General features: G+C 60.7%; 5 protein-coding genes and 1 pseudogene across 9 annotated transcripts in view; 2 read left to right on the forward strand and 4 right to left on the reverse strand.

Moving 5' to 3' along the window:
• Window positions 1–10,161: 10,161 nt before the first annotated feature.
• LOC149865213 (U2 spliceosomal RNA) lies at window positions 10,162–10,341 on the forward strand (annotated as a pseudogene).
• Window positions 10,342–15,017: 4,676 nt separating this feature from the next.
• Window positions 15,018–15,446, forward strand: LOC149865214 (histone H2A, embryonic-like). The gene has a single exon (XM_090049827.1). It carries the CDS (start codon window positions 15,018–15,020, stop codon window positions 15,444–15,446), a length of 429 nt encoding a protein of 142 aa, XP_089905953.1.
• A 15,130-nt stretch (window positions 15,447–30,576) lies between these two features.
• LOC149865215 (uncharacterized) lies at window positions 30,577–36,826 on the reverse strand. Of its 2 annotated transcripts, XM_090048095.1 has the most exons (6): window positions 36,621–36,826; window positions 36,102–36,461; window positions 34,241–34,364; window positions 32,802–32,915; window positions 32,448–32,561; window positions 30,577–31,836 (listed from the first exon to the last, which is right to left on the reverse strand). In XM_090048095.1, the coding sequence occupies exons 1-6, from the start codon at window positions 36,699–36,701 to the stop codon at window positions 30,857–30,859; spliced, it is 1,773 nt and encodes a 590-aa protein (XP_089904221.1). In that variant the 5' UTR covers window positions 36,702–36,826; the 3' UTR covers window positions 30,577–30,856. The 2 variants fall into 2 exon arrangements, with proteins under 2 accessions (XP_089904221.1, XP_089904222.1); XM_090048096.1 differs by lacking the exon at window positions 32,448–32,561.
• Window positions 36,827–37,644: 818 nt separating this feature from the next.
• LOC149865216 (zinc finger protein 777-like) lies at window positions 37,645–50,623 on the reverse strand. Of its 3 annotated transcripts, none has more exons than XM_090048066.1 (6): window positions 50,286–50,623; window positions 48,571–48,963; window positions 46,743–46,869; window positions 45,062–45,217; window positions 44,483–44,596; window positions 37,645–42,558 (listed from the first exon to the last, which is right to left on the reverse strand). In XM_090048066.1, exons 1-6 carry the CDS (start codon window positions 50,442–50,444, stop codon window positions 41,528–41,530), a joined length of 1,980 nt encoding a protein of 659 aa, XP_089904192.1. In that variant the 5' UTR covers window positions 50,445–50,623; the 3' UTR covers window positions 37,645–41,527. The 3 variants fall into 3 exon arrangements, with proteins under 3 accessions (XP_089904192.1, XP_089904193.1, XP_089904194.1); XM_090048067.1 differs by having other exon boundaries at window positions 49,226–50,409; XM_090048068.1 differs by lacking the exon at window positions 50,286–50,623 and adding an exon at window positions 49,060–49,191.
• Window positions 50,624–54,008: 3,385 nt separating this feature from the next.
• Window positions 54,009–54,572, reverse strand: LOC149865217 (histone H2A-like). Its single transcript, XM_090048144.1, is given in 3 exon segments — window positions 54,009–54,081; window positions 54,083–54,534; window positions 54,537–54,572. Coding segments are annotated over 3 exon segments (561 nt in total).
• Window positions 54,573–64,614: 10,042 nt separating this feature from the next.
• LOC149865218 (zinc finger protein 783-like) overlaps window positions 64,615–67,417 on the reverse strand; it is a 15,054-nt gene continuing 12,251 nt past the window's right edge. For both annotated transcript variants that reach the window (XM_090048063.1, XM_090048065.1), the window contains exon 7: window positions 64,615–67,417. This exon is cut by the window's right edge and continues 51 nt beyond it. In XM_090048063.1, coding sequence (XP_089904189.1) covers window positions 66,555–67,417 — 863 coding nt within the window. In that variant the 3' untranslated portion in view covers window positions 64,615–66,554.

Consider the following 67,417-nt stretch of genomic DNA (forward strand, 5'->3'; position numbering starts at 1 on the left):
GCTCTCCTGCAGGCCGTGGCGCGGGCAGGCCGGGCCGGGGCTGGGGAGGGCTGCGGAGATGCCAAAGGCGGCTGGTGGAGGGCTTGCCGGCCAGTGTCACCCCCCTAGGAAATGAAGCGCCAGTAAAAAGACTCTGCTGATGCAGCTCAGACGTCGCAGGGGCAGTTGGAGGAGCCCTGAGTGAGCCCCCGGGCTTGGACTTGCCCCTCACAGATGCAGGGGAGGGGGCAGTTGTGTAGTTGGCGGGGGGGCGGCACCAGGCTCAGGGGCTGCTTTGCGTTAACCTGGGAGTCAAACCACCCCTGACGCCATCCCAGCTGTCTTTGCACCCCCCAGCTGCACCTTCTGTGCTGCACGGCTCAGAATTGGGCCCTTCTGCCTCGCTGTGCCTCAGTCTCCCCACTGCCGGGACGACACGGGCACCAAGTGTCGGTGATGGGACAGTGCGTGGTAATAGTAGCCGAGCTGAGTCGGGGTCAAGGGGGCCAAGGGGTCATCCTCACCCGCAGGCCGGGGGGAGAAGAGGGGAAAGGAGCTGCCGGCTCTGTAGCTTCCTGAAATACTTTGCAAACGACCGAGAGGGAAGGGCGGCGGGGAGGGGACTGCTGCTGCACTGGGAAGCAGCTGCCTCGGGGTGCGATTGCGTTATGACATCATCACACGGCCTAGTACGGTGATGTCATCGTGCTGCTGCGCTACACGGGTGCCTGGAACCAGCCTTGCCGCGGGGCCTGGGCTAGCCAGACCAGAGCACGGCCCCGATCAGCACGCAGGCCGCGCTGGCTGGAGGAGCTTGGAGCAGCCCTAGCCCCGGGCAGTCCGGCCATGCCCCCGGTCGGCAGTGCCCGAGCTGTACGGGGAGAGGGAAGCAGGCATGGGGACAGCCCGTACGTCAGCTCCGTACCGGCTGGTGAGATTGTGCACAAAGGGGCTGTGCATCCACGGTCAGCACCGCTGGGGCAGTGCTCAGGGGCCTCCGACGCAGGCTGGTTGGTGGTGCAGCACTGGGGGGGAGATGCAAGAGAGGAGCAGGGAGACCTGCGCGGCTGCAGCAGCCTGAGCACCGTGGGCAGCAATGGAGAGTGAGTCCCCGCACCTTGTGCAAGCCCCTGTTTCTGGTTTGGCCGAGACCGTGGATGCCCATGGGGACAGAAACCCCAGACCCCAACTATCGCGGTTTCCAGCCCGGCTTCTTCTTGCTTCTCGTCTTATCTGCAGCCTTTCCAGAGATACGGTGACAGAGTACGGTCTCGCCTAGCTGTGGTGGCAGAGACGCCCGTGGGGAGTCCAACGGGTCTCGGTTCAGCCCCTTGCACTCGCACAGGTGCTGCCTCCCCCTAAATGCTGCTGAATCGATGCTCAGGCTGGAGAGACGTTACCAGCCCCTGGTCCTCCGATGAAGCTCATCAGAGCAGGCCGTGAGCCCCCCAAGTCTGCGTTAACATGGAAAAACAGGGCTGGATCCCAATCTCATTACCACGGATGTGAATCCAAAGCCAATTAACAGACAGATCTGAGGATTATAGCTCAAGATCCAAGTGTGTCCTGTAGTCAAAATATCTAGTCTGTTCCTGGCAGTAACGTCACGCGGGAGCAGGACCCGACCGTCTGGAAGTCGGGGTCCGGCGCCAAGGCCTGCAGCCGTTGCTGAGGGGTTGGGGTCCTCATCTGGGACTCATTTGCAAGGGCCAGATGTGGGGGAAGCTTGTACTTGTCCTGCTCTTCCCTGATGCATAAAGGCAGGTTATAATGGAAAGTGAGGGCTCTGTGGGGCTGCTGCCACGGCTGCCGTCCTAGGCGCGTGTCCGTACCTACCCTGCGAAAAGCCGAAACTGCGCAGAACTGTTTTCACAGCTTAAATCAGGGGCGGGCAATTATTTTGGGCAGAGGGTGGCTTACTCAGTTTTGGCAAGCCATCAAGGGGCGCATGACAGGCAGCCCCGGGCAGAGAAATATTAATTTTCTAAATTTTTTAGGGGCCCCGCGGGCTGGATAGATTGGCCTGGCGGGCCGCATCCGGCCCCCGGGCCGCATTTTGCCCACCCCTGGCTTAAATGCATCTGCTGCGGCAAAAAGTAACGGGGCCGATGGTAGCAAAGCACCGGCGAGCCGGCCACGTCTCAGCAACGGGGAAGAGAACGGCACCTCCCTGAAGTCATCAGTTGTGTGCAGCTCTCCTCTCTCCCCCAGGTCATATCTTTTATTGGGCTGCTTATATAGCTGGGAGAGATGCTGGCGAGGTTTCCAGTGCAAAGTGCCCCCGGTGACTTTTGGTCACCCCCATCATGGACATACAGGCGGTGGCTGGTGGTTACTACCTGTGGTGAAGCAGAGGAAGCAGGCCAGTTGAATGAGCCATAATGAGCCATTGCCTGTGTTTGGTCCGTGGCCCGAAAAGCGAGTTTCTGGAGAGCGTGGGCAGGGGTCCCTTGAGGACACGGGCCGAGAGGTCAGATGTGCAGCGGCTGCTCCGTGCAAACTGCCCTCCCACTGGTGCCTCGACTCCCCGATGGGACTGGGACCTGCCCCGGCGAGGACAGTGCCCAGCCGCAGCCCCGCACGCAGGGGGAGGCTGGGGGCTGGTCCCTTGCTCGGCTCTGTGCTTGCGGAGCCGGGTGGGGAACAGGCTCCCCAGTCCCCAGCAGCAAGGAGCTCCCAGCACCAGCTCCGTGACCACGGGGCAGTGCTGGGAGACCCTTATCTCTCAGCACCAGCCCTGCAGTCGTGGGGCCAGCACTGGGAGTCCCTTATCACGATTGCGGGGCGGGGGCTTGGAGCTCCCTGCTGCCGGGGCAGGGGGACGTAGTCTCTTCCTGGGCTCTGGGGGGCAGAGCTGAGGGCCGGGAGCAATCTCCCACCCCCTGATGGATGGATGACCGGGAGCAGATTTGCTCCTGGTCAGTCATCTACATGAACACTACTGTGCCATTACGGATTAAAAGTAAATTTGCTACTTGCGTTTGCAGGTAGCAAATTTACTCCTGATTAGCGAGGCTTATGGCATAGTAAGCATGTGCACGTATAGACATGCATGCTCACTTTGCAGTAAACTAAGCTACTGCACAGTTAAGTGTCTTGTGTAAACGCGCCCTGATACGGTTATTTGTAGTGTCTAAGACTCATAGAAAAGCCAGGCCAGCAGTCCATACCAAACTGACCGCCAGGTAAAATTCCTCCCTGTCTTCATTGCAGCACCGCTCTGTGCCTGAGCAGAGGGACAAGACCCGGTAGCCAGGACCCACAGTTTTAAGTCCCAGCAGGAGCATTGGCACAGCCCAGTCACAGTGATGGGGGTGTTGCGTTGTGTTACTAATGCCCAGGAGCATCGGTAAGTGCTCCGAGTTGCCCAGATGCGACATGCCAATGGATGGGCATCCCTGGAGCCCCAAATCCTCCTTGCCAAGAGCTGTGGAAACTCCCTTGCAAGTGGGACCTGGGCCTGCTCTGCTCACCCTCTGCCAGGACTGGCTGGCACCATGCAAAGGACCCCAGGACCTCCAGGACTGCGCAGTTCCCAGCAGATTTGATAGCTGCAGAAAAGGGTCCAGAGACAAGCAACACGCCTGGCCAAGGGGTTGGAAAGCAGCTGTGCAGAGAGAGGCTGAGATCTTCAGCTTGGAGAGAAAGCGATTTGGGGGGACGGGGCAGCAGTATGGGGGAACTATAACTTGGAGACGAGCCATACGAGGGGTTTTGTGCTTTGCCCCCTTCTTCTTTCAGAAGTCCAGCTTCAGGTGAGTTCACCAGTCTAAGGCTCCTGAGGAAAGGGAGCGTATCTCTGCAACGTCACCGTCAAATGCGTGTAGACGGCAGAGCGTTGTTATGTGGTCCCCAATTTGATCAGGATTGCCACAGTCACATTTTGCACAACTCCGAATACACTGCTTGTGCACCAAGTGACCGCAGTGGCCATGCCCAGTTCGGATCTACTTGAGAGCCTTCCTTGTTTCCCCTTTCATTTAAAGGCAGGAAATTCTCCCCCGGGAGTGGGCTGCAGCCCTCATGGTGCTGCAGACCTGGCAGGCACTGCAAGCAAGACTGGAAGCCAAGGAGACATTGCCCCTCTTGGCACTGGGGAGGAAGGAGGGCACATCCTTCCTATTTCTCACCCGTGTTGCCTTCCCACGGGGAAAGCAGCTGGGTGATGGCATCCCTCTGGACCAGGAAGAAGCAGCGGAGGGTTTCCCTGTTTCAGGCACTTTGTGGTACTGTGGAAATGGCTCTGGCAGCACAACGTCTAGCCTAATCGCCACGCACATCCCAGCTCCCACAGTCCCCATGGAAAGGAGCCTGAACGCCGGCCAGCGGGCAGCGATGGGGGACACGCAGCGTGGAGCAGACCCAGCTCCCGGCAGGAGCGCACGCACACGTGCGTGCACAAGTGTAGCGCCCCGGCTGAGGATGGGTGCTGTGAGCCCTGTGTGACCACACCGAGAGCTCAGTTCTCCCTCCTGGGCTTTCCCCACCTAAGCAAGTGTGAAGGGTTTGGGATCGCACCCCCAGAGCCGTAGGCTCAGCCGGCCAAAGCAAGCCCCAGGACCTTCCCTTGCCTGGCAGATGTGCCTCTGAAGCACAGAGCCCACGTTTGACCTGGAGCCTCCTCCTAGCAGCCGAAAGCCGAGCAGGGCCGGGGTTGTGGGTGCAGTGTGCCCATCCTGGCTCCCCCCGGGCAGGTGGAGGGAGCAGGAGCGGTGGAGCCGGCGGGGTTGCTATTGCAGACCCATGGCGCTAGGTGGGGGGGAAGAGCCTCCAAGCTGCCATTTCCCGAGCAAAGCTGGGTGCGAGTCAGCCCCTGCCATTTCCAGGAGGGAGAAAGTGGGGGTGGGAGCCCAGCAGAGCGTGGGAAATGGCTGGGGGGCTCCGGCCCAGGCGGGGCTGCTGCTCAGCTCGGCCGCGGTCCGGGGGCACGTGGGGGCGAGGCCCGGCAGGAGGCCCCAGGACCGGGGAGACTCTGGCGGGGAGGCCCCTGTGAGCTGCAGCAGCTGCTTGTGGGGGGAGCGCCCTCCCCGGGACTGGGAGTCCTGGAGGCGACTGTCCTTGGTGCGGACACGGCTTAATCTTGCTTTGCGTGACAGTGGGGTTGGGCGGCAAGGCTCCTCTGCAGAGCCCAGCGCTGGTGGGCAGGTGGGAAGGGTGGCACTTGGAGGTGACAACCGGGGGCTGCAGTCGGCTTCTGCCAGGTGGAGGTTTCCTCCTGCCGCGGGCTGGGCCCTCCTGGGGTGCCCTGGCTCTGAGCTGCAGGAGCTACGGCTCAGGGCCTTTACACTGGGGAATGGGGGTATCCCCAAGCTGGTCTAATAAAAGATCTCACATTTCCCCGAAGAACCGTGTCTGCCTATTTCTCTAGAAAGACACGTACTTGCAATCCCCACCTCTCCACTGTAAGGTGGGTGGGTGCACCATTAAATACCCACGAATTGCTGAAAGCCGAAGCACTGCGGGATGGGGACCTCGTGTCACGTGAATGTCATGTGTGTAAAAGCCAGCTGCTGCCTGCAGAGATGCGATGTCTGTTCATTTGAACTACAACTCCCAGGAAGCCCCCGGAGCTGGGGGAAGGTGGGGAGGGGGCAGGGGGAAAGGGAAAAGGAAAAGGAAGTGTCGAAAATGTTCGGTAAAGGTAACAATAGCGAGCAGTTCCTTTCTTGTAGTTGTGTGTTGGCGCGCAGCTTTGTTTAATGCTCTGCCTGCGTAGGCTAGTGCCTTTTCCTTACCCTAACCCTAACCCTTCAACTCGTGACAGGCCAGCTCCAGTGCTGACATCCCGTGTATCAGTGTCCAACGAAAAGGGCAACAGGGTCATTTATTGTAACAGGAAGTGTGGGTTTCTTAGTGCAGTTTTAAGATGTGGGATGGAAAGTTTCTGACAGAGGATGTATATTTATAACTCTATATAGAAACATATTTTAATAAAAAAAACCCATGTGTGACAGGGTCAGGATATGCTAAAATAGGGGATGCCAGCAACCACCGCTTTAGCCTGATACAGGCATCTTGCCATTCCCGGGTCCAGATGAATTTTGCATTATCGGGGAGCTTATGTAAAAGACTCACGATCTGGATCTAGACAGGTCACAGGGGTGGGTGGAGGAGAACAGGATGGGATTCAACACTGACAAGTGCACGGTGCTGCACCTGGGGAGGAAGAACCGGCACCATACCTACAGGCTGGGGAACTCCCTTCTCGTCAGGGCAGAGGCAGAAAAGGATCTTGGTGCAATCATTGATGCCAAGATGAACATGGGCCGGCAGTGTGGGGACGCGGTCAGGAAGCCCAACCGCACCTTGTCCTGCATCCACAGATGCATCTCGAGCAGGTCCAGGGGGGTGATCCTCCCCCTCTATGCGGCACTGGTCAGGCTGCAGCTGGAGGACTGCGTCCAGTTCTGGGCGCCGCACTGCAGGAGGGATGTGGGCAGCATGGAGAGGGTCCCGAGGAGGCCACTCGCATGATCAGGGGTCAGCAGGGCAGGCCCTACGGGGAGAGGCGACGGGACCTGAACCTGTTCAGCCTCCACCAGAGAAGGCTGAGGGGGGATCTAGTGGCCTGTTACAAACTAGTCATGGGGGATCAGCAGGCACTGGGGGAGTCCCTGTTCCCCCAAGTGCTACCGGACGTAACAAGGAACAACGGTCACAAGCTGGCAGAGGGTAGATTGGAGATCACGTCCCAAAAAGTTCACTTCCCTCCAGAAAAGTTGACATTCGGGAGTTTTAATTTTTAAGTTGGCTCCCTTCAGCATCTTAAACACTGCGGTCAGTCACAACGATACCATCCAGGTACTCCAGGAAGGAGGTCCCCTGCAAATGCACTAACACGAAACCCGCAAGTCTCTGGAAAGTACTAGGAGCATTACATAACCCGAAAGGCATACTGTTACACTCAAAAAGTCCCTTTTTGGCGCAGAAAGCTGTCTTAGCTCTGGGAGCACGTGCACCGGCCCAGTGGCCAGCTCAAGGGTGGAGCAGCATCAAGCTTTGGCCAGGAGGGCTGGTGTGTCGTCAGTCCTAGGTCAGGGATAGGCATCCTTAACGGTAACATCGTTCAGTCTTTGATAATTGACACGGACCTGCACACCTCTGGCTTTCTTCTGCACCAGCGCCCCAGGGGCAGCCCGTGGGCTGAGGGGGCCTGATGATACCTCCTTCCCCATCTCTTGCAGCTGCTGGTCATGCTCCAGGTGGAAACGGGTGGTTCCTCTTCTAGGCCCCGTTTGACCGGTTGGCATTGCCGGTATTCATCTGGTGCTTTGTTAAGCCTGTATGATGGGATACTTTGGGAACAAGTCTGTCATTTCTAAACAAGAGCCCGCCTATTGCTGACAGCTCTGCTTCAGGCTGGTGATAAGGTACATATCTTGCAGGCCATCCTGCATTAATGGCTTGTATTTCTGTTTGGAAAGCCCAGTCTTGTGCCGCGGCAAGCACAGTCTATGTTTTATCAGGAGCCAGGCACATTTTCTTTAACAAACTGACGTGCACAATGTCTTACTCTGGGCCTGGCTCCATTTCTGTTCTGTCAAAAGCTCCGGAAATATTTATCCGCCACCACTAAGTCTTTCCCTAGTTTATAATCTAACCTTAAATCTTGTAACTGCAATTGAAAAAGCAACCTCTGTAATCTTGGAGGTGTGTCAGGCGCCTCCTCCTTTTGCTCTTGCCACCAGTGGCTTGTGACGTGTTTCGGGTAATGCTGGTCTCCCGAACAGGAAGATGTGGAACTTTTCACGTCCGTGCACCAGAGCTCAAGCCTCTGTTTCAGTGTGTGCAAACTGACACCAATCGTCATACCGACACAAATGTGTGCACACCGATGCTCAGTTTTAGTTAAAGCCCCGGATGCACAAGCTATGGGTCTCTGATGCTCCCCGCACTTCTGCATGAGCGTGGCCCCTAGCTCTACCTTAAAGGCATCTGTCAACAGTTCTGAAGCGCCAGAGCCTTTTGTTATAAGTGTTTCAGGTTTCTAAACTTCCTATCATGATGTCCTTCCCACAGCTACTGCTCATTTTTGTGCAGTAAAGCTCTACGCCTGCTGCATTTTTTTGCATCAGATTAGATACAGACTCCACCACAAAGTTTACTGTGCCCAGAAACTTTTGCACTATTCACTAAGGAATGAGCCCAGGCTGTTGGTTCATCTCTTTCCTCAATAACTTCCTGAGCAGCCAGTTTCTCTGTTCCTGCTTTCAGGCTTTATCTTAGAGCTAAAGGCATTTTTCTGGGGCGTGTATTGTAGGAGGATAGGGGTCAGGCAGCTCAATCTTACAGTCTCGGTTCAGCTCCCCAAACCCCTCAAATTTGAAATTTATCTTCAATTTTACTGTGCCCCTCTACAGTATATATGCTCTGTATATAAGACCTAGTATTTGACAAGCTTTAGCTCTAATGTAGGTACACGTTTTCCACACTGAATTTTTTCTTGACCCTTTTTTACCTTTATCTCCAGCTCACATGTGCCAACAGTAGAAATCAACTTCCCACTGTAAGCTCAGAGCCTTATCTGCTTTTTGCAAATGCTTGCTTTCTTTCTCAGGGCCTTTACAATATAGCTGGGTATAGCACTGGCTTGTGCACCTGCATCCAGCTTAAAAAGTCCCAGGATTTCCATTTGTTTCCGGCATATTCCAGTCTTCTGATGAGACTGCCGTGCGCTACTCCTGCACACAGCTCCTCTTGACGGCTGTTGCAGTTCACCTGCTTGCACGCGCTGTTCCTTTCCCTGCCCGCAGCCCCGTTCTTTGCACATGCTAGCAGAACGGTTCAGTCTCTTGCATTCGTTGCAGTGTCGTTCAAAAGCAGGACTTTGCCGCGGTACGTGTTTGTTACCACGGCGTGCATGGCTCTTCATGTGGCTTTTCTTAAGCGCTCGCTGGGTGTGTCTACATGTTCATTAATGCTCAGTAGTTAGTGTACATTTAGTTTAGTACTTGCTTAACGAAATACTAAACGTGCAGTAACTACAGTTACTGTGCAGTAGTGTTGGCGCACAGTTTTTTAGTGATGCTTACTGCGCAGTAGCGTATTAGCACAGTTTTTTGCCCGGCACACTATTGTGCACTGTTATTAGGCTACTGCTCCCCTCCAGATATGGCCTCACAGGCGCTGCAGAGAGCGCAATAGGTCTCTCCCGTGCCGACGTCCGACGCTCCGGCGCCGGGTCGCAGGGCGAGGCCAGGCGTTGCGTGCAAGAGCTGCCGAGTGCCCTCTCCTGAAACTCACGGTCAGTGAACTGCCTGCCTCCAGAGGGAATCTCCGCCTGCCTCGGGATGATGCGTGTGAGTCAGCTACCTGAGATCTAACTCAGGGGCAGGCAGTTATTTTGGGTGGAGGGTCTATGTCAGGGGTAGGTACCGTTTTTTGGCTGGAGTGCCCAGCTCCCACTCGGTCTGGAAGGCCTTCAGGCACTCGGGGCAGGTGGGGCGCTGGGCTGTGTGGGTCCGCTTGTGCCTGCGGTGGTGTGTGTCCTCTTGGGCCGGTCAGGGTGCTGCGGGTACCGAAGCGCTGCCCGCACTGGGCACAGGGTACGGGTGCTCCCCGGTGAGTGTGCACTGGTGCTTCACAAGCGCGGCCCGGCGCCCGAATCGGCACCCGCAGTCTGGGCAGGCCTGCAGCCTCTCCCCGGCATGGGTGACCTGGTGCGAGCTGGAAGCCCTTCCCACAGTGGGCGCAGGCGAAGGGGTGCTCGGCCGAGTGCACGTGCTGGTGCGATGGCCAGGTAGGAGGCGGTGGCGAAGCCCTTGCCGCAGCGGGCGCGCTGGTGGTAGCGCAGCCCGTTCTGCGTGGCGACGTGGTGCCCGCAGTGGGGGCAGGCGCAGGGGCCCCCCCAGCGCAGTGGCCCTGCCCGTGGGCCCACAGCGCCGTGCAAGTGGCGAGGCGCCTGCCGCAGTGGGTGCAGCCGTGCGGGCGCTCGCCTGAGTGCCGCAGCTGGTGCTGGGCCAGGGCGAGGCACTGGGCTAAGCGGCGCGGCCACCGGAAGGGCCGCGCTCCCGAGTGCGCGGTGTGCAGGCTGGCCTGCTGAGCGAAGCGCCGGCCGTACCGGGGGCAGGCGAAGGGGCGCTCGCCCACGTGGGTGCAGTGGGGAGCTGCTGTGACCCCCGCTCCGCCCCTGCTGGCCCGCGGCCTGGCCACGCGTCCCTGCCCTTGTGTCTCTCCAGCGGGTGAGCTTTTCGGCTTTGGACTAATAGTATGTGTAGCAGGTGACTGTCTCTGATATGGCCTCCATTGGAGGTCTATATTGAGCAGATTCTTTCTGGTGTTGGGTGGTGGAACCGGAGCGTGCTTCATCCGCTCCATGCATTGACCTGGGATAGCAGCGCTTCCAGGACTGGTGCAAAAAAACAGGAAAAAAAAGAGAAAAAAAAAAAAGGATTTCTCCCTCCCCGGTGCAGCACTTTGCCCTGCTCGCCACTGAATCTCACCTTGGTGATTTTCTTTCTGAATTTTGGTGGCAGGAAAAAATAATCTGATTTTGATCTCCCAAGCTTCTTGCACCCCCTCTGCAGTGAGCATGGTAACCAAATTGTCAGCTAGGTCATCAGCCTGATAGCAGAGTTTGGGGAGAGACAGAGATGGCATTCTGCCACAGCATCCTTCCACCAAGTCTTTGAAATGACTATTATGTTGAAGTCACCGTTTCACCCATTTTATTTTGGTATTCTGGTATTTGTGTAGAAGCATTTATAACTTTGCTCTTGATTCAGCTGCCTGGTACTGCTCACACTAATTGTTTGGCACCCGAGTTGGTGTGCCTTATTTTCACTGTTATCTACAGTTATATTTCTTCATAGAGCTCATACATTAGGGCTGGAGGGGACCTCGCCAGATCATCGTGTCCAGCCCCCTGCCCAAAGGGCAGGAAGTCAGCTGGGGGCAGATGGCCCCAGCAAGATAAGCATCCAAATATTTCTTGAAGATGTCCACAGTAGGTGCTTGCACCACTTCTGGGGGGGTCTATTCCAGACTCTGGAGACCCGGCTGGTAAAGAAGTTTTTCCTAATGTCCAGTCTAAAACGGTCTTGCAGGAGTTTGTGACTGTTGGACCTTGCCTTCCCTCGCGGTGCCCTGGGGAACGGTTGTTCTCCCGGTTCCTGATGAACACCCCGGATGTACTTCTAGGCTGCCACCAAGTCCCCCCCTGAGCCTTCACTTCTCCAGGCTGAAGAGTCCCAGGCCTCTCAGTCTCTCCTCGTAAGGCCCATTCTCTTGACCGATAATCATGTGCATGGCTCTCCTCTGGACTCTCTCGAGATCATCAGTAGATGCAAGCCAGAGTTTGATTTGCCTTGCCAGCTGTGGTGCTGCATTGGTGGCTCATGTTCATCTTGTGGTCAATCATGACCCACAAATCTCTTTCAGTCGTGGTGCTAGTGAAGTGTAGCGCTGCCGAGCCTGTAAGTATGATGTGGGTTTTTTCTCCCAAGGTGGAACACCTTGCATTTCTCCGCGTTGAAAGTCATCAGGTTTTGATCCGCCCATCTTGCGAGCCTGTCCAGGTTGGCCTGGATCGCCAGCCCATCCTCCGGCATGAGCGCACTTTCCCACAATTTGGTGTCATCTGCAAACTCAGCCAGCCCACTTCTGACACCTGAATCCAGACTGTCTGTGACCATATGAAAGAGTAGCGGTCCAAGTACTGAACCCTGGGGGAGGCCACTGGCCACCATGCGCCACGTTGGCTCGGTCCCATCGACTACCACTCTCTGGGTCCGACCACAGAGCCAGTTCCCCAGCCTGGTATCAGGCTGTGAGGTTGTTGAAGCCTCAGTTCCCCAATTTTTCCATGAGGACATCATGGGATGCTAAGTCTAAGGCTTTTTTTGAACCCCGAATATATGACGTCAACCTCTTCTCCCTTGTCCAGGCGATGCGTTATCGGGTCATAGAAGGAAACGAGGTTGGTCAGGCGAGACCTACCCGCAATGAAGCCATGTCGGCCATCTCTCAGAAGGTCACCGTCCGTTAGCCTGTTGTTGCTGATTGCTTTGATCATTTTTTCCAAGATTATCCAGGGGTCGAGGTCAAACTGATGGGCCTGTAGCTCCCTGGAACTTCCTTCCTCCCTTTCTTGAAGATAGGCACCACGCCGGCCCTCTTCCGGTCTTCGGGTACTTCCCCTGAGCGCCACGAGCTCGCGCGTGTCCTCCCGGTGGTCGCGCTGCGATGTCCGCCAACTCTTCTAGCACTCTGGGGTGCGTGCCATCGGGCCAGCTGACTTGTGGATGCCCAGCCTCGCGAGCGGTTCCCTCACGAGATCCGTGCCAGTCACAGGCACGTGATCTCCCTTCCCCGGTAATCCTGCGTCCTCTCAGGCAGGGTGAGCCCCTCAGGCTGGTGGAAAACCGCTGCAAAGTAACCGTTGAGAAGATCAGCTTTCTCCTGGATGTCGGTTGTCATCAGCTGCCCCGTTTGGACAGCAGCGGTCCCTGGGGGTGTTTTGACTGCCCACAGAGTCCTGAAGGAGGACTTTTTATTGCCGCTCTCTGAACAGCTACCGGTCACCCTGGGCCTGGCAGCCACCGCGGCAGCGCGGTCCAGGGATGCCCGTTTCTGCGGCCGGCAGCGCACACGGCAGCCGTGGGCCCAGCATCGCATCCCGCTGCCTCTGGCTCTCCCGCCCACGTGACGGACGCCCGCTCAGGCGGGCACGGGGGAGCCGGCTTCAGCCTGAGCCCGGAGCGGGGCTGGACTCGTGCTCCTGGAGCCCTAGCACGACGCCCTTGGTGCTGCGCTGTGGGGCTGCCCCTGGGACGGACGTCGGTGTGGCTCGTTTGGGCTCGGCCTGACCCCGGCCCTGCGCGTGGGTGATGGGGGCCAGCTGTCTACGCCCACCTGTGCTGTGGGGGCCTGGGGCATCTTCAGAGGTTGCATTTTTGATTCGATCAGTTGGATTTGTTAATCAAAATGTTAAAAAGAAAATAAATCTACCTGGCATTGCAGCAGCGAGCCAGGGGCCAGCCTGAGCTGAACGGCCTCCGGCTTTGGGGGCTGGGGCCAAGCAGCTGTGCAGCCAGCGGTGCAAGGCAGCGACAGAGCCGGCATCATCTCAGTCTGCTGCGACTTCCCACCCAGAAGGCCCCGGTCCCACTTCCTGCTGGGGGCCGTGGGAAACGTACCTGGCACGGGTGAGGCCAGAGTCCCCGGGGGCGCGGGGATGATCTGGGCTTCAAACGGAGCCCGGTGCTGGGTGGGACGGGAGCAGCTGAGCCGGGATCGCAGCCAGGGCTGCCGTGCCAGGCAGGGGATCTGCTCCGGCGGGACCGACCCGTGGCCCAGCCTGGCGCGGGGGAAAGGAAGGAGGCCCCCAGCACGATAGCATTTCTCCCTGGGCAGCTACCCAGGCCAGCCTCCGCTGCCTGCCCGTCGGGCACCAGGTCCCCCTCGGCTCCGCGGCCCGCCTGCACTGCTACCACGACGCCGGCTCGCGGGAGCCTCCCACGACGCTCCTGCCCAGTCGTGACGCTGCCCCTGGAGCGCATCGCTGCTGCGCTAAGTGCTCGGGCTCGCAGGGCGGTCGTGAGCCTCCCTGCGGTCTTTCTACCCGCCCCAAGCAGCCCCCGAGCGGGGCGGCGAGAGCGATGCTTTGATGCCGTCGGGGTGCTTGTGCCAGGATGGGGTGCTCCGGGTCTGTGCCCGTTGACACGCCGGTCGTTTCAACACCAAAGGTGGTGCCCGACCTGGCCACGAGTGCCAGGCCGCGGGGCGCAGGAGGTCTGCTCGTCTGGGCTCGGCTCTGCTCAGTCACATCAGCCCGCTCTAGTGAGATGTCCGTGTTAATGGGGCCATGAAACCTTTACGGAGCCCTGCAGCAGCTGGCTGGTACCTAGGGGCTCGGCATCTCATACGGGGGTCCTGGCACGGGGGGAGCTTGGGGGCGGCCTGCCTCCCAGCGCTGCTCTCCGTGGGCGGGCAGAGGCTCTTGGGGCCTGTCGGCCCCGCACAAGACAGCACCGTGCTGTGTACTGGCTGTGGACTGAGTGTGGCCAGGCTGCGTTTGGCAGCCTTGCACCGGAGATGTGCCCTGGGCCCAGGCTGGAACCGGGCTCCTGCCACACAGCGCACGAGGGTCGGCGGGGGTTTTGCTGGGGCCCGCGGGGGCATCCAAGGGGTGGTGGCGAGGACAGACGCGGTGGGCTGTTGGGATCTCAGGTGTTTAGGGATATGGAAGAAGGACCCAGCTCAGGGGAGGAGGGTGGTTGGGCTTTCACAAGAGGGGGCAGCTGGCGTCCGGGGCAGAGCTAGGGAAGAGCAGGGCGTGCTGGGGCGGGGGAAGCCCCTTGGCCATGGAGGCGGCTCTACCCATTGGGAGCCAGGGCCCCAGAGCACAGCCTGCTGTGGAGGCACAAGGTGCTGGAGGGGCATCGTCTCCCCCGGGAGGCAGGACAGCCTCGAAACCAGGCTGGGAACCACCCGGGAAGCAGGGCCAGCAGTGGCATAACTAGAGAGGAGGGGGCAGCGTGGTTCCTAGCGAGCACGCAGGACGGGGCCCCGGGGTCCTGCCCGGATGCAGCCCCAGGGACCGTGGGCCCCTGCTCCGGCCCGGGACGCACCCACTGTTGTGAAGCTCCTGGGAGGGGAGACGCCGTCCTCAGGGTCTGTTTGCTGCTGGGTCTCGTTCAGCTGTTTGCGGTGTGGCGCACTGCACGGGGGTGTCCAGGGACAGCACCCAGCCGTGCCGCCTGGGCAGGCAGCTCTGGCTGGGGGAGGGTGGCACCTTCCACCCCTCCGGACACAACGGGTGTGGATGCAACAAGACGTGACTGGTGAAGAAAGACCTCCCTGGGCCTGCCCGTGGCCCCAGGGCTGCACTGACGACAGTGACATCACAGAGAGATGGAGCTCCCCTGTGACCTCATAAAGGACCGCTCTCCCGATTGGTCCATACATGGCCCACCGGAACATTGTCTTCCTCCTTCCTCCCGCTCCACCATGGGCCAGGCTCGGCCGGGCCCAGCGCAGCTGGCCCCTCGCTGCTGGACACAGCCGGGGACACGGCTTTGCTGCAGGGATTCGCACTCATGTCCCGGCAGGACACGGCCAGCGAGACGTCCCCGGCACAGGTCACATCCTGGGCGTCCCCGCAGAAGCTGCACTTCCCCGTGGACCAGCTCGAGCGCATGCTGCGGCAGAGACTGCGCATCAAGCGCATCAAAGGCGAAGCCTTGGTTTACCTGGCTGCCGTGACCCAGTACCTGACGGCCCAGATCCTGGCCTGGGCCGGGGACGCTGCGCGAGGCCGGCAGGACAGCGTCATCGCCCCGCGGCACCTGCGGCTGGCCGCCCTGAAGAGCAAGGACCTCCGCAAACTGCTGCTGGGCAGTGAGACCGTCTTCCCCGGCGGGGTCCTGCCCCGCACCCGGGCCCTGCTGTTGCGCGCCAGGATCCGGCCATGCTGCTGGAGCAGGGCTCCCAGCCCGCCGGGGGGCCGTGCCCCGCAGGAGACGTAGCAGCCACTTTGGATGTGTCTCCTCACAGCCATCCAGGGGCTATTAAAGGAGACAGAAGCAGCCACAGTGACTCCTCCCACCCTCTGGGGCCTCGTGTCTCTGGCCTGGGGGAGGTTACTGGGCCATGCATGGTACAGACACCCTGCCGGGGCTGGACTGTGCCCACAGCATCCCCCTGCTCTCTGGAGCCTCCCGCCCCCTTCCCCCAAGCCACTGAGACCTCCCACAAATGGCAGGAGCCCCAGCAATTGCACCCACAGCCACAGCCACAGGTCCGGACTGGACATCACTACCCCGTCTCGCTGGAGAGCGTGAGACTGGCTCAGCATCATGGCGGGGGATGTCCTCGGGCTTTGTGGCTTCGAAGCCGGGGGAAGGAAGCCCTGAATGCTGCCGAGGCTGGGACAGGCATTGAGGTCCCCAGGGAGCTGCCTTGCAAACTGCTTCACCGGGGGAGACAGGGTGGCTTCATGTCACCTTCTCTGGGACCTTCGTGACCAGGGATGCAATGCTAAATTCCCCTTCCCCATTGACATCCATGGGGGGCTACAAGCCTCAGCAACTGCCTAGCTCGGGCCCCAAATTGGTTCTTTTCCTTAGGGGGGGTCTCCCACACCCTGGGAATCACCCCTCGGGAGGGCCGTGCAGGCAGCGACCACTGTGTGGGATGGAGCGGTAGCAGCTGGAAAGCCCCATGCCCGGGACCAGGGCATCCTCTCCTCCGCCCTTCAGAGGATGTCCCTGCAGCCTGGATCCGCGGGCCGGTATCCATAGTAACACAGATCCTTCATGGTATCCTTGGTGACTGAAACCCTTGCACAAGCTGCTCCGGGAGAGCCAGATAACACACGGCGTCTCTTGACGTGAGCTGCCAGGGCTGTTGTCTGGCTCAGGAAGGGTCTGACGGGGTCTACGGCACGTGGCCACGGCCCCTCTGCTGTCACGTCCCCGCTTCTTCCCAGCTCTCCCCATACAGCTGCACCCCAACCCCTTCGGCCTTTCTACCCCCCGCTGCTGGACCCTCTCGTCCAGCTCCACACAAGGAGCCCTGAGCTGAACGGGGCAGTCAGGCGCATGCGGACACATTGCAAACGAGCTGTTTAATTGCCTCTGGTCCACGTCCCCCTTGGGACACGCAGACTCATGCCAGGGCCCTCACCGCAGCCGGGGTCCGCGCCCAGCACCGAACGGCAGCTGCTGGCCGTGCACTGCAAGGATTTGGGACAGGAAGGGACAGAGGACACCGCGTCCCGCTGGAATCGGGGTGAAGTTGGCAGGAAAGGGGTGGAGAAGACGAGCCCAGCAGCTGGAGCTTGTCGGGCCCGCAGGGTTGAAACCATCAGCTCTGTGAGCTGTGGTGGAGGCAGATTCACCCCTGTGGGTGCAGGGGGGTATGTTACACCTGGGACCCAGCTCTGCCACAGACCCTCGCCAAGTGCTGTGTTCGCCCACCCTCAGCGGCACTGCTGCAGCCTCTCTCCTCCGAGCCGACTGTAAGCTCTATGGGGCAGTGACTGGCACAAAGGGGGGAAACCCCTCCGGGAACAGCACCAGGAGCTGTCGCTGTCGCTGTCGCTGTCTGGGCAGCGCTCAGGAGCCCGGTGCCAGCTCTCAGTCCTGGCCGGTTGCGGCCTCACCTCGCAGGGTGCCGGGGCAGACCGCGTGCACCGCGTCCTCCAGCTGGTAGAAGGCGTGCAGCAGGCCTGGGGCCGTGGCGTGGCACTCCAAGTACCGCCGCAGCTTGCCCAGGCTCTCCATCGCCTCTGCCTTGGAGGGGCAGGGCAGCGCGGGGGGGTCGTCCTCGTCATCCTCCTCCTCGTCTGCTGGACCGGCCGTTGCTCTGCCCAGCAGGACCCCTTCGGTAGCACCCACCCCGTCCGGCCCCTCGCGCAGCAGCGTGAGTCGCTCCAGCCGCGGCGCCTGCACCGCGCCAAGCGCGGGAGCCTGGAGGGCACGGTCCACGCCGAAGCCGGCAGCTCGGAAGCTGCTCTGGATCACTGCACGGGGCAGCTCCCTCCAGGCCTGGGCCAGCACGTGGAGAGCGTCCGAGACCGTCGGGAGCGCGGGGAGCCCCTCGTGCCGTGTCAGCATCCTCCTCCTATAGAGGCCCTTCAAATACCGCACGACTTCCCGGTCCAGCGGGCGGGCGGGGGGCAGGGGAAGCACCCGCACGTGGGACAGCGCCGGGGCGGACTTGGCGCTGGAGGGGCCGAGGAGCAGCGCCACGTGCCTCCTTTGCTGCCGTGCGGCCGCGTCAAACCCCTGCAGCCACTCCACGAAGAGCGGGGCGGTCAGCCGCGCCTGCTGGCTGGCCCGATACACCCAAGGGCATGTGCGCCAGCCGGACCCCTTCGAAGCAGCGCGGGGCCGGGCGCCGGCCCACGGCCAGGACGTCCGTCTTGTCAGAGCCGTCGGCGTTGGCGCAGAGCAGGAGGCTCAGGCGGCCGCGGGCTCCTGGCCCCCTCCCCCATGGAGCTGCCCCCCCCGGGAGGGCCCTGGTGAGGATGCTGGTCTCCGTGCAGCTGTATATGTCCGCGGCGGCGTAGCTGCGCAGGAGGTGAGGCAGCACCGTGCTGGCCCAGCCCACAGCCAGGGGCGGCTCGGCCTCCTGCGGCCCTGCGGGGTCCCAGCCGGGCTTTTGCGGCGCGTCGGCAGGCTCCGGCCGGGGGGCAGGAGGGTGGCCAGCTCGCATGCCCTCGGCCCATTGCAGCAGGGCAGCCTCGGAGGCTGCGCCGGGCCCCCCCCGCTTGCGCTTGCGCCCGGGGTTGGCATCCTGGCGCCAGGCGCTGAGGATGCGCTCCCTGTTCTTGAGGATGCGGCAGATCTGGGGCTGGGACACGCCGAAGCGCCGGGCCAGCTCGCTCTGCGACACCCGGGGTCCGTCCAGCATGGCCAGCACCCGCACCTTCTCTGGGAGCGACAGCTCCTTGCGCTCCTTCCTCGGCAGGACGCCCTCGCGGCTCCCGCCTGCCGCGGCTCGGCCCGGACTGCCCCTGGGGCTGCCGACGTAGGAGTGCGCTCCTGCCCGGACCAGCTGGGCCCGGGTCCTGTGGGCTGTGCTGTGGTTGAGCTCTTCTGCAGTGTGCCGGCCCACTGCCCCCGGGGGTGTCTGCTCGCGCTCAGGGGTGCCCCCGGCACTGCTGTCCGGCTCCATCTCTGCACGTGGGGACACCTCCTCCTCTCGGGCGCTGCTAAGGGGCAGCACAGCAGGCTCCTGCCTCTCCAAAGCGGCTTTGCGATCTCTGTCTCTCCCCGCGTCCCTCCTGGGCCAGGCACCTGCTGGGAGGGAAGGGATGCCCGGGGGTTACCTTGTGTGCGACACAGAGCAACATCCCAGGCCCAGCCCATTCCTGCTTAGTTGCACCGGGGGTTAATCTGGTCCGTGGCGGTGTCTGAATCCTGGCTGGGAAGGCGGGGCATGAACAAGGTACACAGGGGCCAAGAGATGGCATTTAGGTGTCAAATCTCAGGCCCCCTAGTGTGAAAATGCTGGGCTGAGTGACATGACCAGGGTTGTGCATGCACTCAGTGTCAGAGCCTCCCCTCAGCTCTGCGCTGATCCTGACAACGGATCCGCTGCCCTTGCATTGAGCCCGTGTCCGCGCACGCTGCTGTGGGCAGGGGGGAGCCTCTCACCGACCACTTCCCCAGGGACACGGCCCCGCATAAAACAACAAGCTCTTACCCAGCAGAGACAGGCGCTGGCAGTTCTCCTTCATCGCGTCCCGACGCGCCTCCTTCCCCGCGTCGTCCCAAATGGGCCGCTGCCCCTGGGAGAAAAGGGCGGCGATGCCCTCGCACGTCGCCGTGACCTGAAACATCCTGTGCTCAGTGCAATTCGTAGCTGGTGCCACGCGGTATTAGCACGGCTAGGTGTGCACGCACGACATGCACGATAAACCCAGAGGTTTCAACTGGTGTTGGTCTAAGGACATAGGCAGACAAGGGCCTTTGGGTAAATCTGGTCTCTTGTTGGACCAACTAGATCTCAACTAGGAATTCAGTGTTAAAACCACTCCGGGCCCGGGGCGGCCTGGCCGAGCGCTCTGCAGCATAAACATGCTCTGGCCTTTTTCTGTAGTAAAAAATGAGCCGGCATTTTCTGAGGGGTGTAACCAGGGACGCCTCCAGTCGAAAGAGGTGGAAAACCACTGAGCGAGGTGTGAGATTGGCCTCCGGGTGGGCAATGAAAGGACTCAAGGATGCACGTGAGAGCCCGCTCAGACGCAAGCCTGACCTGGTCAGCGGTGCTAATACCTCCGCCCCCAGCACACGCCCCACCCCGTGATGCCTGGTGCCCGTGGGCCCAGCGTCAAACCCCGAACTGGCTCCGCAGGCTGAGCCGGGGGGCGTGCGTGGCCCCGGGGAGGGGAGCGGGCTGGTGCTGCAGGTGCCTGCCGCGGCCAGGGAGCAGCCAGCGCCCACAGGCTGGATGCGCTCCAGCTGGGGCAGTTTCGGGGTGACGGAGGAGGGAGATGCAACACGCGCGGGAGCCCAGCACCCACACGCACCCGTGCAAGCCCCTACCTTTGCCCGCACCCGCGGGGCTGAGCCGGGGATTAGCCGGCCCCAGGGGCCGAGCGAGGCTGGGCAGAGCCGGGCCAGGGCCGTGGGGACCATGCGTGGAGCCCGGGGCTGCCTGGAGCGATGGAGCCGCGCCCCCAGCGCATCCCAGCCACAATGGTCCAGGCACTGCCCAGCACATAGCCCCGCCCCGGCACGCTCCGATTGGCCCCCTGGCTGCCTGCTGCGCCAGGATTGGGTGGGCGGCCCACCAATAGGCAGCATCCCTGCTCTTGGGAGCAAGGGGGGAGCTGGCTGGAGGTGAGGAGGGACCTGCCCTGCATTGTGCCACCAGTAGGTTTCAGAGTCAACAGCCCGAAGATGGGCAGGGCTCACACCTCTGGGGGCGAGTGGTGGGTAGGTGGCTGGTCATTGCATCACAGCCGGGAGGCTTTCCTCCAGGGCGGAGAGCCTCAAGCGAACCCGGTTTAGCGGCGAGGGGCAGAGCGGGGGGCCGTGCGAGCGAGCGCAGGCATAGGGCTGCCCTGCCCCAGACCAGGGATATGCGTTTTCACCGCTCCCAGCTGCTCTTCCGCTATTAGGGTGTTAGTGCCAGCTCTGCCACTGAGCTACCTGGTGACCTCGAGTGAGTCACTTCACCCCTTGGTGCCTCTGTTGCACCTCCTGCACTTTGTCTATTTGGCCCATCCGGGGTTGTTTCGGCCCTGCCGCAGCTCCTGCCTGGTGGGTCCGGAGGGCATTTTCCAATGGCATCAACGCGGGCATCGACATGAGTGCAGCGAAGCGAGGCTCGCCGCGGTGTGAAGGGCAGATCCTGGGCCCCAGGAGGTAGCTCTTGCCCTAGCACAGTGATTCTCAACCGGGGAGCCCAGCCGGGACATCGCCAGAGAAGCCAGGTTGGTGTCGCTGTCCTGCATCCCCTGGTCCAGCTCCTGCTGCCACGCCACCAGCAGCACCTACATCCTCGACGGTCACCGGTACCTCAAGGCACAGGGGGGTCCCATCAGCCGCCCCCTCCTGACACCCAGCCCCTTGTTCAGATGTCTCTGCGCCCCCACGGCGGAGTCCTGATGGGTGTGACCTGCACAACCGCTGGTGGGGGTCCCCAGCACACTCTCGATTGCACCGTGTGCCAGGTATGTGTGTGACCGCTGACACCCCGTCTGACACCCAGGAGCAGGACCCCCCCCAGACGGTGGTGGCCATTTCTTCCCCTTGGCGGGGACGTGTCACCCTTACCCCACACCCTGACGCCGTCCGAACCACGTCCGATCCTTGGGAAATGGAGGCTGGGACCCACGGAGCTGCTTCTGCTTCCCCGACATCTGCAGCTTCTGCATCCAAAGAAGAGCCGTCGTGTTTCCCCGGTGGGAACGGTCCTGTTTCAGCCCCTCCTGGGATTCACTCAGGACAACACCTGCCTTCCCTCATGGTGCCCCTGCCCTGGTTTGGCAGGCAGTGTAGCCCAGTGGATAGAGCGCTGGACTGGCTTCCCTTTCTGGACACCCCACTTGCCTCTCTACCCCCACTTCTCCTGTTGACTACGGGGTCGGGACCATCTCTCACCGCCTAATGGATCTGGCTAACTATAGGTCCATCAGCCTGACCTCTATCCTGGGGAAGGGCTGAGAAAAGTTTATTAAGGAGGCCATCCTTAATGGACTGGCCGACGCCAACATCCTGAGGGATAGCCAGCATGGATTTGCTGCGGGTAGGTCTTGTTTGACCAATCTCATTTCCTTCTATCACCTGGACAAGGGAGAAGAGGTTGATGTCATATATCTTGACTTCAGAAAAGCCTTCGATCTGGTATCCCATGATCACCTCTTGGCCAAACTGCCCAGTTGTGGCCTTGGCTCCACCACGATCTGCTGGCTGGGTAACTGGCTCCGTGGTCGGACCCAGAGGGTTGTGATTGATGGCAGTCACTCATCGTGGTGCCCTGTGACCAGTGGGGTCCCTCAAGGCTCTGTCCTGGGACCCATACTGTTCAACATCTTCATTAACGATGTGGACATTGGAGTCAGGAGTGGACTGGCCAAGTTTGCCGATGACACCAAACTTTGGGGCAAAGCATCCACGCCAGAAGACAGGCGGGTGATCCAGGCTGACCTGGACAAGCTCAGCAAATGGGCAGACGAGAACCTCATGGTGTTTAACACTGAAAAATGCAAGGTTCTCCACCTTGGGAGGAAAAACCTGCAGCACCCTTATAGGCTCAGCAGTGCTACCTTGGTGAGCACTACAGAAGAAAGAGACTTGGGGATCATCATTGACCACAAGATGAACATGAGCCTGCAATGCAATGCTGTGGCTAGTAAAGCGACCAAAATGCTGGCGTGCATCCATAGATGCTTCTCGAGCAAATCCCGGGACGTCCTTCTCCCCTTGTACTCGGCCTTGGTGAGGCCGCAGCTGGAGTACTGCGTCCAGTTTTGGGCTCCACAATTCAAAAAGGATGTGGAGAAGCTTGAGAGAGTCCAGAGGAGAGCCACGCGCATGATCAGAGGTCAGGAAAACAGATCTTACGATGACAGGCTGAGAGCCACGGGACTCTTTAGCCTGGAAAAGCGCAGGCTCAGGGGTGATCTGATGGCCACCTATAAGTTTATCGGGGTGACCACCAGGATCTGGGGGAACGTCTGTTCACCAGAGCGCCCCACGGGATGACGAGGTCGAACGGTCACAAACTCCTGCAAGACCGCTTCAGGCTGGACATAAGGAAGAATTTCTTTCCTGTCCGAGCCCCCAAGGTCTGGAGCAGTCTGGCAGCGGAGGTGGTTCAAGCACCTACGTTGAACACCTTCAAGAGTAAATTGGATGCTTATCTTGCTGGGATCCTGTGACCCCAGCTGATTTCCTGCCCTTTGGCTGGACTCGATGATCTCCCGAGGTCCCTTCCAGCCCTAATGTCTATGACATCTATGAAACCTGTTGGAGCCGTGCCGAGCACAGCAAGGCCCCGATCCTTTGCTGTAGCCTCTAGCTTATCCTAGCTATCACCTGGGTGTGTGCATGCGTGTGCAAGGAGCATTTATGTGTGAACGTTTACAACCGCAGGGCCCTGGGAGGTCACGTCCAGTCCAAGACTCTGCCCTGATGCTGGCTATGCTGTCCCTGTCCCTCCCCATCCCAGACAGACGCCTGCCCGACCCCTGCTTTCAGTCCTCCAGCGAAGGAGATTGCTCTGCTTCCCGGCAGCTGTCTTGCACAAGCAGAGGGATGCCAGCACCTGCCGTATCTTGCACCCAGGCCTTTGGTCGGCACAACCTGTGCTGAGTCTTCCCCAATTAGTTCTGCTCCTGCCCAGACAGCTGCCCCAGTCTGCAGCTGGGCATTTGACCCGTCTGCCCCTGAGGGGTCCCAATGTTCCCTGCACCCCGGAGCAGCACGGCCGTGGCCCTGCTGGCGTGGAGGCTGGCACGCCTGGGACCCTTCCCTTCTGGCTTCAGCGGGTCCACTGGTCTTCAGCCTTCCCTGGTGCCATGCTCGGCTTGTCCCTCCCTGCCTAAGGGCCCCTGGCTAGAGCTGCTGCTCTGCTGGGCTGCATGTTTGCTTCTAGTCCTGGACTCCCAAACAAGCCCTTGCATCATGGCCAGGCACGACCGGGCCTTCAGTGGCCCCAGGCAGAATTGGGGGACAAGGGCACAGCCACTGCCCTGCTGCTGCATGGATTGGAAACTGTTAAAAGGAGCGGGGTCTCATAAGGCTGCTTGCACCCCGGAGCTCGCGGGCTCCCGGACGGGCCGACTGCCGAGCTGCAACCACTGGATCCCGACATCTGGGTGGATTGCCAAGCTCCTGTGTGCCTCTGCAGTTGGATCAGGGCAGAGCATCGTCCAGTGGCATCTTACAAGGAGTTTGTAACGGGTTAGACGGGGCCGGGGGCCGTGGTCCAAAGGAGGCACCAACTCGTGTCACAGAATCACCAGTCACCGACCGATGGGGCTGGAAGGTTGCATCTAGCCCGGGGCAGGATCAGCCCTGTCCAAAGCAACCCGGACACGCTGGACCTGCCTGGGAGTCACTGAACCCCTCTGAGAAAGACCAGCAGAGCAACCCCCCCGGCACAGAGGGATACAGTTCCCTCCCTATAAAGCACTTGGCACCTGGAAGCTCCTCCCGAAGATGTGGTGACCAAGCCCTGGGATGGCTGGGGGGTGGCAATGTTCGCTCCAGGTTTTCCTCCGGGGGCCGAGCCGGCCCGTAGAGAAGCGAAGCAGCTGACCGGTGCTGCGGGGGGATGCATACTTCAAAATGGGACCCGAAGGCAGGATTTCTAACAGGGCTGGGTCCCGGCGCCGGGAGGCTTGCCTTCTGCAGCCACAGCGGGCCTGGTGCTGAGGGCGTGCCGGGGGGTTACCACCCCGTTGCCCCAGCGCGGCGGTCACCCCCACGACGCAGGACCAGCCAGGCCTGGGTTTGGTGCCTCCAGTCCGTCAGGCCCAGCTGGCTGCAGCCGCTGGGCACTTCCATTGTAAATCCCCGTCCCCTCCTTCCCCGCTTCCAGTGGCTGTCACAGCGAATGCCTGCAGAGACCAGCCAGGACCCCGGAGCCCTAACAGCACCAGCTGGCGCAGGCACCGGACATGGGTCCCTCGAGCCCACACCACCAGATGCTCTGGAGGGAAAGCGTGCTCACTGGTTGCGCCCCCCCGGTGCCACCAGCTGCAGGTTTCCCACCTCCATGGCTTTGCCCATCTCTCCCTGCAGCAACCAGTGCATTGCCCGGACATGCAGGCGACCGTCACTGCCACGTCCCCGGAGCCTTGTCTACACTACTGCTCCCATCAGGCGGCTGAGGAGCCGGGGTCCGGAGCCTGCTGGCGGGGGGGATTCTGCGCCCAGCACAGAGCAACCTCCTGGGCCGGGAGAGGAGGGGCTGCTGGAGGGAGAAGCAGAAGAAGAGAGGCCGCGTCATCGTTGTGGGCGACTCCTTGCTGAGGCGAACAGAGGGACCCATCTCTCGTCCATATGCCACGGCGCGGGAGGTCTGCTGCCTGCCCGGAGCCGGGATCGGGGACGTCACGGCGAGACTTCCTGACCTCATCCGGCCTCCGACACCGGTCCCTCGGTCCTCATCCGCGTGGGAGCAGACGATGGAGTAGTCCAGACCGTGTCAGGAGCGACCACAGGGCTCCGGGGACCAGGCGTAGGACGACGGGGCACAGGTGGTCTTCTCGGAGATCCTCCCAGTCAGCGGTCGCAGCAGGCATCACGTCGCCTGCGTCAGAGAAGTCAACCCGCAGCTCCGGAGCTGGTGCCGTCGTGCGGGTTTTGGCTTCCTGGACCACGACCCGCACTTCCGTGCAAGGGACCTCCTGAGACGCGGGGGGCACCAAAGGCACCATTCGGGGGGCTCACGTGCCCCTGGCCTAATGCTAGGAGCATGGGGAACAAGCAGGAAGAACTCGCACTCCTGCTTGCAGATAACAACTTCGATTTAGGGGGGTGAACGGAAACCTGGTGGGACCCTACCTGTGGCTGGGCAGCGCACGTTGAGGGCTACAGGTTGTACAGAAGGGACTGAGTAGGGAGGAAAGGGGTGGGGTTGCTCTCTGCCCTAATCCAGATGGGATCAGAGGAGGACCAAGTTGAGGCGTTGTGGGGAGGTTGAGGGGAAAGGGACTTGGTGGTGGGGGTCTGCTACAGACCACCGCACCCTCTCGGAGGCCGTCCGGTCCAGGGACGTGGTTGTCACGGGGGACCTCAACTACCTGGACGTCAGCTGGGAGGAGCAGACAGCCAAAGCCAACCGTTCACGTAGGTCCTTAACCTGCGTGCAGAACCGTCACCTGACGCAGGAGGGATACGGCCCCGCTAGGGCAATGCCTTACTGGACTTGGTGTTGGCTACGGGGGAGGACCTGGCAGGGGAGCTGCAGATTCGTGGCCACCTTGGGGACAGGGACCACCAATCAATCGAATTCACTACACGGCGCAGAGTGGGCAAGATAACTCGTAGGGCGGAAGTGCTTGACTTTAGGAAAGCTGACTTCAGTGCGGGCAAGGATGCACTGCAGGATGGGGGTGCTGGCGAGATGGGAGCCCAGGACGGGCGGTCGTTCCTAAAGGAAGCGATGCTTCGGGTGCACATGGAGACGATCCCAGTACGAGGGAAAAGGGGGAAAGGAGCCAAAAAACTTCCTTGGCTAAACAGGGAAATCCAAGGGAGAGTAAGGGCAAAAAAGAAGGAGTATAGGCGGTGGAAGCAGGGGGAGCTACCAAGGAGGAGCATACCTGCTTGGCCTGCACTTGCAGGGAGGCAGTTAGACAGACCAAAGCAACTATGGAGCTGAGGCTGAGACACACGGTCCGGTGGGTGGCAACTTGTCTTAGTGGGCGCACCCAGGGAGTGGTAGCAGACGGGTCGGTGTCGACCTGGAAGGAGGTGGGCAGTGGGGTCCCGCAGGGCTCGGTCCTCGGCCCTGTACTCTTCAATGTCTTCATCGGTGACCTGGACGTGGGGGTGACGTGCACTCCGTCCACGTTTGCGGATGATACTAAATTGTGGGGTGACGTGCACACCCCGGAGGGCAGGGAACGATCGCAGGCGGACCTGGACAGGGCAGAGAAGTGGGCAGTGCACAGCAGGATGCAGCACAACGGGGACACGGGCAGAGTGCTGCACCGAGGGCACAAAAACATCCAGCACATCTCCCGGCTGGGCAGCGGCCCTCCCAGCACCACGGACGCAGAAAGGGATCTCAGAGTCATAGAATCACAGCAGTCGGGTCGGAGGGACCTTGGAGATCTGCAAGTCTGACCCTGTGCCTGGGCAGGAGAAAAACTGGGCTTAAATGACTCCAGCCAGGTAGGCATCAAGCCTCCTCTTAAATACCCCCAGGGTAGGAGCCAGCACCACTTCCCTTGGAAGTTGGTTCCAGCTCCTAGCCGCCCTGACCTGGAAGTTGTTACAGATGTCTAATCTAAACCTCCTCTCCAACAACTTGTGGCCGTTATTCCTTGTTATGCGGTGGGCGCTGGGGAAACAAGGTCTCTCCCAAACCCTTCTGGTCCCCCCTCGTGAGTTTATAGACAGTCACCAGGTCCCCCCTCAGCCTTCTCTTGTGGAGGCTGAACAGGTCCCGTCGCCTCTCCTCGTAGGGTCTGCCCTGTTGTCCCCGACCATGCGAGTGGCCTCCTCTGGACCCTCTCCATGCTGTCCACAACCCTCCTGAAGAGCGGCGCCCAGAACTGGACACAGTCCTCCAGCTGCGGCCTGACCAGTGCCGCACAGAGGGGGAGGATCACCTCCCTGGACCTGCTTGAGATGCATCCGTGGATGCAGGACAAGGTGCGGTTAACCCTGCCAACCGTGACCTCGCATTGTCAGCCCAAGTTCATCTTGGAGTCAATAATGACTCCCACATCCCTTTCTGCCTCCATGCTCTCAAGAAGGGAGTTTCTCATCCTATAAGTGTGCTGCTGGTTACTACTGCCCACGTGCAGCACCCTGCACTTGTCAGTGTTCACAGAATCACAGAAGTGGGGTCGAAGGGACCTTGTAGATCTTCAAGTCCGACCCCCCGCCTGGGTGGAAGAAAAGACTGGACTCAAATGATCCCAGCCAGGTAGGCATCAAGCCTCTTCTTAAAGCCCCCCAGGGTAGGAGCCAGCGACACTTCCCTTGGAAGTCGGTTCCAGCTCGTAGCCGCCCCGACCGGGAAGTCGTTCTTGTGGATGTCTGATCTAAACCTCCTCTCCAGCAGCTTGTGGCCGTTATTCCTTGTTATGCGGGGGGGGGGCGCTGGGGAAACAGTGTCTTCCCCCAAACCCTTCTGGTCCCCCCTCGTGAGTTTATAGACAGTCACCAGGTCGCCCCTCAGCCTTTGCTTGTGAAGGCTGAACAAGTCTTGAAGTGCATCCTGTTTTTGCTAGCCCACCCCTGCAACCTATCCAGGTCTTGCTGCAGTCTTTCCCTCCCTACTAGTGTGCTCACCTCGCCCCAAATGTTGGTATCATCAGCAAATTTAAATGGGTTGCATTTCACCCCATCATCCAAATCACTGATGAAGAAATTGAACAGCGCAGGCCCCAGGACCGAGCCCTGGGGGACTCCGCTGCCCACTTCTCCCCAGGTTGAATATGACCCATCCACCACCACCCTCTGAGTGCGACCCTCCAGCCAACCTGCAGTCCATCTGACTGTGGAGGCATCAATGCCACAGTCGCCTAGTTTCTTAATGAGGATGGGGTGGGAGATGGTGTCAAAGGCCTTGCTGAAGTCCAGAAGGACTCCATCCACGGCAACACCTGCATCCAAGGCTTTTGTGACCTGGTCATAAAAGGCAATCAGGTTGGTCTGACCTGACCTGCCCCTAATGAAACCGTGCTGGTTGCCCTTGAGCATCATCCCTGAAGCCAGCCCATCGCAGATGTGCTCCTTGAGGATCTTCTCGAAGAGTTTCCCTAGGATTGAGGTAAGACTGATGGGCCTATAGTTGCCTGGGTCCTCCCTCCTCCCTTTTTTAAAGATGGGGACCACGTTGGCTATCTTTCAATCATCTGGCACCTGGCCCGAGCACCACCAGTGCTCATAAAGCCGTGCCAACAGCCCTGCAATAACCCCTGCTGGCCCCCTCAACACCCTGGGGTGGAGAGCATCTGGACCTGCTGATTTGAACATGTCCAGCCCCTCCAGAAGCTCTCTAACCCGGTCCTCCCCAACCCCAAGTCATCGTGGACTCCAGGATGAACAGGAGTCGTCAGTGTGATGAAATCATCAGCGCTCTTTCCCACCCAGGCAGGGGGTCAGACTCGATTTCTTGAGGTCCCTTCCGACCCGAGCACCTACGAATTGATGAATCTTTGAAAGCAGCCCCTGCCCTGAGGGCGCAGACTGGAGCCCTCTGCTCCAGCTGGCAGACCTCATTCAGCTCCCTCCCCGTCTGGGGGTGATGCAGCCAATGTCTCCAGGTGGGCAATGACCCCTCCCAGCTCACAGGGGCACTCTCTTGCCTGCCAGCCCCCTCCAGGCCACGGCCACGGCCACGGCCCCTCCTGTGCTTCCTTCCTCATGGCTTACACATGGGAAACCCTGAGGCCCACTAGCCAGGTAGGAAATGAGAGGTAGGTAGGACCCCTCCAGTTCCCAGACCCTGCACGACCTCCACCTGCTGTGCCCCTACTGAAGCTGTAGGTGGCAGCACTTTGCACCCACAATGCATTGCTACAAACCCAAGCGGGGACCCTGCAGCAGGGCCAACGCTACCAGGGGCTTTGCAGCACCTTGCAGCAAAGTGCAACTCACTGCCTCGTGGGAGAGGTAGATGCACGTGCACACATATGCACTCACGTGTGTAGGCACATGTGCATACCCAGGACTGAGCCTTCCACGGCTTGGGCTTCGAGAATAACCACATGGCGTACCCTCCTGCCCTGCCTCTCATCTAAGGCTGGGGATGGGACTGTGCTGGGCCAATGTTCCTGCTGGGACCAACCCCGCAGGGTCCTGGCTGGAGGGTCTTGTCCCTGCCCTCAAGCTGACTGATGCTGCACTGGGGGCAGGAAGGGACTGGGGGGTTTTGCCTTCCTCTGCGGTGGGTTTCTTGAGTGTATATTAACCTTTTACAGCAGCAGGATATTGGCAACCGCAGTCCTCCTGCTTTCCCCGGGGCAGGTTCAGGGGGCTGTGGCAGTAGCTTTACTAAGAGGTTTGACAACACACTTGTCTGGGCCTGAGGCTGATCCTGCCTCAGGCCAAGGGCTGCACTAGTTGTGACCTCTGGAGCTCCCTGCCAGCCCCGCGGCTGGACGATCCCTTGCTCCAAGCTGCCGTGGGAAGCAGCAGATCCAACTGCTCAAGCCAAGCTAGATGGGTCCCGAGGACCGGGACAGCCAGCATGGGCTCCCACTAACCAGTGCTGGAGCAGGGAGCTCTGCGTTTGCCTTCATTCACGCAGGTGGGGCATGACAGTATTAAGCTCGTAGGAAAAAGGCCCAACAGAAGCTTGCTCTGTCCCAGCTCATCGTGATGCTCCAAGCCCCTCCAACCCTCCCCGTGCCTCACCCCGCAGTCCCGGCAAGGAGCACAGCCAAAGGAAGATGCCCGTGTTGCACGTCCCGAGGCCATCGCTCAGGCGTAGGTCCAGGACTTCCTGCAGGAAGTCTGATCCCCCTGCTCCCCCACCAGCATGGGCAACATTAAGTCCCTAAAGCAGGTGAAAATCCCACCCTGGTTTCCCTCAACTCCCCCCTTCCACTGCTGCTTCCTCCCCTGCGCAGGGGCAGGGAACCTCCAGCGCCAGCCAGGGAAGGGGACAGCAGCAACAGCTGCCCTGGGCAGGCGCAGGGGACTGGAGGTGCCATCCATCACTGCTGCTGTTTGCTGTCCCCATCCTCAGTCGCGCATGTCCGAGCAGCGTGCAGGAAGGGCTTTGGTGCTACCCTGCCCCTGGGGACTGTGGGGAAACATAGGCAAGGGATGGGGGCAAGGGGTGGAGTGCATCTAAGCAGGAAAGGGAAAGGAAGATGTCTACCAGCTTTAGGGACAGCTCCCCAGAGGCTCCTGTGGTGCCGTGCAATCCCAGAGGTGCATCCACACCGCAGCACCCGCTGCACCTTGCCTGTACCCACAGCAGAAGAAAGCCTCGCTGAAACCCATGCAGGATAACACGTGGAGACCTCCCCCATGTCTTTATTTGTGCTAGGAAGTGGTGGCCCTCAACAGCCCTCTTCTGCAGGGGTTCACTGCAACTCCCGCTGTGCTCCCGACCCCTGGCTCCAACAGCCAGGAGGCCGAGAAACACCCGCTACGTCCTGTCCCTGGGCAGCCACACCTGCAGCAGGCAGTCACTTGCGTCCCATTGGCCTCACGGCCCAGTCCTGGCTGGACAACGCTGTCCCCCGGCGCATCAAAGCTCGCAGCACCCCCCAGTGCTGCCGCTACCCCATGCTCTCCATTTTCACATAGGCGAACTGGCTGTTGAGCTCAGCCCCAGGTGGGTTGTGCTGGCCAAGGCATGGGGCTGCGGGGGCACGGCCAGCCCTGCTACCGGGCATCTCGGGGGCATGTGTGCGCGGATGGCGGAGAAGTGGCTCGTGGTGGGCGAGGCCGCGGGTGGTGGCGACAGTGGCGGCACCGCTGCGCTCGTGGGGCCGCTCGGCCGCGTGGGCCATCTGGTGGCGGACAAACCAGGAGTGGCAGCCAAAGCTCTTGCCGCAGGCCGGGCAGCGGTACAGCCGGCCCTGGGAGTGGCCCCGCAGGTGCTTGAGGAAAGGCGGCTTCTGGGCAAAGCTCTTGCCGCACTGGGTGCACTTGAAGGCGCGCTCGCCAGCATGCGTGTTCTGGTGCACGGTGAGGCTGGCCAGGCGCGTGAAGCTCTTCTCGCACTGCGCACACTTGTAGGGCTTCTCGCCCGTGTGGCCGCGCCGATGCTCCACCAGCGTAGAGAGGCGGCGGAAGCGCTTCCCGCACTCCAGGCAGGCGTAGGGGCGCTCGCCCGTGTGCGTGCGCTGGTGCTCCAGCAGTGTTGACAGCCGCCCGAAGCCCTTGGCGCACACGCCGCACCGGTGCGGCTTCTCCCCAGCGTGGCTGCGCCGGTGGGGGCCTGTGGGGGTCGCTGGTGGACCTGTGCTTGCGTAGGTGCGTTCCCCACAGCTCTCCCCGCAGCGCCCGCAGGCGTGGGCTGGCCCCCCTTCCCTCCTGCTGCCGCTGGCTTTCCCCCACTCTGGGGCACCCAGGCCCGAGGCACTAGAGTCTCTCTCGGGTTGTGGGGGTGTGGGCAGTGCTGGGGGGTCTGTGCCGTACAGAGTCGGGACGGGCGGGCCCTGGTACACACTCTCTTCCGGCCGCTGCACCACGGTCCAGTGTGGCTCTGGACCGTCCACCTTCTCCCTCTCCCTGCTGGGAAGCCAGCCGGCGGCTGCAACAGAGAGGGCAGCCTGTGTAAGGCAGAAACTGACCCCCCTGGACAAGCAGCTGCTCCCCTAGGTCCCTCTGTGACCACAGACCCAGCACAGCCTCTTCTGTAAGTACATGGGAGTCCTACACCTCCATAAGGCAGGAGTGTGCCGCGAGGAAGCAGAGCCAGGGCTGCCCGAGACAGCGCGATGGACCGGGACTGGGACAGAGAAACAGCCTGTCAGGCTGCAAGTCTGGATGACGCAGGAGCTGGCTCTGTCTGGAGCAGCCGTTGGGAGGCTGCACACAGGGAGAGGGAGCGGCGGGCTCCATTCTGCCGCCAGGCGCAGCAAAGAGCTCAGCAGGGCTCTCCCCAGGACGACACACTCCCCATCCTCCAGCCCAGGGGGGCTGTTAGATCCCTCCTGCTTTTCCAGTGCTCACCCCCCCACCAGGGCAGCTCTCCCAGGATGCTGGGGCAGAGGAACCGCCATGCAGGGAGCACAGGAGTCTCCTTCCTGGTAGGAAACTGCATCTGATCCCTGCCAGAGCTGATGGGCCCACGTGTGCGGGGCTTTTGGAAGTACAGGCCTCTGCTGGCACCAGCAGCAATCACCTGCGCCTGTCACCCACCTGCTAGGGGCTCTGGAGGGGCTTTCCCTTCCTCCCTGCCCTGCTGCTCTTCTGCCACAGACTCTTCCTCCTGCTTGACCTGGGAGGAGATTTCCAGGGTCGAACATGGAGATTCTGTTCATCGAAGCGAGAACTCAGTTAGGATTTCACGTTAAATAGATGCCGGTGGCTCCTGCTGAGCCAGCCACGCTAGAGCTGCCATGGACCCACGAGCTCACGGATGGCGTGTGAACAGTCACAGCATGCACAGAGCAGGGGCGGGAGCCAGAAGTGCATGGAGCAGGACCTGAGCAGCCCTACAGCACATCAAAGGCACGTCGAGGCTACAGCTGTCGGAGGGGAGCAGCCTCTCACCTGGATTAGCATCTGCAGAGGTTTCCCGCCCCTCCAAGTCTGGCACATCCCGGGGGCACGGCTCTTCTCCTCGCTCAATGCGGGACAGGATGTCAGGCTTGGAAATGGCATAGTCTGTTGATGGAAGAGGGGAGAACAGGACATAGTGTAATTAATGCTAAATGGACACAGTGTAATTAATGTACACAGCTTGCAGCAAAGGGGCACTTTCTCAGCTGCTTCATGTTATTAGTCATTCGATAAGTGAGACTCACCTAGTGCTTCATGGCAGGGTGTGTCAACACCTAGGCAAATAAGCAAATCAGGGCACCCTGAAAGGCAGGAGCATCCCATCTCCCCTTCTCCATTCTCCAGCGAAAGGAAGGGAGGGGAGATGGGAAAGGCAACTGGCCCAGGGTCTCACAGCAGGGGAAAGAGAGCTTGGAAGAAAATCCAAAACTTGAGGTCCAGGCCCATGAATAAAACCAAAATGCCCATAGTCCCTACCTAGAGTCAGAGAAAATGAGGGTTTTTAGAGACCTCAGGAGGCCACATTTAGTCCAACTCCCTGCTCCAGGCAGGACCAGCCCCAACGACATCATCCCAGCCAAGGCTTTGTCTACCTGGGTCTTAAACACCTCCAGGGATGGACCCTGCCACCTCTCTGGGTAACCTGTCCCAGTGCTTCACCACCCTCCTCGTGAGAAAGTTCATCCTAATATCTAACCTCAACTTCCCTTGCTGCAGCTTGAGCCCATTGCTCCTTGCTCTGCCGTCTGCCTCCACTGAGACCAGTCCAGCTCCATCCACTTTGCAACCCCCCTCCAGGGAGGTTGAAGGCTGCTATTCAATCTCCCTCAGTCTTCCCTTCTGCAGACTAAACCAGCCCATTTCCCTCAGCCTCTCCTCACAAGACATCTCCCCCAGCCCCACAACCATTTTCATTCCTCTCCACAGGACTCTCTTCAACTTGTCCACATCCCTTATGTTGTGGGGAGCCCACAGCTGGACACAGGACTCCAGAAGTGGCCTCCCCAGTGCTGGATAGAGGGGAAGAATCATTGCTGCCAGTGCTCCTTCTAATGCAGCCCACTCTGCCATTAGACCCTACCTAGTAGGATCAAATGTTCCTGGCCCCACTCCTGAGATGTGCCCTTTGGGCGTGCCCGCAGCAGGCTCCGCTCACACCATGGGTGCAAGGAATCAGCACTGAATGCAGGCCCGACTCCCACCGGCACACAGCCCAGGTCAGCAGGGCGGCACACTAGGACCCAGGGCACACCAAAGGCTGAGCCCTTATGCACAGAGCGCCTATGAGTGTGAATATGCCTGCTAGGGACAAGCCTTTGCTGCAGCAGTGTGATGAAGCACTTCGCCTCCCAGCCCTGGAGGAACTGAACTTGGCCATGCTCACTCGGTGATTCTGAGGCCACCTGACATAAGCGGAAGCGCATCCTCACCCAGTGAGATCAAGTACTCGTAGTTGCCCTTCATCACGTTCTTGTACAGCTCCTTCTGCCAGTCCTCCAAGTTCTCCCACTCCTCCTGGGAGAAGACCGCGTTGTCCTCAAAGGTTGCCGGGACCTGAAATCATATGGGCATTCGTGTCTCATGCTATGTGACCTGTGCCGGCGTGGCCAGCCCCACACGTGCAACCAGAGTTTTAATGCAGAAGCTCATTTTCACACCACCACTTTGTCAAGGTTTTAATGTTCCTATTTAAATAAGATCCCCTGGGAGTGAAGGGGGCTGAACCTGCTGGCTCTGCAATGCCTCGGAATCAAGTCAAGTGACAGGGCAGCGATTAACGTTGGTTACTGCAGCTGGTCGGGGACTGTAACCTCACCGAGTAGAGCCGAGCAGAGAGAGTGAGGCAGTCCCCCCTTCCACGTCTCGGAGACCGTGCTGGTCAGCGCAAGAGGCAGCGGGCAGGCGGTTCTCCCTATGGAGAACACCACCAGGCTGGAGCGAGTCCTGAAGCCCCTGCCAGAGGGGCTGACCTAAGCTGCCCAACCGATGAGAGCTCTTCGCACGGTGCAGGTCTGCCACTGAGGTCCTGCACACCCTGCGCTGCAGAGGAAGAACATGGCCTGGGGTTCTGCCCCTGAGCCGTGCAGCCTCTTCCACAGCTGGGCTCGAGCTCTGACCTACTCCAAATATTAACAGGCTCCCAAGACATCACCTGCAGAGCTGCTTTTTCTCTACGGGCACCCGGGTCCGCACTTGGACACGCTGCAGCCATCAGAAGAGTTACAGCTGCTACAGAACGGACGAGGCCGCAGAGCAAAGGGTCGGGGCACTCACAGAAGACAGAGGATGGTGGAGGGAAGGGACCAGGTTGCAAGAACATTTCTTTCCTTCCCTCCGTGCCGCTTCTCAGAGTAGTGGCAGCTGGTTTGAGCAGAGCGACACGCGGCGTTTACAATACACCTGGCAAGAAGACGACTGTCATATGCGACAGATTTTCTACGGGGCCCCAGGGGGCTGCAAATCAGGGTGAAGCTACACATGAAGCTACCTCGTTGAGCTAGTTCGAGCCCAATAACCTCCTGCCCATGGCAGGGGACCGGACTTGATGATTTTATAGGTCCCTTCTGGTCCTTCTTTCCATCATTACCCTTAGACCATACTGAGGACACTTTAATATGCAAGCACCTGCATATTAAAGCCCAATGTGTGCTAGGGCCCTTAGAGGGTCTCAAAGTCACGCCATTTCAGGCAAGGGTTAGCCCTGGGCCATGCTACCTGGCTCCCATGAAGGTAACTCTGGCCTGCTCCACAGAGACAAAATGAGCAGTTTGCAGTGCTCCAGCACTCCTGGGGTCTCAGCCACATCCCTGCTCACCAGCCCTCTAGTGCAGGCAAGAAACGGCGTTAACCCTCAACGTGCGACTGCTGACTGCGCGCTCCAATTTCAACACTCCCCAAATTTCACATGGCCCAAGCGGAACGGGCAACTCCCCCCTCACAGACACCCACGTGCCTCCGTGCAGGGAAACGGGGGAGGATCAGGCCAGCCTGACCCCACTCAGTGTGTTTCAGAGATTTAAAGCTAGACTCTGAAGAGAGGGGGAAGGAGAGAAAGCCAGGGTCGATGCCTCGAAGCCAGACTCCTCTGACCCACGAAATGCACAGCTCCCGGCGTCGGCGCTCCTTCCTCCCCTCACTTGGGAGACAAGGGCCCCCCCGCCGCCAGGGCACGTATACACGGGGGCTGCTGCAGACCCCACAAAATCACCTCGCCCCCGTCTGACCAGACAGCCCCGGCTCTTCCACCGCTGCAGAGGCGACACGCGGCCCGCCCGCAGCCGGGCGAGTTACCTTGGGGGCCTCGCCGGTGAGGCCCGGCGGCAGGCGCAGGACCCAGAAGTTCCTGTTCTTGAGCAGGTTCTCCATGTTCTCCAGGCGCCGCTGCAGCAGCCCGTACTCCTGGACCAGGCCGCCCAGCGCCGCCCACTTGCCCTCCAGCTGGCTGCCGAACTCCAGGGCGGTCTTCTCGCAGTCCGACACCTTCTTCTCCGCGGCCCCCGTCCTCCCCTCCAGGGCGAGCAGCCGCGCGGCGAGCGAGTCCACCTTCCGCTCCACCGCCCGGACCCCGGCCAGCAGCGACCACACGGAGCCCGCGGGCCCTTGCGCCGCCGGGCCCCCCGGGGCGGCGGGGGCCTGCGGGCGCTCCTGGACCTGGTCGCGAGGGGAGGAGGGGCGTGACGCCGGAGTCGGCGCGGCCCCGGCCGCACGGCCCCCGCGCTGCGGCACCCCTGCCAGCCCCCACCCCGGCGCGGCCGCACCCCGCGGCGCCGCCCGCGCCCGCCGGACCCCGTTGCCGGGCAACGCGCTCACCTGCGCGGGCGCCCGGGCGGCCATGGCTGCGCTGCGCTGCGCTAGGGGGCGGGCGCGGCGGCCATGCCGCGCGCGGGGCATGTCGGGAGACGCGGCTCCTCCCCCCCCCCGTTTAAAGGGGCCGCGGCGCGCTCTAAGCGTGTCGTGTGCCAGGGCCGCCCTAAGCGTGACGTGCGCCAGGGGCCTGACTTCGCATCCTCAGCACGCGTCCGTCTCCCCAGCCCTCACACACCGTGCCGGGGGGCCGCTGCAGGGGGACCAGGCCCCGTAAATACGGGCCCCTCCGGAGGCCGGCCAGGTCTCGGGGCTGTGGCGTGGCTGCGCGGAGCCGGGGACCCCCGTACCCCCGGGGTGGCTCAGCAGCGCACGAGCACCGGAGGGAGAGAAGGCGTGTTGGACGCGCTGCCTCGTCGCGGAAACGTAGGCCGCGGCTAACCAGCCCCACGGCGCCGCGTCAGGACCAGATTTGCCCTCGCCTGTGCCGGGTTTATCCGGGCAGGGATTGCCGGCCTTGGTGGAGCGTGGCTCCGCCACACCACCGGTGCAGGACGAGGAGATGGGGGTCACGCGGGCATTTCCCCCCTCTTTACGGTGCCCGTGGGCCTGGCGCGCACGGCAGACGGCTGCACCGTGCTCGCGGAGACCGCAGCGCCAAGCCACGTCGCAGGTGGCAGAGGGCGAGGGGACCCGGCGCACAGCGGGCAGCCCTCGCCAGGCTTCCTCGGCCCCCGCCCAGCTGCTGGACACTGCCTCTCCTGTAACGGGGCTGGGGCCCAGCTCCCCAAAGCCCCCGCATCCCGACAGAGACCGGCGAGGGAGCAGCTCGGAGCACGCTCTAAGCCACCACCACGGACTCGCGAATGCTCCCAACAAAGCGACCCCCTTCGTCCGTCGCGTGGAGCAGGAGTCGGCATCTTGCCATTTTGGGGGAGCCGCACAGCAAAGGCCAGCCCCAGAACGGCTCTCGCTCGCTATTGCAACAACGGCCGTCATTAACGAAGCAGCGGGGGCTTGCGGCAATTTCCAACTTTACTGGGTTTTCAAATTGCTAAATATACAAAAAGAAGCTAACCAAAGGCTGCCCTGCCCGCAACCAGGGCTGCCGGACTACAAAAGCTGCACGGGTGAAGCCAGGAGGCACAGGGGAGCGCCCAGACACATCCCTGCGGGGCTTGGCAGCTGCCCCCACGGCTGCGTGGGGCTGGGCTCTGTGTCTGGCGGCTCCGGCTGCAGCGGTGCGGCCTGGGGGCTCAGTCCTGCCGCACCACCAAGCCGCAAACACGACGCGCGGCCGGCCTCGTATCCAACACGGGCTCTATTGCTCTACTCAAACACACTCGCAGCAGGAGGCTTCCCTGCACGTCTGCGGGAGCTGGGTCTGGCTGTTCCCTGGGTTCACCAGGCTGAACCGTTTTACTCTGCAGTAAGGAGCGGATACACGCCCAGCCCCTTCAACACTGGGGGCGGTGGGTGCTATTACAGCCCCGGGTCCTGCCAGTGACCATGTCTGGCTGGAAGAGCAGACGCACGTGGCTCTGCTGGGCTACGTTGCCCTGCTCCTCGTGGTCCAAGGGGGAGCTCTACCCAGAGGGGAGTGACTTGCACCAGGTTAAGCTGCATCCCGTGTGTCTGCACCATTTGTATCCCGGGCTAACCATGCCGCATCCACACCCAGTACTAAGTGTCTGCTCTGAACAGACCTGGCAGCTCTCTGGGCTCCCAAAGGAGACCAAATGGGATGAGCACCATCCTCTGTCACTTGGCACTGAAAGGGAGCGTTCCCACAGCGCCTGGTGGCAAGGAGTGACGAGCACACAACGGCCCCTGCAGGGCTGGGCCGCGGGCTTGGTGCTCTGCAAGCATTACGGCAAAACAAGGGGTTAGCGGGCCTCCGCCTGTCTCACGAGTCCGCAGAACTACACCGAGCGAGACGTTAGCTCGCTGAACGTAACCTCTGCGTTCAAATGAAGCGAAGCTGGAGTGACCTTGCCAGGGTACAAAATCATAGAAATGAAGGGCTGGAAGGACCTTGGAAGATCATCGAGTCCAACCCCCCTGCTCTGGGCAGGAGTATTGCTGAGACTGAGATCAAATGATCCCAGCGAGGCGTCTGTCCAGTCTCCTCTTGAAGACTTCCCAGGTTGGGGACTGCACCCCCTCCTTGGGAAGTCTAGTTCAGATTGTGGTCACCCTCACTGTAAAGACTTTCCTTCTTGCATCCAACCTGAAACCGTCCTCTGACAGTTTATGGCCATTGCTCCTTGTCCTCCCCAGGGGCGCCCTAGTGAACAGTTTTTCTCCCAGGTCCCAATATTCACCCCTTACATACTGACAGACAGCCACCAAGTCCCCCCTCGGTCTTCTCTTCCCCAGGCTGACCAGGCCCAGATCCCTTAGTCTTTTCGCATAAGGTTTGTCCCCCAAGTCCTTAATCATCCTTGTAGCCCTTCTCTGGACCCTTTTAAGACTCTCCACATCTTTTTTGGAAGTGTGGTGCCCAGAACTGGACACAGTCCTGCAGCTGGGGTCTCACCGGCACCGAGTAGAGAGGAAATATCACTTCCTTAGCCCTGCTCGCGACGCATCGGCTAATACCCGGGCTGTGTATATGGAGACACTGAGCTGCCCCTCTTGGCCTTGCTGGTTTAATCTGAAGGAAAAGTAGGTGCCAGGAGATCTTCCATTTGTCTGTCTATTGGGCCCCAAGCAGCTGCTTGCAGACAGCTCCCCTGGCCTTTCTCAGCTGGATTCTCCCCTTACCGCAGCCTCCCCCCGTCTACCACAGGGCTGGACCAAACCCCACCCGCAATCTCCAGGTTCAGGCTCCATAGTTTCATAGTTTCTAGGGTTGGGAGGGACCTGAGTAGACCATCTAGTCCAACCCCCTGCCATGGTCAAACAACCCCAGCAAGGTGTTTATCTAACCTCCTCTTAAAGACCCCCGAGGTAGGAGCCAGCACCACTTCTCTTGGAGGTTGGTTCCAGACCCTAGCCGCCCTGACCGTGAAGTCATGGGAGGGAAATTCCTAGAGGGAAATGCTGGAAGCACCTCAAGATTGTGGTAGGGTATCCTCCCGGGCTGGGGAGCAGCCGAGCACGAGGAGGCATTGGAGTGGGATGCTGTCTGTGCTTGTGCTACTCCTGTATAACAGGGCTGTCCGGCAGTGCCCGGGGTGGGGCTGGAAGGGGTCTCCGGAGGGCATCGAGTCCAACCCCCTGCTTGAAGCATAGACATCAGGGCTGGAAGGGACCTTGGGAGATCAGCCCCCCGCCCAAAGGGCAGGAAGTCAGCTGGGGTCACAGGATCCCAGCAAGATAAGCATCCAATTTACTCTTGAAGGTGTTCAGTGTAGGTGCTTGAACCACCTCCGCTGGCAGACTGTTCCAGACCTTGGGGGCTCGGACAGTAAAGAAATTCTTCCTTATGTCCAGCCTGAAACGGTCTTGCAGGAGTTTGTGACCGTTCGACCTCGTCATCCCTTGGGGTGCTCTGGTGAACAGACGTTCCCCCAGATCCTGGTGGTCACCCTTGATAAACTTATAGGTGGCCATCAGATCACCCCTGAGCCTGCGCTTTTCCAGGCTAAAGAGTCCCGTGGCTCTCAGCCTGTCATCGTAAGATCTGTTTTCCTGACCTCTGATCATGCGCGTGGCTCTCCTCTGCACTCTCTCAAGCTTCTCCACATCCTTTTTGAATTGTGGAGCCCAAAACTGGACGCAGTACTCCAGCTGCGGCCTCACCAAGGCCGAGTACAAGGGGAGAATGACATCCAAACCATCCTATACGAACCATAATCTAAACTCTACATAAGACTCCCTCGACCCTGACACAACACAGACTCACACCTGAACCTGCCACAGGGGAAGCAGGGGGACCGCAGCAGCTGACATGGGCACCGCTCCCCACCAATGCCCTCCTGCTGCTGCTGGAGTCTCCAGGCTCCCCTCCCTCTTCCCTGGGGGCAATGCAGGGTGGCCCAAAAGGCTGAGACCCCCAGCCAGGGGGTGGGGAGGACCCTATGCAGTGTGGGGCCATGGGCTGCAAGGAGTAGGGCTGGCACCATGCGGCATGCAGTCCTCACAGGCCCCCCAGAAGCTGGAGCCCTGCCTTACAGAATACCAAACCCAGTGCCCGCACTTGGGCGCCTGTGTGAAGCTGCTCTAGCCCTAAACTCTGCCCTTGCCCACCCGTGGACTTCCCAGATGGGCATGGGAATGTGAAATCGGCCCATGACCATGACCCCTGCTATCCTGGGGGCATGTCATAGTTTCATAGTAGGTAGGGTTGGAAGGGACCTGAGCAGATCATCAAGTCTGACCCCCTGCTATGGGCAGAAATGAATGCTGGGATCAAATGAAATGTGAAAAAACATCCCTGTGCTATGAGGAAGGGCAGGACCGGTGCCCCCCGTACCCACAAGTTGGCAGGAACTTGAAGTCTGAGATTAAAAGTACGCTCAACTACAGGGCAGACAGCAGGTGCCCAGGGCATCTAGGCCAGAACGTGTCCCTGTGCGGTCCTGTCAGCCTGTCCCGGTGTGGAGGAGTGTTTCTGCGGGCGGCATGGTCATCTCCGCCTGGGCCTGTGACACATCCCCGAAGCTTGGAGGAAAGTTCTGAATGCCTACGTCTGTCACCAGCCCCAAGAGCACAAAGTACTGTTGTCCGTGGAGCCCATCATCTCCCGTGACCTCCTACCGTCCCGAACAGCCCCGAGGACCTGCTGCAGACTGTACACGCCAGATCTGAAGTCTACCCAGGAACTAGCTAAACGCCAGCCACCCCCGCACTGGCTCTGGGGGCTGAGGGAGAAGCCGCGTTCCCCTGAGCATCAAGTACTAAGTCCTAAAGCCAGAAGGGACCAGGAAAATCCTCCAGCCCCTGCATAGCACAGGCTGGCGTCGGCCCTAAAGCTGCGACACGTCGGCACCCAGCCTGCAGGCCTCTGCACCCTCCTCTGTGCCGGCAAGGGGCTGGCTAGCCCCCACCTCCGTCCAAAGAGCCGGGGAGCACCCTCCATCTGCAGCAATTGCCAGGAGATCACCCGTCGCATCAGGTGCAGGTATAACATCTGTCCTGGGGGCGGGGGCTGGCGGGCAGGGCCCCTCCTCAGATGCAGCCATTCCCTGGGTACCCCCCGGCTCGGGGGAGCTGGCAGTGGGGGGCTGCAGGGCCTGCTGCCGGAGGAGCCGGCAGCGCAGCAGGGCCCTTTCCCGGGTGTGGATCTTCTGGTGCCGGATAAGGTGGGTGTGGCGCGTGAAGGTCTTCCCGCATTCGGTGCAGCTGTACGGCCGCTCCCCAGAGTGTGTCATCTGGTGCCGGCGGAGGGCGGAGAAGTAGGCAAACACCTTCCAGCACACAGCGCATGTGGGCAGCGCCTTGCTGTGGGTGTCCCGGGGCTTGGCCAGCTGCTTGGCCGGGGGAAAGAGCTTGTGAGGCTCGCTGGAGCCAGTGCAAGGGCTGCGGTAGGGGCTGTTGCGAGGCCGCAGCCGCAGGCCCGGGTGCAGGCCGTTCTCAGGGGCGCTCCCCCCTGCATGCATGCGCTGGTGCAGCGCCAGGTGCTGCTGGTGGGTGAAGCTGATTTCGCACTCGGGGCACTCGTAGGGCCCCTCCTTGGCGTGGCTCCGCTGGTGGATGATGAGGTTGATCTTCAGTCGAAAGCGGCGTCCGCACTCCGTGCAGGGGTGTGCCCGCTCCCGCGGGCGGTGCCGTGGGCAGGCTGGCTCAGCCGTCACGTTGCTGTCCCGGCTTGGGGGTTTGCTCAGCCTCTTCTTCTCGGGCTTGGCCTGCGGCAGTGGGGAGCACAGCTGGCTTTCAGCCTCTGTGGGGCTCAGGGAAGGCTCAAGGGGGCCCTCTGCCGATGCTGCCTCTGCCACCAAAACGCTAGGGCTGGGAGGCCCATCGCAGCCCGTGTCTTTCACCAGGAGCTGGTCATCCCCTGCAACACAGAGGTGGATACAGAGGTTATTTGTGCAGCTCTCAGGGATGGGGACAAGCCCTATTTGTGCCCAGACCCTGAGGTGCTGGATTTCTTAAGCAGTCAAGAGGTGCCACCACTTAGGACCGCAGGAAAGCAGGGCTGGAAGGGACTCACAAAGTCACATCCAGTCCAGCCCCTGGCTCCAGGAAGGATCAGCCCTGACTAAAGCATCCCAGCCACATGTCTGTCCAACCTGCCCCAGAACATTTCCAGGGATGGAGACTCCACAACTGCTCCAGGCACCTATGGCAATCCTGGACCATGCTCCTCATCATCCGCCTCAATTTCCCCGGCTGCAGCTTGAGCCTGTTGCTCCTAGTCCAGTCCTCTACAGCCACAGAGAGAAGCCCATCTCCATCCTCTGTGTCACTGCTCTTCAGGAATTTGCAGACTCTTATCAAATCCGTCTTCTCTTCTCCAGGCTAAATAACCTAAGCTCTTTCAGTCTGTCCTCACCAGGCTCGCTTCCAGGCCCCTACTCATTTTGTTGCTCTACACTGGACCCTTTCCAATCTGTCTCCATCTTTCCTGAAGTGCGGGGCTCAAAATTGGACACCAGACCCAAGGGGAGGCCTCCCCAGTGCTGAACAGAGCAGAAGAATTACTTCCCTTGGATCACAAGCGATGCATCTGTTAATACAACCTGGGACACTGCTGGTTTTCTTTTATGCAACAAGAACACCCTCTTGGCTCATATTCAACTTCTAGTCCACTGTCACCCCCAGGTCCTTCTTTGTGGCCCTGCAGCCCAGCCAGTCATTCCTCAGCGTGGATCTGTGCATGCAACTATGGTGTCCCAAGTGCAGGTGAAGGTCTGGGAGCGTAAGAGTGGCAGTCCAAAGGATTTGCCAGGCAAAGGGGAGGAAGAGAGGGGAGTCTCAGGGGCCAGGCAGTGCAGACTCCACTCCCCACTGCAGCCTCGAGTCTGTCTGGAAAGACTGAAGACAGAGGCAGGAGGACACTGGCCTGGTACCAGTCTCTCCAGCACCAACCCGAGTATGGGATGCTGAACACTGCCAGCAACAAGCTGCGAGCAAACCTGGAGGAGCCACAGGACTGTATTTAGGCAAACCCCATCCTTGCTCCCTCCCATCCCATGGCTGTACCAGGGAGACCACGTGCTTTCATTCCTGGGGTGTTAGTTCAGCACAGCCCCAAGGGTGTTAGTTCAGCACGGCATCAGACATGTGCCCACCTGTCTGCGCTCTACATCCCACCCCAGAGCAATAATGTTGCACGGAAATAAACCTCCCGACACAAGAACGCTGAACCTGCATGACGGCTCTCCCAGCTGCTGGAGACCAGCTCGGCTGATCCCCGCAACCTTCTCACACCCTCGCACTCTGCTTCTCCTTTGCTCCCCTGTTCAAAGCCCTCTGGCCTACGTCTGACAGCCTCAGTGGAAAGTAGTGTGGGCTGCTCCACCCTGGAGGGAGGGCGGCGTGCTAGCGATCCATGCTCCTTTTCCCTCTTTCCACGCTGGCTGCGCAGCTTGTCCCCAGCTCCCAGAAGCGCTTGCTGTGTTCCCGCCTCACCCTGGGGCCAGACACCTGGGCCCGGAGAGCTGACAAGGCAAGGCTCGGGTTTGTTTTCCCTCTGGCAAAGTCAGGCCATGCAGCAGAGCTGGCCCCTCCTTGCTCTCGCACACGATGCAAAGAAGTGTCCCGATGGGATCGTCACTCCTCCTGTGAGGGAGTGTGCCAGGAGCTGCTCATGGGGCGGGAACACGCTGCAGTTTAATGCCTGTTGGATCCTCTTCCTAAGGCTCTCGAGAGGGCAGGCCTGCCCCTGGCACATAGGGAGAAAGGAGTGCATGGAGAGGAAAGGCCTGCCTGGCTCCCAGCCCCCTGCCCGCCCTGGAGCAGGCTGGGCTGACACTCACCTGCGCCAGGGTCTACCAGCGTCTCTTCCTCCTCCAGGTCTGGGGTGTCTTGGTCGTCAGGCTCGTCCTCGTGCACCCCCCACGAGAGGCTATCTAGCACTGACGCGGGAGATGCTGCGGGGGAGAGAACAGCGGGGCCGGCTGAGCTGCCTCAGCTGGAGGAGACAGGCCCTGAAGGACCTGTGTTCCCCCCAATCCCCACCCCTGCTGCCTACCAGGCCCCCTTCCTCCTGTCCTGTCTCCCTACAGAGACCCTCTCTCCTCCTCCAGGAGCCCGGCTGCCCACATCCTTGGGCTCCCTGCTCACGTAGGCACGTCCCAGCTGCAGCAGCCAGCTCTCACCCTGGGAGCTATTATGTCCCCTGTACCCCCCACGTTTCTCCTCTGGGCTCAGCCTGGAGCAACCCACACTTCCTCTTGCCAAGCACCATCACATTTCTCCCATGCTGTCTTTCTGCTCAGTGCGGACCCAGGCCATCAAGGCTCTAAGGAGACCTGTGCGCGCCCCTGGCAGAGCTGCGCTGCAACGAGATTGCCCGAGATGGACAAAGGGAGGAGGCCTGGTGGGATGCGACTCACCTGTGCTGGTGTTCACAGGGACGTCCCCTTCTTCCCATGCCTCCTGCTTCTCCTCTGCGTCTTCCGACCTTTCTGGAGAGCCCGGCTGCTCCCTGACACAGGGCTCCTCCCCTCGCTCTATCTGGGACAGGATGTCAGGCTTGGACACGGCATAGTCTGCAAATGGAAAAAGACATTAGGAAACGCTTTCCCACTAGGAGGGTGGTGAAGCACAGGAATGGGTTACCCAGAGAGGTGGCATCTCCATCCTTGGAGGTTTTGAAGACCTGGCTAGACAAAGCCCTGGCTGGGATGATGCAGTTGGGGCTGGTCTCACTTGGAGCAGGGGGTTGGATAGATGTGACCACGTGAGGTCCCTTCCACCCTTCTTGTCTATGATACTATGACATGAGAGGACACTGATCAGCCTTAGCAATGGGCGATCTTTCAAGATGCAGAACTGTCTGTGGGTTTTAGCCAACCCTTCAAATCAGTGGCCAGAGGTGGTGGGCAGTGTGGACGGATGCTAATGTTCCCCTAGGGTTCCTACATCAAAACAAAGCATGGGAGGTAGGTTATTGTCCTTCGCGGGGGGATTCACACATGCAAGGGGAGGCCAAGCTCCAAGAGAAGAACAAGCCTCGAACCTCGCGGTTGTCTTCAAGGCTGCCAAAACCTCTGCCACCTGGACAACAGGTAGCTTAAAAGAAGGTGTTGTCTTCATTGACGAAAAACCTCCTGTTTCAGCTTCAACAACCACTTCAAGGGCAGCTCTTCTGACCTGTCACTGTCAGGCACCTATGTGTCTGCAGAAAGGTCAAAACAACTGCTGCTATCAGGATCAGCCTGGCTTGGAGGAGAGTCAGCTGGAGAACAGGTGCCCGAGCAGCAACAATTGGACTGTCGCTCGGAAAAGACCAAACAGACGATAAAGCTGCTCCTGGGACCAGATCTGGTGGAGGATTTCTTAGAGCCGAGTCCGAGTTCTGCGTGCGTACACGCACAAAGTGATGTTTTACCAGCCTTTAGCATGGGATGGGGTTACAATTCGAGACCTGTAAATCAGGGTGGGTTATCCACAAGATATGGCCTAACTCAAACTGCAAACCCCAGGCTTAGAACTTCACCCAGACGGTTCTCGCCTGGGGCTGCGCCTCCCGCACCAGCAGTGGGTCAGACAGGTCAGAGGCGCTCAGACCGCGGCTCCCGCTCCACAAGCTCCTCAGCTGATCACCTGCGGCTCTTGGCAAAAAACACTAAAAGCTCATTTCTTGCCGCGTGCCTTTGGCCTGTCTTTCCTGCCTCCATAACTGAGGCAGTGCACGTGCTGCGCATCTCTGTCCACCATGCAAGTGGCCACTAATGCCCGGTAGCGATTTCTCTTTTGAACTGCAGCGTATTTGCCACTGTTCACCCCTTGCTCCAGTTTTTTGGTTCCTGGCTGAGTCAGGATGGAGCGTCACAGGGCTGGATGATCCCAGTAGTCTCTTCCAGTCCTAAATTTTATAGAGCTCACCCCGGAGAGCACATGAGATGAGAACCGACTCAGCTTGCCCTTCCACCGCATTTGCTGGGTGGGTCTAATGGCCTAAGAGGTCCTGCCTGCATCAATCCTCCAGAAACCAGAAGGCCCTGCCGATTCACCCCGAGCCAGCCCGTACCAAGTGCAGCTGTCCAGACAGGAGTAAAACAAAATGCTCACCCAGCGAGACCAGGGTCTCATAGTTGCCCCTCATCACGTGTTTGTACAGCTCCTTCTGCCAGCCGGCCAAGTTCTCCCACTCCTGCTCATTGAAGTAGACCGACACGTCGTCAAACGTCACTGGCACCTGCAAGCACAGAGGTCACAAGCTCAGCGGCTTCAATAACAGCCTGCATGCCCATAAGAGAGGGGTGCATTTCACCGCATGCTCAGTTGAGCCAAATGCACCTTGGGACACATCTGGGGTCCATTTTGCAGAGATTCCCCCAGCAACCACCTGGCCCGGCGGCCATCCGTTTGCAAAAGCCAGCTTGCTCAAGGCCACCCAGGGCTGCTGCCTACCTCCGGGCACGAAGCCACCCCCCGTCACCTGCACAACCTGCTCCCAGCCCACCTACGCCGGACATTGCACAGACCGGAGACAGACGTGCGATGTGGTGCATGCATGCGTGACCAGGCCCCCACCAGAGCAGGACGAGCTGTCTGCCCCCACTCCAGCAGTGCTCTAAGCACGGGGCCTTTGGTGGATGCGGGGTAGCACCCCCACTTCTCCGCTTCTTTTTTGTTAAGCAACGAAACCCAGTTTTTGTCTAAACAGCAGGGAAAGGGGTCACTGCTCAGGACCCAGCCGGAGGAAAAGGCCCTGGTCTCTGGCTATGTTGGTGGCACAGGTAAGTACCGAAGCTCCAGCCTGTCTTCTGCCCGTTGCAACTCCAGCTCAGTTTGGTCAGCAACCAGCTCACCCAGCTCCTGATCAGCGACTTGTCCCCAAGTGCTGCACTGAGACACCCGAGCACCCAGCACGAGGCTGGAGACCTCAGGGGCTGAGCACTACAACCCCCCCGTGCCTTTGAGGATCTGGTCTCAAGACCACGCACGAGGTGGCAACCAGCGTGAGACGCGTGCAGACGCGCCCGTGGCCTGCTGCGGCGGCCCACACGCCAAGCCATCGCCAGCTTGACTGCTGGGCTCTGAGACCGACCTGGCACCCCGCAGCTACCGCACTACGCCGCCACCTTTCCTCGCGGCATAAAGCAGACTCAGGTCCCTACTGCCACGCACGACAGGCCCATCGGGAATGGCTGACATAAGGCCGTCAAGTCGATTGAGGCTGGATATCCAGAAAATATTTTTCACTGTGAGAACAGTGAGGCAGCGGCCTAGAAACCCCGGAAAGGGGGCAGAGGGCTCTTCATCACTGGGGGTGTTTAAGACGTTGGGCTGTCGCTGCTTGGGAGCGATTTAGGTGAAGCGAGGCCTGTTTTCTACCATGGGTATTTCCATGGTAGCTTTGCTGGCTACTCCCTTTTTTTTCCTGTTGTGTCAGGGTGTTTTTAAGCCTCCCCAGATGTGCTGGGTGTTGGCTACAGATAAGGGTGGGAACTTCAACGGGGGTGTGCCGGACCTCCTGCTGGGACCAAAGCCAAGGTTTCCCGGCTAGCGGGTCTTGCCCCTCTGCTCAGGGTCAGACCCATTGCATCTTTGGGGTCAGGAAGGAATCTTTTACCCCATGGTCAGACTGGTGCGGACTGGGGGCGGGGAGGGTACGGCGAGCGGGGGCACAGCCCCCTACCCAGAACCTCTTGAGCATGTTTTATAGAGGCAAGGCATTGACCGCTGTGGTCTCCTGCTGTCTCTGCGGCAGGTTCGGGTGTTAGGTTGCTGCTGTGTCAGGGCTGAGGTCAGTCTTATGCAAAGTTTAGATGATGGACTTGTGTGGGATGGTTTGGACGGGGCTGAGGCCGGGGTTGGCTTAGAGGTGACCTCCGGAGCTCCCTTCCAGCCCCACTTCTCCGTGACCCTACGGCCCATGACTGGGGGTCCTTACCTGGGGGATCTCGCCATTGGCGCCGGGCGGCAGGCGCAGGATCCAGAAGTTCCTGTTCTTGAGCAGGTTCTCCATGTTCTCCAGGCGCCGCTGCAGCAGCTGGTTCTCCTGGATCAGGCTGCCCAGCACGGCCCACCGCCCCTCCAGCTGGTTGCCGAAGTCCACCACGGTTTTCTCGCAGCCGGCCAGCTTCTCCTCCGCCGCCCCCGTCTTCCCCTCCAGGCTCAGCAGGCGCAGCGCGTGCGACTCCACCTTCTTCTCCATCGCTTCCAGCGTGGCCATGACGGCCCCCCAAGAGCCCTCCGCGGGCTGGCCATGCATGGCTCCCACCGGTGTCCGCTTGAGGACCACGGAGGGCTGCAGTGCCCGGGTGAGCCTGGCACGCGCCGAAACCTGCGGGCACAGACAGAGCGGGGCTGAGACCCACGCCCGGGGGAGCCCATACCCCACCCCTGCAGCCCGGGGATGGCGAGACAAAGGTGGACCGACCTGCCACCGCTGCGGAAAGGGGGCGCCGCGGGCGCGGGGGCGGGGCAGCACCCCGGGGGGGCACCTGGGGGGCACCGGGGTGCAAGGCTTTCCCCGGCGGGGCCGCGGGGCGCGCACGTGCGCGCGGGGCCCCGCGCCCGGGGATGCTCCGCGCCGCAGCGCTTACCTCCGCGGCGCGCCCGGCCATGGCTGCGCGGCCCGACCGCACCACGGCGCCGCCTGCCGGCCGGAGGCGCCGCCGCGTGTGTCCGCGCTGCCGCGGGGCAGGGGCCGGGCGCGGAGCTCCGCCCGCCGCCGCCGGGAGGGGCCGCGCAGCGCGGGGCAGGCTGGGCGGGGTCCCTCCCTCCCCCCAGCGCAACCTAGGGCGAGACCCCGGCGGAGCGGGAGCGCGGGGCGGGGGCGAGCCCTGGGCAAGCCAGCCCGGACCCAAACGCTCGCCCAGGCTCGGAGCGACGCGACGCAGCAGGCATCGCCCCGCCGCGGGCGGGCGGCCGCAGCCAGGCGGGGTGTTCGTGCGCGCTCCGAGCTCCCCGGGAGGACGAGAGGGGCCCTGTGCGGTGCCCGGTGGCCCAAGGATCCCGTCCACGCACCGAGCCTGCCCCCCTGCTGCCGGAAAGGGGCCTCCTCCCACTTCGCTTCAGCCCGGCTGCCACCGCACCCCGGGGCGCCACGTGGCACGAGCACTGCCGGGGTGACGGGTTCCCACGACCAGCCCCGAGGCTTCGGGCGGGAGTCCCCAGGGTGAAAGGCGAAGCCCCCCGCGCGCCTGGACCACCCTTTCCACGGGGCTGCTCTGCGGGGGACGGCGACGGCCCCGGGGCAAGGAGCAACGGGCCGAACTGTAGCAAGGGGGGACAGGGCAAACCTGCCCCTGCGGGGGTTCAGCACCAGAACCGGCTGCCCAGAGAGGCCGTGGGCCTCCACCCCTGGGCCTTTGCGAGAGCAGGCTGCACAGACGCTCGTCTGGGATGGTTTAGTCGGGGCGCTGGACAGGATGGGCCCCCAAAAGCCCCTTCGATTCCCTCTGTGGCGCTGTATCCCCTGCCCTGCCTTTTCCGCAGTAAAATGCCGTTTCTTGTCCTTTTCTTCCTAGCCATATTTCCCAAGCGTCCTTATTACTCAGCGAAAACACTGAATAGACCCATGGCCAGGACAGGCCTCCCTCGAGATGCCGTCCCACTTCGACAGCAAACCACCGGTAGCTGGTCTGGAGTGCTGGTTTTCACCCGGTTTTGTGCGTGTCCCCCGCCGTCCCTCCTCCCCGACGGCTGTCCTCTTGACAGTACGCTTTCTTGGCGGGTGCTTCCTTCTAGCTCTTTTCCAGCCGAAACAATCCCAGGTCCCTCAGCATTTCCAGCTGGTTTGAGTTGAAGCCCCCCGTCCATCTTGTTGCTCTGGGCTGCCGGCACTGCCTTTGTTTCTGAAGCAGGGGCGCAGCGAGGCCCGCAGGGCTCAGCGATCGTCTCCGGTGTCGCGCACACAATGCTCCTGCGAACGGGCGGGACAAGGAGCAACGGTTTCAAGTTGCAGCAAGGGAGGATTAGGTTGGATATTAGGAAAAGCTTTCTGGCTAGGAGGGCGGTGAAGCACTGGCACAGGTCACCCAGCGCGGCGGTGGGATCTCCATCCTTGGAGGTGTTTAAGGCCTGGTTCCACACAGGCTTGGCTGGGATGACGTGGTTGGGGCTACTTGGAGCTCGGCCTCATCTGCAAACCTTAAAAGCTTGCATTGCCTTCCATCCTCTGAGTCGTGGCTTGCTTCTGTTCATCTAGTTACGAGGCTGCTAGTCGCTAGGACAAACAGGGACTGTGTTTTTTGCCCTTCTCTCCTGGTCTGGGACAACTAACTACAAAGATAATCGCTGCGGGTTCAGAGATCAGTTGTTTGACTACCCAAGGGAGGATTTCATCAGCTCCTGCTGACCGGACTGCACCGGAGGCTCCTTAACCTGGCCTGTACTCTTATTTCCTCGTTAACGTTACATTTTAACTTCGTCTTTTTGACACGCCAGAAGCCCAGCGTGCCCCGAATGCCTCCTCGGCATCCGTACCCGACCTTCACTGCCCTCTGCCTTCCTCTTTCTCCCAAATGAATCTAGAGAGCCTCCCCCAGGGGCCTTTCTTGCCCCTTCCTGTTACACCTCATCTCCTGCCTTTGCTGTTACCCCACCCCAGGCTTCGCCTGTTCTTTCCCACTTGCTTCATCATGTGTTTTTACTTTAAGTCTATGCAGGGCTCGGGCTGCGGCTGGAGTAAGTGCTTGCTGCACATCCCATTGCTGCTTTGTGCTGGGAGAGCCGGCTGCTGCCCCTGCAACCTAGCTGGCTTTCTTCAAGGCTGTCACCCTTGTTCTGCTGCCCTGCGCCCTGCTTTTCCTGCATGGCGAACCCCCTCTAGAGCAGGTTCAAGGCCACAGGGGCAGCTGTGCGGCTTGTGCCTGGCTTGGACTCTAATGTCACCCTCCCTTGATGCCACATCTTGTTCTCATTAAGGGCTGGTTAAGGGAGGCTGCCACAGGCCTTAGGGTGAGCCTCAGTCCCGGCAAAGGTGTCTCCTGGACCGCACTAGTCTCAACTTGCCCCTCGGGCTCGATAGGCCTTCTCAGCCTGCCCGTGCCTCTGGAGGGCACCGGTAGCCTAAAGGGCTAATTGCTTGGCCCCGCTCTGCCCCTACACCATGCCCCAAGCCTCACAGATGTTATTGTTCAATGGTGTCATCTGTGGTCCCTTCTGCTTAGCCCCTCGCTGGGCTCCTCAATACTCTCAGCCCTTCCCTCCGGGCTCTCGGACCCCCCGGTCCAGCTCGCAGCCCCTCTTGGACTCGTGGATGCTCTAGTCCAGCTCTCGCCCTTTTCTGGGCCTGTGGACCATCTGGTCTGACTTTTACTTGCTGCCCGGCTCCTGAACATCCAGGTCCAACACTCAGACACTCCTCCTGTCTTTAAACCTTCTTCGGTCTTGCTCTCTCAGCCCTGCTTTGTGCACCTGCATCCATCCCCTGATCACACACCCAGCCCCTCTCAGGCCCAGGGCTTATATAGCTCAAGCCCAGCCTGCTGCTGATCAGGTGCATCCCTAATTAACCCCGCTTTGCCCGCTGCAAGCCAGCATCTTCTCTACCGCTGAAACGCCGAGGGGACAGGACAGAAAGCAGCCATGCGGGCTCCTGCTCATTCGCTGCAGGTCACGAGCGGTCCCGCCATCCTCTACCTCCCTTCTGCTTGGGCTAATTTCTCCTTGAGCCAAGCAGGGAACATGCTGTAGGGCTGTGCACATCTGCCCCCCCCCCCGCCCCCCAAATCTTGGGGAATGGCTGAATATATACACAGAGGACAGGATCGAGCACGGACCCCGTTGCTGACACCCGGGGCTGCCGGGAAGCCGTTGCTACTCCCAGCCTCAGCAGAACCTGGGGTCTGTGATCCTGCCCTGAGAAACCGCGTCTCACTCCACAACCCAGCAGTGGTGGGCCAAGCAGGTGCTCAGCCTGCGGGGGATGATCAGCCCTATAAAAAAGGCCTAGCTCCTGGTCCATGAAAACTTCGGCCCCTATTCAGAGCTGAACACAGACATTGGTCACTGGTTAGCAAAGTGGACCGTCTCCACTTATATTAGCCAACAGAATCCAGAAATTAAATAGCTGCTTATTCATTCCCGTGGGCACCCAGCTGCTGGCCTGGCCGCGGGACGTCAGTGGCAGCCAGTCGGAGCGTGGGTCCCCAGTCCGTTCAGCAGGGGCTGTGCAGCTGCCCCTTCCCTGGGTCTGCAGGTGGGGCCTGTCCCCGGTCCTGACTCCAGATGGCATTGATTTGACCCTGAGCAGAGGGGCAAGACCTTCTAGGAAGGCTGGGTCATTTTCCAGTAGCTCTTGTCATCTGCTCCTCCCCACAGCAGGGGACCAGGCATGTGGGCGCCCCCCTTCAGAGCTTGCTCCAGCTCTGCACAGATACCCAGCCCAATGCATAGGTGAATCCCAGTGTGAGCATCCAGCCTTGCACAGAAGATGTCCTTCCCTCTCTGAAGGCAAATCCAGAGAGAAGCCATGGAGCAGAAAGGCACAATCACAGGCATCCCATCTGCAGGCTCTTTCATGGCCATGGAAATCTACCCCATGTACCCATGCTACCCAGGGTAAGCAAAGCAAAGCATCTGTTGGTGTGCTACTATCAGGGCCTTAAGGAGACAGGTGAGGTCAACCTCCACCCTGGTCCTCCAACAAGGGGTGCTGGAAATGAGGAAGAAGATGAAGATGGCCGGGACGCCCGAATGCTTCAGATTTGAAACCTGCATGCCTGTGCTGTGACACCAGTGCCAGGGTAGCAAGCGGCTGTGGGGCATTTGCACACTGGATGTTGAGCAGCCAGGCATTGCGACAGCCAGAGATCACTTGGATGTAGGCTGCAGTCCGGTCTGACCCGGCCTGAATAAGGAGAGCTCTGCATGGAGCTGGGTATAATAGGCTTTCCTGCCACGCGGTGCTGGGACTGAACCCAGTGCTCTAGATGACCCACCAGGCTGCTTTGTAACTGGCAGTGGCTCCCAGCTTTGTGAGCTTCTCTCACCCCGGGCCCCCTTGTTCAAGGTCTCGGAGGCAGTCTGGCCTCAAGGGAAAGGGGCAGGTAACTCCAGAGCATTGCCCAGCCCAGGCAGGATGACAGTGCCTGTGTCCCACTCAGGCTCCAGGCCAATAGGGCATGGCTGGATAATATCCTCTAGGTGTGAGACATGAGGTCCCAGAGAGGGTGGGAGCAGGGACCCCTCAGCAGCCCTCCATCGCCTCACAGAGGCAAGCAGCCAGGAGGATGGGAGTAGAGATGGAGGGGCCTGCGGAGCCAGGACTAGAGCCAGCACCGGGGGACTCCCTGCCAGGGTCTCTCCCCCCAGGCCACAGCCTGCCTCCCTGCTCCTCTCCATGCCCTGCCATGCACAGCCTGGCTGCTTCTGTCTCCTTTAATAGCCCCTGGACGGCTGTGAGGAGACACATCCAAAGCGGCTGCTACGTCTCCTGCGGGGCACGGCCCCCCGGCGGGCTGGGAGCCCTGCTCCAGCAGCATGGCCGGGTCCTGGCGCGCAACAGCAGGGCCCGGGTGCGGGGCAGGACCCCGCCGGGGAAGACGGTCTCATTGCCCAGCAGCAGTTTGCGGAGGTCCTTGCTCTTCAGGGCGGCCAGCTGCAGGTGCCGCGGGGCGATGACGCTGTCCTGCCGGACTCGCGCGGCGTCCCCGGCCCAGGCCAGGATCTGGGCCGTCAGGTACTGGGTCACGGCAGCCAGGTAAACCAAGGCTTCGTCTTTGATGCGCTTGATGCGCAGTCTCTGCCGCAGCATGCGCTCGAGCTGGTCCACGGGGAAGTGCAGCTTCTGCAGGGACGCCTGGGACGTGACCTGTGCCGGGGACGTCTCGCTGGCCGTGTCCTGCCGGGACATGAGTGCGAATCCCTGCAGCAAAGCCGTGTCCCCGGCTGTGTCCAGCAGCGAGGGGCCAGCTGCGCTGGGCCCGGCCGAGCCTGGCCCATGGTGGAACGGAAGGAAGGAGGAAGACGACGTTCCAGTCGGCCATGTATGGACCAATCGGGAGAGCGGTCCTTTATGAGGTCACAGGGGAGCTCCATCTCTCTGTGATGTCACTGTCGTCAGTGCAGCCCTGGGGCCACGGGCAGGCCCAGGGAGGTCTTTCTTCACCAGTCACGTCTTGTTGCATCCACACCCGTTGTGTCCGGAGGGGTGGAAGGTGCCACCCTCCCCCAGCCAGAGCTGCCTGCCCAGGTGGCACGGCTGGGTGCTGTCCCTGGACACCCCCGTGCAGTGCGCCACACCGCAAACAGCTGAACGAGACCCAGCAGCAAACAGACCCTGAGGACAGCGTCTCCCCTCCCAGGAGCTTCACAACAGTGGGTGTGTCCCGGGCCGGAGCAGGGGCCCACGGTCCCTGGGGCTGCATCCAGGCAGGACCCTGGGGCCCCGTCCTGCGTGCTCGCTAGGAACCACACTGCCCCCTCCTCTCTAGTTATGCCACTGCTGGCCCTGCTTCCCGGGTGGTTCCCAGCCTGGTTTCGAGGCTGTCCTGCCTCCCGGGGGAGACGATGCCCCTCCAGCACCTTGTGCCTCCGCAGCAGGCTGTGCTCTGGGGCCCTGGCTCCCAATGGGTAGAGCCGCCTCCATGGCCAAGGGGCTTCCCCCGCCCCAGCACGCCCTGCTCTTCCCTAGCTCTGCCCCGGACGCCAGCTGCCCCCTCTTGTGAAAGCCCAAGCACCCTCCTCCCCTGAGCTGGGTCCTTCTTCCATATCCCTAAACACCTGAGATCCCAACAGCCCACCACGTCTGTCCTCGCCACCACCCCTTGGATGCCCCCGCGGGCCCCAGCAAAACCCCCGCCGACCCTCGTGCGCTGTGTGGCAGGAGCCAGGTTCCAGCCTGGGCCCAGGGCACATCTCCGGTGCAAGGCTGCGGGGCTCCATGCAGACTTGCCTGGCCACACTCAGTCCACAGCCAGTACACAGCACGGTGCTGTCTTGTGCGGGGCCGACAGGCCCCAAGAGCCTCTGCCCGCCCACGGAGAGCAGCGCTGGGAGGCAGGCCGCCCCCAAGCTCCCCCCGTGCCAGGACCCCCGTATGAGATGCCGAGCCCCTAGGTACCAGCCAGCTGCTGCAGGGCTCCGTAAAGGTTTCATGGCCCCATTAACACGGACATCTCACTAGAGCGGGCTGATGTGACTGAGCAGAGCCGAGCCCAGACGAGCAGAGCTCCTGCGCCCCGTGGCCTGGCACTCGTGGCCAGGTCGGGCACCACCTTTGGTGTTGAAACGACCGGCGTGTCAACGGGCACAGACCCGGAGCACCCCATCCTGGCACAAGCACCCCGACGGCATCAAAGCATCGCTCTCGCCGCCCCGCTCGGGGGCTGCTTGGGGCGGGTAGAAAGACCGCAGGGAGGCTCACGACCGCCCTGCGAGCCCGAGCACTTAGCGCAGCAGCGATGCGCTCCAGGGGCAGCGTCACGACTGGGCAGGAGCGTCGTGGGAGGCTCCCGCGAGCCGGCGTCGTGGTAGCAGTGCAGGCGGGCCGCGGAGCCGAGGGGGACCTGGTGCCCGACGGGCAGGCAGCGGAGGCTGGCCTGGGTAGCTGCCCAGGGAGAAATGCTATCGTGCTGGGGGCCTCCTTCCTTTCCCCCGCGCCAGGCTGGGCCACGGGTCGGTCCCGCCGGAGCAGATCCCCTGCCTGGCACGGCAGCCCTGGCTGCGATCCCGGCTCAGCTGCTCCCGTCCCACCCAGCACCGGGCTCCGTTTGAAGCCCAGATCATCCCCGCGCCCCCGGGGACTCTGGCCTCACCCGTGCCAGGTACGTTTCCCACGGCCCCCAGCAGGAAGTGGGACCGGGGCCTTCTGGGTGGGAAGTCGCAGCAGACTGAGATGATGCCGGCTCTGTCGCTGCCTTGCACCGCTGGCTGCACAGCTGCTTGGCCCCAGCCCCCAAAGCCGGAGGCCGTTCAGCTCAGGCTGGCCCCTGGCTCGCTGCTGCAATGCCAGGTAGATTTATTTTTCTTTTTAACATTTTGATTAACAAATCCAACTGATCGAATCAAAAATGCAACCTCTGAAGATGCCCCAGGCCCCCACAGCACAGGTGGGCGTAGACAGCTGGCCCCCATCACCCACGCGCAGGGCCGGGGTCAGGCCGAGCCCAAACGAGCCACACCGACGTCCGTCCCAGGGGCAGCCCCACAGCGCAGCACCAAGGGCGTCGTGCTAGGGCTCCAGGAGCACGAGTCCAGCCCCGCTCCGGGCTCAGGCTGAAGCCGGCTCCCCCGTGCCCGCCTGAGCGGGCGTCCGTCACGTGGGCGGGAGAGCCAGAGGCAGCGGGATGCGATGCTGGGCCCCCGGCTGCCGTGTGCGCTGCCGGCCGCAGAAACGGGCATCCCTGGACCGCGCTGCCGCGGTGGCTGCCAGGCCCAGGGTGACCGGTAGCTGTTCAGAGAGCGGCAATAAAAAGTCCTCCTTCAGGACTCTGTGGGCAGTCAAAACACCCCCAGGGACCGCTGCTGTCCAAACGGGGCAGCTGATGACAACCGACATCCAGGAGAAAGCTGATCTTCTCAACGGTTACTTTGCAGCGGTTTTCCACCAGCCTGAGGGGCTCACCCTGCCTGAGAGGACGCAGGATTACCGGGGAAGGGAGATCACGTGCCTGTGACTGGCACGGATCTCGTGAGGGAACCGCTCGCGAGGCTGGGCATCCACAAGTCAGCTGGCCCGATGGCACGCGCCCCAGAGTGCTAGAAGAGTTGGCGGACATCGCAGCGCGACCACCGGGAGGACACGCGCGAGCTCGTGGCGCTCAGGGGAAGTACCCGAAGACCGGAAGAGGGCCGGCGTGGTGCCTATCTTCAAGAAAGGGAGGAAGGAAGTTCCAGGGAGCTACAGGCCCATCAGTTTGACCTCGACCCCTGGATAATCTTGGAAAAAATGATCAAAGCAATCAGCAACAACAGGCTAACGGACGGTGACCTTCTGAGAGATGGCCGACATGGCTTCATTGCGGGTAGGTCTCGCCTGACCAACCTCGTTTCCTTCTATGACCCGATAACGCATCGCCTGGACAAGGGAGAAGAGGTTGACGTCATATATTCGGGGTTCAAAAAAAGCCTTAGACTTAGCATCCCATGATGTCCTCATGGAAAAATTGGGGAACTGAGGCTTCAACAACCTCACAGCCTGATACCAGGCTGGGGAACTGGCTCTGTGGTCGGACCCAGAGAGTGGTAGTCGATGGGACCGAGCCAACGTGGCGCATGGTGGCCAGTGGCCTCCCCCAGGGTTCAGTACTTGGACCGCTACTCTTTCATATGGTCACAGACAGTCTGGATTCAGGTGTCAGAAGTGGGCTGGCTGAGTTTGCAGATGACACCAAATTGTGGGAAAGTGCGCTCATGCCGGAGGATGGGCTGGCGATCCAGGCCAACCTGGACAGGCTCGCAAGATGGGCGGATCAAAACCTGATGACTTTCAACGCGGAGAAATGCAAGGTGCTCCACCTTGGGAGAAAAAACCCACATCATACTTACAGGCTCGGCAGCGCTATACTTCACTAGCACCACGACTGAAAGAGATTTGTGGGTCATGATTGACCACAAGATGAACATGAGCCACCAATGCAGCGCCACAGCTGGCAAGGCAAATCAAACTCTGGCTTGCATCTACTGATGATCTCGAGAGAGTCCAGAGGAGAGCCATGCACATGATTATCGGTCAAGAGAATGGGCCTTACGAGGAGAGACTGAGAGGCCTGGGACTCTTCAGCCTGGAGAAGTGAAGGCTCACGGGGGGACTTGGTGGCAGCCTAGAAGTACATCCGGGGTGTTCATCAGGAACCGGGAGAACAACCGTTCCCCCAGGGCACCGCGAGGGAAGGCAAGGTCCAACAGTCACAAACTCCTGCAAGACCGTTTTAGACTGGACATTAGGAAAAACTTCTTTACCAGCCGGGTCTCCAGAGTCTGGAATAGACCCCCCGCAGAAGTGGTGCAAGCACCTACTGTGGACATCTTCAAGAAATATTTGGATGCTTATCTTGCTGGGGCCATCTGCCCCCAGCTGACTTCCTGCCCTTTGGGCAGGGGGCTGGACACGATGATCTGGCGAGGTCCCCTCCAGCCCTAATGTATGAGATCTATGAAGAAATATAACTGTAGATAACAGTGAAAATAAGGCACACCAACTCGGGTGCCAAACAATTAGTGTGAGCAGTACCAGGCAGCTGAATCAAGAGCAAAGTTATAAATGCTTCTACACAAATACCAGAATACCAAAATAAAATGGGTGAAACGGTGACTTCAACATAATAGTCATTTCAAAGACTTGGTGGAAGGATGCTGTGGCAGAATGCCATCTCTGTCTCTCCCCAAACTCTGCTATCAGGCTGATGACCTAGCTGACAATTTGGTTACCATGCTCACTGCAGAGGGTAGACACCCCTGGCCTCATCTTCTTCAGGTAACCCTGAGTTGTAACCTGAGCTGGATATATTCCCAAGGGAGGGGGAAACCTGCTCCCTCTGCCTATGTGACTGGCCTCACACACCTGGGTAGGGGCTTAAACTCTCTGTTGTTCTAAGCAATGTCATCATGACTGGGAAGGGGCTAGAGACCCTGCCAATCTACCCAGCAACCAGTGATGCTTATCAAATTGGTTGGCTGGCTGCCAACAACTGCTGGCCTTCATTGGATCAGGTACATGAGGTCATAAGGTCTATAGAAGTTAAATCCTGTCTGGGAGGAGAGAAAGCAGCCATTATGAGGACTTTCAGAGAAGCTGGACCATCTACAACTCACTCTCTCTCTTGAAACTCGAGGTCAGTGAACTGCCTGCCTCCAGAGGGAATCTCCGCCTGCCTCAGGATGATGCGTGTGAGTCAGCTACCTGAGATGTAACTCAGGGGCAGGCAGTTATTTTGGGTGGAGGGCCACTTCACGAATTTTGGTGAGCAGCTGAGGACTGCATGGGTAGCCCCACCCCTTGACAGTTGTCCCACCCTCTGGCTGCCATCTTGTGGCCAGAAGTCCTGCCCCCTAACCCTTACCCTTTGCCACCAGAAGTCCCTCCCTTTGCCCCTGGGCAATCCTTTTGGGAGGGGGGTCGTATGGCCTTGGAACTGGAAGTTGCACTCTGTCACATGGTCTATGTCTGGGGTGGGCGACGTTTTTTGGCTGGAGTGCCAAAAAAAGCCACAATGTCTATGTTGTAAGGCGCTGGAGTGCTGGCATGTGAAAAAACCAAAATTGGGGCAGGGGGTATGTGGCAGGATGCACTGCGTATTAATATAGTTAATAATCATAAATGTTTCTGTTTTATGGTCAATCCCAGGTTTTCTAAAAATTCTAAACCTGGTGCCCATAAATAAAATGTCACGGGGGGAGAGAGGAGAGGGAAGAGAGAGGGAAGAAAAAATAGAGGAAAGAGAGACAGAGAAGGGAGAAAGAAGAGGGAGGGAGGAGAGAGGGAAGAGGGAAGGGACTAGATAAATGAGTGGCGGATAGATCTATTCAGGGCTACAGCACATAACAGTTGGAGATGTTTCCTCCGGCGGCTCTAAACGGAGAATGGCGGATGCCAGAGAGGGCACTGAGTAGGGAACAGATCGCTAGATCCCGTTCAGTGCTCTCCCTCTATAGCAGGGTCAGGAACCCCCGGCACATAAAGGCGTTTTGCTTGGCGCACACGCCTTGGGGCGGACGGTGGGGAAGAGACTGTGGTTGCGCTGCCACAACAAGGATCAGGCCCCTCGTGGCCCCCTGCCAGGCTGAGGTTGGGGTGTTTTTGGCACTCTTCCCCAAAATATTGCTGACTCTGCCCTATAGCATCCATTTCTGCCGGTGTCGGAGCCAAATGGATCACTGGTCTCACCCGGCCCGGCACCGCTTATGTTTTTATGACCGGAGCCCTCATTGCCAAGGGGCGAGAGCCCCAGCGCATCCTGCTCCGGGGACCTTGACCCCAGGCCTGGAAAGAAGAGCGCAGCCTGGCCCTCTGCCCCTGCATGCACTGCCCCACACCCATGCCCGTGCCTGCCTGCCCCAGCACAAAGACACCCTTTTGCCCCGGCAATCACAGCGTGCGCTGCGTGTGCACTGCGTATCCCCGACCATGTCACGGCAGATGGAGCTTGAGGTGCCTGGCGGTGGTAGCGCCGGTCACAGTGGGGGCAGGCGAAGGGCATCTCACCCGGGTGCACCCGGCGGTGGGTGCCCAGCTCCTGCTTGGTCCAGAAGGTCTTCAGGCACCCGGGGCAGGTGGGGCGCGGGGTCATGTGGGTCCGTCCGCTCGTGCTTGCGGTGCTGTGTGTCCTCTCAGGATCGGCCAGAGTGCTGCGGGTACCGAAGCGCTGCCCGCACTGGGCGCAGGGGTACGGGCGATCCCCAGTGTGTACGTGCCGGTGTTTCACAAGCACGTCCCGGTGCCCGAATCAGAGCCCGCAGTCCGGCCAGGCGTGCGGCCTCTCCCCGTATGAGACACCAAGTGAGGAGGGTGCAACAAGCTTGGGAGATCAAAATCATATTATTTTTTCCTGCCACCAAAATTCGGAAAGAAAATCACCAAGGTGAGATTCAGCAGGGCAAAGTGCTGCACCGGGGAGGGGGAAATCCGCTGGAGAGACACAAGGGCAGGGCCGCGCGGCCAGGCCGCAGGCCAGCAGGAGGGGAGCGGGGGTCACAGCAGATCACCACCCGCGTGGGGGGCACTCGGCAGCTCTTGCACGCAACGCCCGGCCTCGCTCTGCGACCCGGTGCTGGGAGCGTCGGGCGTTGGCACGGGAGAGACCTGTTGCGCTCTCTGCAGCGCCGGTGAGGCCGTATCTGGAGGGGCGCATCCCGTTTGGGGGGCACTGAAAGAAAAGACATCTGCCGATGAGCTGGAGCACGCGGAGGAAAGCCCCGGGGATCAGAAGAGGTTCGTCCCGTGCACCACGAGGAAGAGTTCACGGATCCGTGCTGCCTTCCTCTGCGGGAGAGGATGGACAAGGGACACAAAACCTTCTGGGGTGCACCGATCCCCCGCTCTCCCGGGCCACGGAGGCAGGGACGCGTCAGCAGGATCTGCAGCAGAGCGTTAGGCAGGAAAAGCCTGCGGTGCCCCTGGAACAGGCTACGCCCAGGATGGGGATCCGGCCCTGGAGGCGTTGAAGGGGTCATTTTTTCCCCTGCCAGTGCCGGCAGTGGGGCTGGGGGACCTCGCGGGCCCAGCCTGCCCCGCATTTCTAGGGGCCCGTGTGCCAGACCCGTTACGGCGCGTTCTGCGTCACTGCTACGGGCGCTGCAGGAAGTCCTCTGGCTCCTTCGTGCCACGCTGGGCAAGCAGCTGGATGATGCCCTTGCAGCAGGGCAGATGCTTCCCCATCCATCAGTTGTCAAGGCTGGCTGCATCGATGCCCGGCTCTGCTGCGGGCCCAGTCTGCAGGGAGGGAGCCTGGTGCCTCGCTGCGCTGCGCTGGGTCCTGCCTCGGGCACGGACGGGGACACAGCAGTGCAAAGCGTGCGGTAATGTGAGCTCAGGGGCCAGGACCCATCAGCGGGGCACGGGAGGCCCTGGCTGGGAGCATCACCCCAGCCTCAACCCCCTGCTCTAAACAGGACCACGCACCTGGCTGGGCACCTCCGCTCCAGGCCAGGCGGAGGGAACAGCTGGGAGGGGACAGGAGCTGGCAGCCGCAGCTGGCTCGGCCCGCGTCCATCCATCCTGGTGCCAGCACGTCCTACCTGGGCAGGGGCACGTCCTCCCAGCCCTTCTCTTCCTCCCGGCTGGTGGGGAAGTGCCACCTCCTCCAGCCGCAGCTGCCAGGACCTGGGAGGCGACGTCGGTCCTCATTCCTGGTCCACGTGGGAGCCTGGGATGCTGCCCCAGCACCAACTCAGCTTGGCTGCTTCTGCAGGGCCGTGCACCTGATGCACAGCACAGGGGTGGAAGGAGCTCACATCCCCCCAGGCGCCTGCTCCAAGCAGCTAGATCCTCCCAGCCCCAGCTAGATCTGCACGAGGGGAGGGCTAGGATCCAGGGTGACTGGACACATCGGAGGATTGGACCAAAAGATCTCATGAGGTTCAACAAGGACAAGTGCAGGGCCCTGCACTTAGGGAAGAACAATCCCCTGCACCGGTACAGGTGGGGGTGATGGGCTGGGCAGCAGCTCTGCAGAAAAGGACCTGGGGGGACAGGGGACAAGAAGATGGACAGGAGGCAGCAGTGTGTCCTTGGTGCCAGGAAAGCTACTTGCATCCTGGGCTGCATTGGCAGGAGCGTTGCCAGCAGGTTGAGGGCAGTGATCCTTCCCCTCTATTCAGCACTGGGGAGGCCACATCTGGGGTCCTGTGTCCAGCTGTGGGCCCCCCACTGCAGAAAGGATGTGGACATGTTGGAGAGAGTCCCGTGGAGCGCAGTGAAAATGGTTGGGGGCTGGGGGACAGGACTGGTGAGGAGAGGCCGAGGGAACTGGGCTGATTTATTCTGCAGAAGGGAAGACGGAGGGGGATTGAATAGCAGCCTCCACCTCCCTGCAGGGGGGCTGCAAAGAGGACGGAGCTGGGTTGGTCTCAGTGGGGGCAGATGGCAGGACAAGGAGCAATGGGCTCAAGCTGCAGCAAGGGAAGTTGAGGTTGGATATTAGGAAAAATGTTCTCACCAGGAGGGCGGTGAAGCACTGGAACAGGCTCCCCAGAGAGGCGGTGCAGTCTCCATCCCTGGAGGTGTTTAAGACCCAAGTAGACAAAGCCCTGGCTGGGATGATGTAGTTGGGGCTGGTCCTGCTTGGAGCAGAGGTTGGACTAGATGTGACCTGCTGAGCGCCCTTCAACCCTCATTGTCTGAGTCAATGATCCTACCCCTGCCCCTTCTCACAGTGAGCTCCTGGATGAAGTGCATCACCCTAGGGCAGCTGTTCTTCTTTCCCCTCTCTCCTGACTCCTCTCATTGATCAACGCCCTCCCTGCAGTGAAGAATGGGACACAGGAGTCCAGCAGCAGTTACATCCATGCCCAGCATGGAGGTGCCACCATCACCCTGCACATGCTCCATGTGCCCATTTACACATTCAAGCATCGTGTTAAGTTTCCTGCCTGCAGTGCAGCGCTGGGCTCTGGTCTGTGGCCGTACCTGCCGTGCTTCCACGTCTAGACAGAGGCCCCCAGCCTGTACGCACACACCGCTTGCTTTGCTCCTAGGCATGCCCCTGCATCGGGCTGTATTACGATGCATACGGCAGGGTGAGCAGGACAACCCTAGGAGCGCGCACCGCACCAGCAAGGGACCCATCTCCTCCATCACCACCGCTCCCAGTCTGTGTCCCCCACCAACTGCAACAGCAGCCTTCAGGCTTTCTTCCAGACGACTGATCAAAAGGTTTAAAAAAGCACGAGGTCTAGAGCCAGTCCCTGTGGAAACGTACCTGTTCGGTGCTGAGGTCCCGCATATGATCACCCATCTGCCACTGTGTGTCCTGCTGGCACCTGGCAGCAGCACCCCGAGGGCCTGCCGCTGCTGCGCACCACGGGGGGGGGGATCCCCAGACCCCCACATAACCGCACCCTGCCCACCCAAGCTCCACTCCCTCCTCAGCCCCTTCACTTCCCTGCCATGCCGGGTCTACTGGTGACAGCCCCCGAACCCAAGCCTCCAGGCCCAGCCTGCGGCCGGAGCGGCAAGATCAACCAGTGCAGCGCGAGGCCTACAATGCCTCTTCTCCAGTGGGAGGCCGAGGCACCACGAGAATGGCCTTAAGCTCTGCGTTCAAGAGCAGGCTTACCGTTCGGCCATGTCTACCCTGCCTGTTTGCAAGCCTTGCTCCTACTTCTGCTCCACGCACGCCCAAAGGGGGCAATTAGGCATTGCAAGGGGCTCAGGAGGGTCCTGACTGCATTCCCCAGACACAGGCAGCTTGAGAGCAGCTCCCAGCCCAGCACCTGGTAGCTCCACTTCCAAAGCCAGGGCTTGGCCCAAGACGCAGGACAAGCTGACCATGATGCTCAGGAAAAGCAGCGTGTGGAGGAAGCCAGCCCCTTGCAGCCTGCACAATGTGTTCAAGTTTAAATTTATTATTAAAAATCAAGTATCTACTGCTGCCAAGGGAACCGGCGCTTTGCAGATAGCACAGAAATGTGTCCCCTGCCCCGGAGGGCTCACAGTCTAACCAGTACAGGCTAAAAGGGGGAAACACAGGGCTTAAGAGGAGTAACTAAAAACCAGACCACTACGGAACTGGCTCGTGGACCTGTACTAGATAAAATCAGAGCCGGGCCTTCGTGTGTCAGAAGTCCTGTACTGCTACCTGCGAGGAGCGGTTCTCCTCTAGCACAAGTGGCAGGAGCCTTCGTGTCAGGAAGACGCGGGCTCTGCCCCGGTTGCCTCGCAGCGGCCCGGACTGGCTGGGGCGTCTCGTGACGAGCACAAAGCCCTCGTGGCTCAGGGACCGCAATATTCGGAGAGGCGGGAGACAAAGGCAAGATGAAAGCCAGGGCACGAGACCGTGCTGGGAGGAAGGGCCAGGGGCCTCCCAGCCCAAGCAGAGCTGCTGCAGCCTGAGACGCAAACCTCCAGCTGCACAGGGGGTGAAGCCGTCATGAACCAGGTTGGAAAGCTGCTCCCAGGCAAACCTGGGCCAAACGCAGCTGGGCTGGGCAGTGAGGATGGGCCCACGTCGGGTCGGTGACACTTTTTAGGTACGATGCACAGGGGAAAGGCTCTGTGAGCGCTCTCTCAAGAAGCTGGATTGTGGTTTCCTCCTGCAAGTGCCCTGGTCTTCCCCTTCTCCTCTCTCTCAAGGGGCTCCCCCATGTCTGTCTGCATGCAACAGCCAGCAGCCAGTCAGCTCACCCGAGCCCCAGTTAGGGACTCAGACCTGAGCGAGGAAGGGACAATCTAACCCCAGATTCAAGGTGACGTGGATCAGCCTGCAGCGACCACCTAAAACGCGGCTCAACCCAGGTAATAATTTTAGTCTGAATGCAGCTGGGAGTGAAGTGTTTGGGCACCTTGCCAAACACAGAGCAGCTCGGAAGCGCTGGTGCGGTGGCGTAACAGAAACGATCCCCGAAGACGAGCGCGAAAGAACAGACCAGACGGCTGACGCGCTGCGAGCTGCGCAGAGGGAACGGAGGCGGGGGGAAATAATGAACCGACGAGTCAGCCGAACAGAAGTGTTAAGATCTGGGCAAACTGACGGAAGAGGGGGCGACCAGGGCTGTCAGCGAAGGCAGGAAGAAACTCGATGGGTGTTTCAGTGTAACGCCAGCACCGCCTTCCCGCTAAGCGACTGTCTTTCCCTTCGATTCTACCGGTTGTCTCTGCAGCAGACAACAGGCGCGCTAAATGCTCTCTCCTCGTCGGGACGAAGGCTGGGGGCGGTCGTCCTAGCACAAGCAGCGAGCTTCTCCAGAGTCTACCGCGGGATCGCTCCGTGCTGACGTCCGCGGAGCGGAGCGAGTGGAATCTGGTTCCGCCGTGTTAATCGTAGCAAATTAGGTCTTTATTTATGTCCCGAGAAGGGGCTGGGCTGACTCGCTCTCCAGGACGCCCGCGGCGAGGGCAGCGAAGGCTTCGCGAGTCTGTCCTGCCAATACGCCTCCCCCCAGGTGAGGAGGGGCTGCCCTGCCCTTAGCCATCGATCTGCCTCTTCCGTCAGGATCCCGGCACCTGAGCAGAGGCCGAGCCTCGGCGCTGGCGCACAGCGCGCGCTCCAGGACCCGAGAGGCTTTCTGAACCTGTGCGCCACGGGACTACGCGACCTGCGGAACTGCCCGCTGCAGGATCTCCCAGAGACGCCAGCTTCATCGGGATCAGTTCATTCACTCTCTTGACACCGTAGCCATCTAATGGTTTTACTTGAAAGCTATTTTCCCAGGGGATCCTAGAGGCTCCAGGCTGCTGGCCGTGGGGCAGGGCAGCCCCAACCCTGCCTAGGGACATGTTCTCCCGAGCACCCTTCACACCGGAGCAGGTGTTTGCTCCCGCTCTGGCTAGAAGAAGACGTTGCCCAGCAAAGCCTCGCGCCCGCTGGGCACGCAGCCCCGCTCCCGCAGGTGGATCTTCTGGTGCTGCAGCAGGTGCTGCTTCTGGGTGAAGCTCTTTCCGCACTCGGCGCACGGGTAGGGGCGCTCCCCGGTGTGGATGCGCTGGTGCCGGATGAGGTCCGAGGGGTGGGTGAAGCTCTTGCCGCAGTAGGTGCAGGTGAGGGCCCCCGTGCTGCGCCCTGCGTGCATGCGCTGGTGCGTGATGAGGGTCTTCTTTTGGGAGAAGCACTCCTGGCACCGGTTGCACTTGTACGGCCGCTCCCGCCCAGCGCCCCGCTGGCTCGGCCTGTAGCCCGGTTTGAGGCCAAAGCTCTTCACGCACTTGGGGCTGCTGTACGGCCTGTCCGCCAGCTGCCCTCGCGGGTGCGTCTTCAGGCCGTGGCTCTGCCGAAAAGTCTCCTCGCACTCCCCGGGGCTGTAGGCGCCTGCTCCTGGGGGCACCCGGGGGTGCGGCGCGTAGTACTGCTTGAAGGCGAGGCTGTCGCCCCGGTCAGCCGGCTCCAAGCACTCCAGCCGGGTGTGACCCCGCTGGTGCATTGCCAGGCTCTTCTTTAGCCGAAAGCCTTTCCCGCACTCCACACACACAAAGGGCCTCTCCACGGGGCAGCCGCGCCGGTAGAAAGGGACGGCGTTGCTGTCGCCAAAGCTGCCTTCTGCAGGGATGGGCTCCACCGGCCCGTCCTTCCCAGGTGGCCCGTGCTGCCCGACGGAGCTGCATGGGCCCTCCAAGGGCATCTCCTCGCAAGGACTCTGGAAAACCAGCTCCTCCGTCTGCCCGGGCAACGTTTGTTGCAGCTCCAGGTGTCTGA

Source organism: Crocodylus siamensis, chromosome 5 (assembly GCF_052110815.1).
Source record: "Crocodylus siamensis isolate JL-2025a chromosome 5, ASM5211081v1, whole genome shotgun sequence".
Taxonomy (NCBI): domain Eukaryota; kingdom Metazoa; phylum Chordata; order Crocodylia; family Crocodylidae; genus Crocodylus; species Crocodylus siamensis.

Bases quoted from the DNA above. Each gene is read 5' to 3' on its own strand.
- LOC149865214 (XM_090049827.1), top strand. From the start codon at position 15,018: ATGTCCCGGCAGGACACGGCCAGCGAGACGTCCCCGGCACAGGTCACA.
- LOC149865215 (XM_090048095.1), bottom strand. From the start codon at position 36,701: ATGCCCCGCGCGCGGCATGGCCGCCGCGCCCGCCCCCTAGCGCAGCGC. The intron at 36,462-36,620 runs GTGAGCGCGTTG...CCTCGCGACCAG, and splicing joins CCGCCCGGGCGCCCGCGCAG to GTCCAGGAGCGCCCGCAGGC. The intron at 31,837-32,447 runs GTGGGTGACAGG...TCTCTGTTGCAG, and splicing joins CCCTCCAGAGCCCCTAGCAG to CCGCCGGCTGGCTTCCCAGC.
- LOC149865216 (XM_090048066.1), bottom strand. From the start codon at position 50,444: ATGGACGGGGGGCTTCAACTCAAACCAGCTGGAAATGCTGAGGGACCT. The intron at 44,597-45,061 runs GTGAGTCGCATC...TCTCCCCCGCAG, and splicing joins CCCTGTGAACACCAGCACAG to CATCTCCCGCGTCAGTGCTA. The intron at 42,559-44,482 runs GTGAGTGTCAGC...TCTGTGTTGCAG, and splicing joins GCTGGTAGACCCTGGCGCAG to GGGATGACCAGCTCCTGGTG.